The sequence below is a fragment of the Chiloscyllium punctatum genome, chromosome 15, assembly GCF_047496795.1.
Source record: "Chiloscyllium punctatum isolate Juve2018m chromosome 15, sChiPun1.3, whole genome shotgun sequence".
In the NCBI taxonomy this organism is placed as follows: Eukaryota; Metazoa; Chordata; class Chondrichthyes; order Orectolobiformes; family Hemiscylliidae; genus Chiloscyllium; species Chiloscyllium punctatum.
Window position 1 is genome coordinate 19314676 of NC_092753.1, and position 71740 is coordinate 19386415.

The window sequence follows — 71740 nt, forward strand, 5'->3', positions numbered from 1 at the left end:
GAATTGCTCGAGTCAGGGAGGGACTCAGAGGATTGGAAAATTGCTATCATGACACCTCTGTTTAAAGATGGGAAAATGCAAAAGACAGAAAATTCCAGACCAATTAATCTAACCTCGGTCGTGGACAAGATCGTTGAATCCATTGTGAAGGATGAGATTTCTGAATACTTGGAAGTTTAGGATAAAATAGGGCAAAGTCAGCATTGTTTCATCAAGGGGAGGTCATGCCTGACAAATCTTCTAGAATACTTTGAGGAAGTAAGGAGCAGGTTACACCAAGAGCCAATAGATGTTATCTACCTTGACCTTAAGGCGGCTACTGAGTAAGATGAGTGCCCATGGTATGAAGGGCAAGCTGCTAGCATGGATAGAAGCTCGACTGTCTGGCAGAAAACAGAGTGGAGTTAAAAGGGTCTTTTTTAGAATGGCAGCTGGTGACAAGTGGTGTTCTACAAGGCTGTGTTGGGACTACAACTTTTCACTTTATACATTATCGATCGAGATGAAGGAACTGGGGGCATTCTACAGACGATGCAAAGGTACATTGAGGGACAGGTAGCACTGAGGAGCCGGGGAGGCTGCAGAAGGATGTGGACAGGTTACGAGAGTGGGCAAAGTAGTAGTAGATGGAATGCAATGCAATGTGGGAAAGTGCGAGGTCATGCACTCTGGTAGGAAGAATAGAGACATGGACTATTTTCTAAGTGAGGAGAAAATTCACAAGTCTGAAACGCAGAGAGAGTTGGGAGTTCTAGTCCAGGATTCTCTCAAGGTAAACTTGCAGGTTAAGTCAGTAGTTAGGAAGGCAAATGCAGTGATGGCATTTCTTTTGAGAGGACTTGAATAGAAAAGGCTCTGTAAGGCTCTGGGAAGGCCACATATGGAGCATTCTGTGCCGTTTTGGGCCCCACATCTTAGGAAGGATGTACTGGCCCTGGAGCAGGCTTAGAGGAGGTTCACGAGAATGGTCCCAGGAATGATAAGCTTAACATATGAGGAATGTTTGAGGACTCTGGGTTTATACCTGGAATTAAGAAGAATGAGGGGGTGATCTAATTGAAAATAATTAAAATCTATAGAACACTGAATGGCCTGGACCGAGTAGATGCTAAAAAGGTACTTCCATTGTTAGGAAAGACTAGCACTCAAGAACACAACCTTAAAAACTAAAGAAAAGATGTTTTAGAACAGAGGTAAGGAGAAACATCTTCAGCCAGAGTGGTGAATCTATGGAATCCATTGCCACAGAAACTATGGAGACCAGGTCAGTGAGTATATTTAAAACTGAGATAGATAGGTTCTTGATTATCAAGGGGATCAAGGGTTATGGGGAGAAAGCAGGAGAATAGGGTTGAGAAACTTATCAGCCATGGCTGAATGGCAGAGCAGATTCAACAGGCTGAATGGTTTAATTTCTACTCTTATACCTTAGAATCATTTGGGACATGACCCAAATACAAAAGTTCCCAAGAATACATGTGCTTTCACTTAAGTGCTGGTCAGACACACACGGTGTCCTGGATAGAATGTTTACAATGCTGTACTGATGACAAGCACAGAAAAAAGATCATGACTGCTATTTTCGTTTACACTTCAGAGCAAAAGACTCAGTTTCTATACAGTGGAATCTGTCATTCTCACAGAATTGGTCTTAGTCAGTGAAACATCATGTTGAAATTCTGCAAAAAGTAACAACTAACCAGACGAACAAGAAACTAACAAGAAAAGTAATAACTTACCAGACGAGCTCAGAACTGAACAGAAATGTTCATATCAACAGGTTCTGAAATAAAAATTGTCTCAGCAGTCCAAGGAACAGAATTGGGTAGTGTCTCTTAACTAAGAAACTAAAGTGTTGAGATATTTCAGAAATGATATTTCCCCAGGATTAACTGTCTGTAAAAAGGTTGAAACTTAATTTAGAAAGATGTGTTAACACAAGCGGCAAAACAGTCTTGTATCGACATTTTGTTTCATTGTCTCATATACAGTGTTCTACTAAAGAAGAACTTTTGCAATCTCATGTATATGTTCTGTCATTAATCACCATATTAAATCATCTTCCAAAGTTAAATATGCCATCCATCAAGCCAGATTTTATTCCGTGATCTCTAATATTAATAGAGAAGTGGTGCTCGAAAATTGAAGGTGAATAAATCCCCATGGCCTGAAAATCTATATCCCAGAGTACTCAAGGAAGTGGCGCGAGAAATAGTGGTTGCATTGGTAGTCATCTTCAAGGATTCTATAATCTCTGGTACAGCCCCTGCAGATTGGAGGGGAGCTAATGTCACGCCAATATTCAAAAAGGCAGGTAAACAGAAACCAGGGAATTAGAGACCAGTAAGCCTAACATCAGTAATGAGGAAAATTCTCGAATCCATTATCAAGGACTTTGTAGTAGAGCAGCTAGAAAGCAGTGGCAGCATCAGGCAGAAGGAACAAGGATTTATGAAGGGGAAATCATGCTTCACAAATCTGTTGAAATTCTATGAAGATGTAACGAGTAGAGTTGACAAGGGGGAACCAATCGACATGCTATATTTGGACTTTCAGGAAGCGTTTGACAAAGTCCTGCAGAAGAAACTATTATGCAAGATTAAAATGCATGGGATAGGGAGAAGTGCATTGAGGGGAACAGAAAACTGTTTGACAGGGAGGAAGCAAAGAGTAGGAATTAATGGGTCCTTTTCCAGTTGGCAGACAGTAGCTAGTGGGGTGCCACAGCTATTCATAGAGTCATAAAGATATACAGCACTGTCCACCCTATCCATGCCGACCAGTTACCCCAACCCAATAGAGTCCCATCTGCCAGCACCCAGCCCATATTCCTCCAAACCCTTCCTATTCATATACCCATCCAAATGCCTCTTAAATGTTGCAATTGTACCAGCCTCCATCACTTCCTCTGGCAGCTCATTCCATACACACACCACTTCTACGAGAAAAAGTTGCCCCTTAGGTCCCTTTTATATCTTTCCTCTCTCACCCTAAACCTATGCCCTCTAGTTCTGGACGTCCCCAATCCAGGGAAAAGACTTTGTCTATTTATCCTATCCATGCCCCTCAATTTTGTAAACCTCTATAAAGTCACCCTTAGCCTCCGACGCTCCAGGGAAAACAGCTCCAGCCTGTTCAGCCTCCCCCTATAGCTCAGATCCTCTAACCATGGCAACATCCTTGTAAATCTTTTCTGAACCCTTTCAAGTTTCACTACATCTTTCCGATAGGAAGGAGACCAGAATTGCACGCAATATTCCAATAGTGGCCTAACCAATGTCCTGTACAGCCACAACATGACCTCCCAACTCCTGTATTCAGTACTCAGACTAATAAAGGAAAGCATACCAAACACCTTCTTCACTATCCTATCTACCTGCAACTCCACTTTCAAGGAACTATGAACCTGCAATCCAAGGTCTTTGTTCAGCAACACTCCCTAGGACCTTACCATTAAGTGTACAAGTCCTGCTAAGATTTGCTTTCCCAAAATGCAGTACCTCACGTTTATCTAAATTAAACTCCATCTGCCACTTCTCAGCCCATTGGCCCATCTGATCAAGATCCTGTTGTAATGAGACATAACCTTCTTCACTGTCCACTACACCTCCAATTTTGGTGTCATCTGCAAACTTACTAACTCTACCTCCTATGTTCATATCAAAATCATTTATATAAAATAACAAAATTAGAGAACCCAGCACCGATCCTTGTGGCACTCCACTGGTCACAGGTCTCCAGTTTGAAAAACAACCCTCCGCCACCACCCTCTGTTTTCTTCCTTTGAGCCAGTTCTATATCCAATTGGCTAGTTCTCCCTGTATTCCATGAGATCTCTCCTTGCTAACCAGTCTCCCATGGGGAACCTTGTCAAACTCCTTACTGAAGTCCATTTGGATCAGATCTACCGCTCTGCCCTCATCAATCCTGTTTGTTACTTCTTCAAAAAACTCCATCAAGTTTGAGACACAGGAGGGAACAAAATGTGACATCTCAATGTTTCCACATGATACCAAGTTGGGGTGGGGGGTGAACTGTGATGAGGATGCAGAAATCCTTCAGGAGGGATGTGGACAGGTTGAGTGAGTGGGTAAATCAATGGCAGATATAGTATAATTTGGATAAATGTGAAGTTATTCACTTTGGAAGTAAAACAAGCAGGGAGATTACTACCTGGAAGGCTGTAAATTGGGAGAGGGGAGTGTGTAGCAGGATCTGGATCTGGATGTCCTTGTGCACCAGTTGCTGAAAGGTGAGCATGCAGATGCAACAGGTGGTAAAGAAGAAATGGTATGTTCGCCTTCAGTGAGAGAGATTTTGAGCACAAGAGCAGACAATGTGTTATTGCAGTTATGGAATACTTTGTTGAGGCCACTACTAGAATATGAGATTAGATTACTTACAGTGCGGAAACGGGCCCTTTGGCCCAACAAGTCCACACCGATCCATTCCCTTTACATTTACCCCTTCACCTAACACTACGGGCAATTTAGCATGGCCAATTCACCTAACCTGCACATTTTTGGACTGTGGGAGGAAACCGGAGCACCTGGAGGAAACCCACGCAGGCAGAGGGAGAATGTGCAAACTCCACACGGTCAGTCGCCTGAGGCGGGAATTAAACCTGGGTCTCTGCCACCGTGCCGCCCAATATGCAGTTTTGGTCTCTTGCTCTTGCTCTCCAAGGAGTGCTGCAAAGCTTTACCAGGTTGAATCAGTGGATGGTGGGACTGACATATGGAGGAGAAATTGATTCGATTATAACTGTTTTTGCTGGAGTTCAGATGAATGAGGGAAGAGGATCTCAGAGATTTATTAAATTCTAACAGGGCAAGACAGGGAGGATGCTCCTGATGATGGATGTGTCCAGAACCAAGGGTCACAGTCGGAGGATCAGGATGGACCATTTTGGATGGCGATGAGGAGATAGTTCTTCACCCAAAGAGTGTGGAGGGCCTGTGGAATTCATTACCACAGGAATTGGATGCCAAAATATTAATTGTACTCAAGAGGTGACGAGATATAGCACTTAGGACAAATGGGATCAAAGGCAAAATCGGGAGAAAGCAGGATTAGTTCCTTGAGTTGAACATTAGCCATGATTGTGATGAATGGACGAGAAGGCTTGAAGGGCCAAATGGCCTCCTCTTGTTCCTATCTTCTTTTTTTCTATGCTAAAACCCTAAGAATGTGAACACTTCCCACCTGCTCCAGCCCTGAAATGAATCATTGATTTACCTCGTATTTCCTTCAAGTGGTTTCGTGGAAAATAATCCAGAAATCACAATCCTGAACTTCACCTTTAAGACTGACAATAAAGTTACAATATTTTTCTATAAACATCAGTTCTTGATATTATGGTCATGCCCACGGTTGTGGAAGGGTCTGTCTATTTTCCTGACAATGTAATCTTCCACCGCTGTCACTTTTCTATTCCTATTCCTCAACTGCCTCTCAACCTTGCCACCTCCATTGGGAGTGCTCTCCTGCTTCCTGGTGTCACATTGTTAATCGGCAAGACTCGAGCCACTCCCTAGTACCAAGTATCTTATTGCACAGTTCTAGTCGTGAGGGCATCCTTCTAACTGAAACTTACTCACTTTCCTCTTTCTACTGAGCTGTTCTTTTCCCTTTTTTTTAAAACAATCGATTCTGGGATCCTTTTTAAGTCAGAAACAATATTTCTGAGTGTCATGTGAACCTACCTGTGTCCATTTTTGTTCTTTTTGAGGATGCTGAATCTTTTTCTTTGTTTGAACCTTGCGCCATGGTGTTGACAGGAGATCCCAAATTCTGATATTCTGCAGTATCCAATAAGATTTCGTGTAATTATTCATATGGGAAGGACAACATTTCCTTGTTAAACATAATATCAGTTTGTGCTCTTCCATCAGTCCAAAAGCTGTTAGTTCTGGAATTGGGCATTTCCTAAGTGTTCATCTCCACTTTGAATGTGGTATAAACAACTGTCCAGTATAATCCAGTGAGTCCTGCTGCTCTCCACAACCCAATTCTAAACAAGATCCAAGAAACCACTTACAGATATAGAAATAGGAGCAGAAGTACTTTATTCAGCCACTTCTGCTAGCTCCCCATTCAAGATCACTGCTAATCTGTTTTGACTTCCACATTTCTAACTACCCTGAGTAATGTCTGGTTTCCTTGCTTAATGAGAATCCACCTATCTCTGCCTTAAATATATTCATCTTTTGAGGCAGAGTGTGTTCCAAAGTTACACAAAGTCTCTCCTGGCTTTAAAGGGTGATCCATAGAATCTTAACATCCATACAGTGTGGAGTCAGACCAATTGGCCTACCGAGTGAACACCAACCCTGCAAAGAACATCCCACCTAGAACCACCCCCAACCCTATCCCTGCAACCCCGCATTTAGCATGGCCAATTCACCTAACCTGCACATCTTTGGACTTTGGGAGGAAATCGGAGGAAACCCATGCAGACACAGTGAGAACTGTAAACTCCACACACACAGTCATTTCTCGGAGGGTGGAATCGAACCCAGGGGTTATGAGGCTGCAGTGTTAACTAATGACCTACCGTACCTCCCACTTTTAAAAGGGTTTCTTCTGGATTCACCCACGTGGGAATTATCCTTACTAATTCCAGGATTGTCCGCACTTCAAGCAAGCCACCTCTTGCCCTTCTAAACTCCAATGCAAACAAACCTAGTCTGTTCAACCTTTCCTCATAGCACAAGCCAATCGTTCCAGGTATCATTTCAGAAAACTTCCTCTAATCTGCCTGCAATGCATTTACATCATTCTTTGAGTCAGGTCACCAACTTGCACACTATTTGAGGTACAGTCTCACTCATGCTCTATATAACTGAAGCATAAAAACCTTACTTTGATGTTTGTGTTCTCTCATAACAAAGGATAGCAGTCATTCACATTTTGCTGTGCAGATTCATTATTTCTGAATAAACCTGCCTGCATTGACCTGCAACCAACCACCTTATATCCACTACACAACATGCTTTTCTAACTTGATGTCATGTGTATATATAGCGAACTTGTCTTTGCTCCCCCTCAAAGTCATCGTAAAATACTGAGGCCAAAGCACAGACACATGCAGAGTTCTACTCATCAATCCTGCCAATCAGATCGATGCATTCATTCATACTTGGTTTTCTGCTAGCAAGTCAATCTTCTGTTAATATATTAGCCCTTTCACCGTGCGCTTTTATCTTGCACAATAGTCTTTCATTGGTATTTTGTCAAATGCTTTCTGCAAATCCAAGGATAGTACAAAGGTCTTCCCTGAGTGGATGACCTTTTGAATCAAGTTCCTTTACTCTTATATAAACACAAGATTCATTCAGAGACATTTACTGGATCATAGGGTAATTTATAGCATAGAAGGCAGCAACCAAATCCATATAGTTCATACTAGCTGTCTGCAGTGCAAGCAAATCACTCCCATACATCACCCGAACCCCAAGCCGTGCAGTTTACTTTCTTCAAGTACCAATTCAACTTCCTTTTGAAATCATTGATGATCTTTGCTTCCACCCTAGTAAGCAACAATTCCAGGTCATTTGCATTTACTCTTTTAAAAAAAATTCCTCCCCATATTGCCCCCCAGCATCTCAAGCTCAAATCTTAAAACTGTGCCGCTAGTGCTTGTACTAATCAGCTTACGGAAACAGGTTTTATATGTATGTTACCCAAACTTGTCATAGACAAAAGGTGAGATGATTGAGTTCACAAATCCAGCAAGTTTCATGGAGGGTGTCCTTTCAAGAGCCCTGGTGACTTTTCTCAAGCAACTCTTCACTTCTTAGCTCAATAAGTATGCATTCTACGAGCAGAATGCTACTTTTGCACACAGAGGCACAGGGCTTTGCACCTGGGGACTGTTGCTGCTGCCTGGATCTACCTCTGCTGCTGCTGCCTGGGCCCCATCAGCAAATGGGGTGATTGCTGCTGCTGCCAGGGCCTTCCAGTGCCAGGATCGCTACTGTTGCATGAGGCCCGTGAGGGAGGAGATCTTCTGGGGCCAACCAGCAGCACACCATGGTGAGCACCAAAATGGCAGGCCCCAGCTGTACTTATGCCAGTGTAGCCTCTGCCTTGGACGTGACTGTTCCAGCCCTGGCTACAACCCCACCCCCTTCATGCCCCTAACCAAGCACCCGGGTGTGAAGGCAGATCACCATCCAAGTATGACCATCAAGGCTTGCAGTGAGGACATGGCTAGTATGGTCGGCCATGAGAGATTCCAAAATCTCCACGATATACAGGAAGGCCATATTTTTCATTCAGACTGAGCAGGCAATCCACCTGACGGTGCAGAAGGGGCTTACTGTGGGCGGGACATTTCTTCCCATCAACCCATTGGAGATTACTTTCGAGCAGGTCATGATCTCCAACATCCCACTTTATTCACAAATAACTCTCCTTCCCCATCTCCAAACTCTAGGGGAAATGTGATCAGATGCACTGTCGCTCCTGCTCGGTCTGAAGGACACCGTCCTCAAACTGGTGTACTTCTTCCAGCGCCAGGCATCCATTTGCTTGGCCCGGGAGAAGATCATCGAGGGTTCCTTTACCTTCCTCAATGCGGCCTACCGCTTTTTCTGGACTGCAGACAGCACGCGGTGCTACTTGCGCCCCACCTCACAGCACATGAGGAAGAATTGCTCCACCCAGAAGGCTGCCCAGCCTACACCGACAGTCATAGGTGGCACTACCATCCTACTTCCTCTCCCCCTAAGACAGCAACTAAGACCCCATCAGCGGGGTCTAAGCCAGGAGCTGCTGGTGCCTCAGCCTCTGGCAGCAGTGGCGGGGGAGGGGGGGTGGGGAGAAATGGAAGGTGACTGTCCGACCAGAGGGTAGACACCACAATGATCCCACTCCCACTGACGGAACACCATTCCCCCTCGGACCCTCATCCTACCCCACCCCTGCAGCTGCACCAGCATCGTCCCGGCGTGGGAACCCTAGCCCCCAGCTCTCTGTTTCCGTGTGCAAAGCCTGCCCTAATGTGTCAATCCCTGGACCTCCATGTCTGACCCTCACCCTATGACAGCAGGCCCTGGGGTCCCTGAGCCCGAACCAGGCCCGAGCTCTGACCTCAGAATCTGCTGCTGCTGACCTCCACCCTACAGTAGCTGTGTCACATCTCGATTTCCCCATCCTTACCATGCACCTGTTTTCCCCAGCCAATCATTTTCCAGGAGAAGTTGCAGAGGAGCCTCAGGCCCCATTACCACAGGGCGGGCAGTGAAGGGAGAGAGCCTTTACTGCAGCCACTGTTTCCTCGGGGAAGAGGTGCTGCCCTGCAGAGGGAGGATTTCCCTGTGTCGTGCGTAAAATGCTGTCCCTCCCCAGGGGTGAACCGGTGGTGCCTCCTGCCTCTCCAGTACTGCAGCCTGACTTACTCAGAACCCTGGGGGATCGCAGCAGATTCCCCTGCTGCCACCATTCCACTGGCCATGGGGGTGCAGGCTGTAATCTTTATAACTCTGCTGGGTCATCGAGCAGTGAAGGGGAGGAAGGTTTTATCCTCACTCCTCCCTCCTAGACTGTTTTACCAGATGCTTTGGCGCGGGAGAAGGACCTTTTCTCCCGAGCATCTGGGTGTCCCGGTGTCGGAAGAGGACCAGGGCTCTGAGCGTCCACCGCCCAATAGTCAAGAACTATTATTGTACATCAGCTGATTTGTCGGGCGTTGTGGGCTGTTGTGATGGTGGTATAGTGGTGAACAGAGTTGCCTTCCAAGAAGTTGCCTTGGGTTCAATTGCCAGCCATCGCAAGCTGCCAACTTTAAACCACTCAACAATAAAACACAAAAAGAGCCGGTGCATTCAGTGGTAATTAAACACTTCCATCTGCCAGACCTTTGTAGTGAAACCACAATTTTGAAGTTGATGTTGCGCCCTAGCGGATTCAGGAGTCAGGTCAATACATGGTTCAAATAGACTGGAGTCAGGGCAGCATTCCTTGGTTTTTCATTTTATTTCAAAAGAAATGTTTCCGGATTTCACTCCTTTCAACATAACTCTCAGGTTTTTTTGTGAAATACAGCTTAATATCAAGTGAAATGTGGGTGGGAAGTTCACAAATATCCAAAGAACATTATTTATTACATCGAATCGGTAATTTTATTTTTTAATTGAAATGTACACCAATCTGATTGTGTCGTGCACAGACAGAATCTGTTTTGCTCACTTCATTCACCCGGACAGACTCTTGAGTATTTCTGCGGGTTGGTTGCAATTCCCACTTGTGGCCAGTAGTGGTCACTAACTTGTGGAACAATGAAGTTCCCTGATCAGAGAGAATGAGAGAACAGACAATAATTGTTGCCCTTGTGTTGGATGGTGCAGGTCAGAAACAAAAGACTGCACCATGTTCTTCGCAGACTGCAACACATTGTCGCTGAGGATGCGCACCTCGCCAAGACCTTCCCTCTGCCTCCACTGCTCAGCTTTAGATCGCCACCAAACCTGAAACAGATCATTGTTCACAGCAAACTGCCTAGCCTTCAGGACCACATTGACCATGACACCATATAACCCTGTCAGGGCAGCTGCTGCAAGATGTGTCAGAGTGTCAACACAGGTACCACCATTGCACGTGGGGACACACCCACCATGTACGCGGCAGGTACTTGGCCAAAATTGTCTATCTCAGAAGATGCAGGCGGCCTCAATGTCACGTAGAGATGGAAGTGTTTAATTACCACTGAATGCACTGGCTCTTTTTGTTTATTATTGTTGAGTGGTTCAAAGCTCAGAGCATGCGATAGCGGGGAATTGAACCCAAATCAACTGCTTGGAAAACAGCTATGCTCACCACTATACCACCATCGCGACAGCCAGCAGCGCCCAAGAAATCAGCTGATGTGCCATAATAGTTCTTGACTCTAAATTTCGTTGTTGTTTTGTTGGAAATTTTGCAGTGAAATATTAGAATTGAGAAGTCATCAAAGACCGAGTTTTACTGAGTGGATCGGTCTCCTGATGCCCCGCCTCACTTTTTAATACACGCAAAGCAGCATTTCGGATTTCTCATCATCTGAAATCAATCAATAACAGAAATAGCACGAAAATCCCAGGGCAACCCTGGAACGATCACACAATTAAAACTTGTCAAGTTCTCAGAAAGGTTCACCGGACCGAAACGTCAACTCTGATTTCTCTTCATACAGCTTTACCACCGACTTCGGGTTTGGTTTCTGATTTACAGCGTAGACATAGACATCGAGATAGAGATGTACAGCTCGGAAACAGACCCTTCGGTCCAACCTGCCCATGCCGACCAGATATCCCAACCCAATCTAGTCCCACCTGCCAGCACCCGGCCCATATCCTTCCAAACCCTTCCTATTCATATACCCATCCAAATGCCTGGAAAATGTTGCAATTGTACCAGCCTCCGCCACTTCCTCTGGCAGCTCATTCCACACACGTACCACCCTCTGGATGAAAGCGTTGACCCTTTGGTCGCTTTTATATCTTTCGCCTCTCACACTAAACCTATGCCCTCTAGTTCTGGACTCCCCGACCCCAGGGAAAAGACTTTGTCTATTTATCCTATCCATGCCCCACATAATTCTGCAGTTCTTTCAGTTTCTAAAACTTCTCAAGAGTTTTCTTAGAAAACAAAAACGGCAAAAACAGAGGAACCATTAGACTGAGGCCACGCTGCAGTAATTGTGGAGAGGAGGGAATTCCGGCTAACAGTTCGGGAAGCAGAACCCTCTCGAGGAATATGTATTAATTTGAAGTTCGATCCCGTTGATAGATTTGCAGGTTTCTCTTTTACTTTGTAGAAGAGGGGGAGGTGTCAGTCAGCAGTAAGGGGTTTTCACAGGAGGGCATGATTTGGAGATGCCAGTGTTGGACTGGGGTATAGAAAGTTAAAAATCACACAACACCAGGTTATAGACCAACAGGTTTAATTGGAAGCACTAGCTTTCGGAGCGCTGCTCCTTCATCAGGTGGTTGTCCGAAATCTAGAGCTTCCAATTAAATCTGTTGGACTATAACCTGGTGTTGTGTGATGTTTAACTTCACAGCAAGGGGTAGTCATGGGCAGCTGTTTAGTGAAGGTCGCTTCCACTGATGTGGGAAGGCAGTGCACGCAAAACCCTCCCTGCCCTAGATAGGTAACCTGAACCAAGATGGGCTTTCCAAGGTCAGGGGGTGCAGAGTGCTGAGGCCGCTGTCATCATTTAGTTCCCATGGGTCCCAAGTCCTTGGGATGCCGTGGCGCCTTAATGATGAATGGGATTGTGTGCAACCGAGACAGGGTCGTGGCAGAACAGTGTCGAGAGTGTGTTGCTGGAAACGCACAGCAGGGAAATCGATGTTTCGGGCTCCAGCATCTGCAGACCTCCCTGTCTCCGAGCAGAACAGTGTTATCCGCTCAGGTTTAAGCAGAACGTCCGCAGCTACTCCTGCGGGTCCAACGAAACACAAAGCGCTATCCGGGAGGGCAAACGTAGGGGGTGGGGTCAGCAAGCACAGCGTAGGGTGATCCCGGTTCGTGAGGGGAAAAAGAAAACGTATTGCGGTGAAATTGACATAGGAAGTGAAATTGACAAAGGAGGTGAAATTGACATTGTCAGCGCAACCCTGCGCAGGAAGGAGGTAGAGCGCCATGGAGTGCCGGTGGGCAAGATGGAAAGGACGGGGTCAAGGGAGGGCACAGACGGCTGTGTAAGGGCATGAACAAATGTTACCCTTCATGGTGTCGTGGGGGGATGAAGGTCGGGTCTGCAGGCAATGATAGTCTCCAGCTGAGAGTCGTGAGAACCCGGAATCAGTGTGTGTGTGTGGGGGGGACCGTGTGTATGTGTGTATGTCTGTGTGTGTGTGTGTGTGTCTGCGTGTGTGGGTGCATGCGTGTGTGTGTGGCTGCATGTGTGTGTGTGGGTGCATGTGTGGGTGTGTGTCCTGTGTGTGTGTGTGTCTGCGTGTGTGGGTGCATGCATGTGTGTGTTTGTGGGTGCATGTGTGGGTGTGTGTGGCTGTGTGTGTGTGTGTCTGTGTGTGTGTGTGCATGTAGGGATATGCGGGTCTGTGAGAGTGTGTGTAGGTGCATGTGTGTGAGTGTACTGGGGTATCAATTTGTGAGAATGTGCGTGAGTGGCTGTGAATGTGGAAGTGTTTGAGTGAGTTTATGAGAGAGAGCTTGTGTTTGAGAGAGGGTATGCAATAGTGTGTGGGTCGGTAGGAGTGTGCTTTTGTGTGTGTGCGTGTACTTGTGAGTGTCCGTGAAATAGTATACAGTGCAGTGTTGTCACGTGTCGTGTGACATTGACCAAAGTGTCCAGTTAAAGTCATCCGCATGGGTACCGAACTTGACTATCAGCCTCTGCTTGGCCACTTTGCATTGTTGGCTGTCCCATAGTCTGCCTTGGAGGATTGTCACCCAGGGGTCCGAGACCGAAAGGCACAGAGCGCTGAAGTGCTCTCCGACTGGGAGGCTAGAACAAGTCTGACTCAAGATTGGGACACAGACAGACTTTAACCTCACACCTTTAATGCATTGTCTGAGCTGAGATGGCATCTCTTGTTAGACAACCTGAAGTTATCTCGACAACGTAACTTTGAGAAGGTTCTGAGGTTCTTATATTAAAGAACGGAAACTAGTAAACCCATTATAAAAGATGAAAGGCTTAACCTAAATGTGTTTAATATATCATTTCAGCTGCATTAAACTGTAATCCTTTTGCTATAAATACTGCGTCTTATGGTCCTTCTTATCATCAGGTTGATCTACATCGGATACACTCCATCCATTCTTTATCCTTCAAAGAAAATCAGTCACCTTCATCAGACACTACCTTCCCTTAACAAATCCATGATGACTATATCGGATGATGACGTGGAGGAGCCTGTGGTGGACTGGGGAGGACAAAGTTCAAAATCACACAATACCAGGTTATCGTCCAAGTAGCTTTCGGAGCACTCCTAAAACTAGTGCTTCCAAGTAAAGCTGTTGGACTGTAATCTGGTGTTGTGTGATTTTTAACTTTATCCTGGATTAAACTTTCACTCACTCTGTGGTCACTTCTATCATCTCTCAGAGTTTTATCGAATCATTTTCTCATACTGGAAATATAAAAGCAGCTGGTGTCCACTCCTCCTATTTCTGACCTGCACCTAAAACAATAACATTACCGATTCGATATGAGAAATAACGTTGTTTGGATATTTGTGAACTGTCCACCCACATTTCACTTGATATTAGGCTGTAGTTCACAAAAAACAAAATGAGAGTAATGTTGAAATGAGTGAAATCCGGAAACATTTCTTTCGAAATAAGATGGAAAACCAAGGAATTCTGCCATGACTCGTGTTTCTTTGAACCGTGCTCGACTTGACTCCTTAATCCTCCTGGGGACATCCTCAACTTCAAAGTTGTGTCTGCACTCCAGAGGTCTGGCAGACTCAATGTGATGTGCAGACGGAGGTGTTTCATTCCCACTGAATCGATCGGCTCTTTTGGTTGTGGAGTGGTGTTAAAATGCACTGCTTGCGATGGCCGGGAATCGAACCCGGGTCAACCGCTTGGAAGGCAGCTATGCTCACCACTATACCACCATCGCTACAGGCTGAAGCGCTCTAGAAATCAGCTGATGTGCCATAATAGTTCTTGACTCGAAATTTCGTTGTTGTTTTGTTGGAAATTTTGCAGTGAAATATTAGAATTGAGAAGTCATCAAAGACCGAGTTTTACTGAGTGGATCGGTCTCCTGATGCCCCGCCTCACTTTTTAATACACACAAAGCAGCATTTCGGATTTCTCATCATCTGAAATCAATCAATAACAGAAATAGCACGAAAATCCCAGGGCAACCCTGGAACGATCACACAATTAAAACTTGTCAAGTTCTCAGAAAGGTTCACCGGACCGAAACGTCAACTCTGATTTCTCTTCATACAGCTTTACCACCGACTTCGGGTTTGGTTTCTGATTTACAGCGTAGACATAGTCATCGAGATAGAGATGTACAGCTCGGAAACAGACCCTTCGGTCCAACCTGCCCATGCCGACCAGATATCCCAACCCAATCTAGACCCACCTGCCAGCACCCGGCCCATATCCTTCCAAACCCTTCCTATTCATATACCCATCCAAATGCCTCGAAAATGTTGCAATTGTACCAGCCTCCGCCACTTCCTCTGGCAGCTCATTCCACACACGTACCACCCTCTGGATGAAAGCGTTGACCCTTTGGTCGCTTTTATATCTTTCGCCTCTCACACTAAACCTATGCCCTCTAGTTCTGGACTCCCCGACCCCAGGGAAAAGACTTTGTCTATTTATCCTATCCATGCCCCACATAATTCTGCAGTTCTTTCAGTTTCTAAAACTTCTCAAGAGTTTTCTTAGAAAACAAAAACGGCAAAAACAGAGGAACCATTAGACTGAGGCCACGCTGCAGTAATTGTGGAGAGGAGGGAATTCCGGGTAACAGTTCGGGAAGCAGAACCCTCTCGAGGAATATGTATTAATTTGAAGTTCGATCCCGTTGATAGATTTGCAGGTTTCTCTTTTACTTTGTAGAAGAGGGGGAGGTGTCAGTCAGCAGTAAGGGGTTTTCACAGGAGGGCATGATTTGGAGATGCCAGTGTTGGACTGGGGTATAGAAAGTTAAAAATCACACAACACCAGGTTATAGACCAACAGGTTTAATTGGAAGCACTAGCTTTCGGAGCGCTGCTCCTTCATCAGGTGGTTGTCCGAAATCTAGAGCTTCCAATTAAATCTGTTGGACTATAACCTGGTGTTGTGTGATGTTTAACTTCACAGCAAGGGGTAGTCATGGGCAGCTGTTTAGTGAAGGTCGCTTCCACTGATGTGGGAAGGCAGTGCACGCAAAACCCTCCCTGCCCTAGATAGGTAACCTGAACCAAGATGGGCTTTCCAAGGTCAGGGGGTGCAGAGTGCTGAGGCCGCTGTCATCATTTAGTTCCCATGGGTCCCAAGTCCTTGGGATGCCGTGGCGCCTTAATGATGAATGGGATTGTGTGCAACCGAGACAGGGTCGTGGCAGAACAGTGTCGAGAGTGTGTTGCTGGAAACGCACAGCAGGGAAATCGATGTTTCGGGCTCCAGCATCTACAGACCTCCCTGTCTCCGAGCAGAACAGTGTTATCCGCTCAGGTTTAAGCAGAACGTCCGCAGCTACTCCTGCGGGTCCAACGAAACACAAAGCGCTATCCGGGAAGGCAAACGTAGGGGGTGGGGTCAGCAAGCACAGCGTAGGGTGATCCCGGTTCGTGAGGGGAAAAAGAAAACGTAGTGCGGTGAAATTGACACAGGAAGTGAAATTGACAAAGGAAGTGAAATTGACATTGTCAGAGCAAACCTGCGCAGGAAGGAGGGAGAGCGTCATGGAGGGGCGGTGGGCAAGATGGAAAGGACGGGGTCAAGGGAGGGCACAGACGGCTGTGTAAGGGCATGAGCAAGTGTTACCCTTCATGGTGTCGTGGGGGGATGAAACTCGGGTCTGCAGGCAATGATAGTCTCCAGCTGAGAGTCGTGAGAACCCGGAATCAGTGTGTGTGGGGGGTGCGGGGGGGACTGTGTGTGTGTGTGTGTGTGTATATGTGTGTGTGTGTGTGTGTGTGTCTGCGTGTGTGGGTGCATGCGTGTGTGTGTGGCTGCATGTGTGTGTGTGTGGGTGCATGTGTGGGTGTGTGTGGCTGTGTGTGTGTGTGTCTGTGTGTGTGTGTATGCATGTAGGGATATGCGGGTGTGTGAGAGTGTGTGTAGGTGCATGTGTGTGAGTGTACTGGGGTATCAATTTGTGAGAATGTGCGTGAGTGGCTGTGAATGTGGAAGTGTTTGAGTGAGTTTATGAGAGAGAGCTTGTGTTTGAGAGAGGGTATGCATGTGTGTGTGGGTCGGTAGGAGTGTGCTTTTGTGTGTGTGCGTGTACTTGTGTAGTGTCCGTGAAATAGTATACAGTGCAGTGTTGTCACGTGTCGTGTGACATGAACCAAAGTGCCCTGTTAAAGTCATCCCCATGGGTACCGAACTTGACTATCAGCCTCTGCTTGGCCACTTTGCATTGTTGGCTGTCCCATAGTCTGCCTTGGAGGATTGTCACCCAGGGGTCCGAGACCGAAAGGCACAGAGCGCTGAAGTGCTCTCCGACTGGGAGGCTAGAACCAGTCTGACTCAAGATTGGGACACAGACAGACTTTAACCTCACACCTTTAATGCATTGTCTGAGCTGAGATGGCATCTCTTGTTAGACAACCTGAAGTTATCTCGACAACGTAACTTTGAAAAGGTTCTGAGGTTCTTATATTAAAGAACGGAAACTAGTAAACCCATTATAAAAGATGAAAGGCTTAACCTAAATGTGTTTAATATATCATTTCAGCTGCATTAAACTGTAATCCTTTTGCTATAAATACTGCGTCTTATGGTCCTTCTTATCATCAGGTTGATCTACATCGGATACACTCCATCCATTCTTTATCCTTCAAAGAAAATCAGTCACCTTCATCAGACACTACCTTCCCTTAACAAATCCATGATGACTATATCGGATGATGACGTGGAGGAGCCTGTGGTGGACTGGGGAGGACAAAGTTCAAAATCACACAATACCAGGTTATCGTCCAAGTAGCTTTCGGAGCACTCCTAAAACTAGTGCTTCCAAGTAAAGCTGTTGGACTGTAATCTGGTGTTGTGTGATTTTTAACTTTATCCTGGATTAAACTTTCACTCACTGTGTGGTCACTTCTATCATCTCTCAGAGTTTTATCGAATCATTTTCTCATACTGGAAATATAAAAGCAGCTGGTGTCCACTCCTCCTATATCTGACCTGCACCTAAAACAATAACATTACCGATTCGATATGAGAAATAACGTTGTTTGGATATTTGTGAACTGTCCACCCACATTTCACTTGATATTAGGCTGTAGTTCACAAAAAACAAAATGAGAGTAATGTTGAAATGAGTGAAATCCGGAAACATTTCTTTCGAAATAAGATGGAAAACCAAGGAATTCTGCCATGACTCGTGTTTCTTTGAACCGTGCTCGACTTGACTCCTTAATCCTCCTGGGGATATCCTCAACTTCAAAGTTGTGTCTGCACTCCAGAGGTCTGGCAGACTCAATGTGATGTGCAGACGGAGGTGTTTCATTCCCACTGAATCGATCGGCTCTTTTGGTTGTGGAGTGGTGTTAAAATGCACTGCTTGCGATGGCCGGGAATCGAACCCGGGTCAACTGCTTGGGAGGCAGCTATGCTCACCACTACACCACCATCGCTACAGGCTGAAGCGCTCTAGAAATCAGCTGATGTGCCATAATAGTTCTTGACTCGAAATTTCGTTGTTGTTTTGTTGGAAATTTTGCAGTGAAATATTAGAATTGAGAAGTCATCAAAGACCGAGTTTTACTGAGTGGATCGGTCTCCTGATGCCCCGCCTCACTTTTTAATACACACAAAGCAGCATTTCGGATTTCTCATCATCTGAAATCAATCAATAACAGAAATAGCACGAAAATCCCAGGGCAACCCTGGAACGATCACACAATTAAAACTTGTCAAGTTCTCAGAAAGGTTCACCGGACCGAAACGTCAACTCTGATTTCTCTTCATACAGCTTTACCACCGACTTCGGGTTTGGTTTCTGATTTACAGCGTAGACATAGTCATCGAGATAGAGATGTACAGCTCGGAAACAGACCCTTCGGTCCAACCTGCCCATGCCGACCAGATATCCCAACCCAATCTAGTCCCACCTGTCAGCACCCGGCCCATATCCTTCCAAACCCTTCCTATTCATATACCCATCCAAATGCCTGGAAAATGTTGCAATTGTACCAGCCTCCGCCACTTCCTCTGGCAGCTCATTCCACACACGTACCACCCTCTGGATGAAAGCGTTGACCCTTTGGTCGCTTTTATATCTTTCGCCTCTCACACTAAACCTATGCCCTCTAGTTCTGGACTCCCCGACCCCAGGGAAAAGACTTTGTCTATTTATCCTATCCATGCCCCACATAATTCTGCAGTTCTTTCAGTTTCTAAAACTTCTCAAGAGTTTTCTTAGAAAACAAAAACGGCAAAACCAGAGGAACCATTAGACTGAGGCCACGCTGCAGTAATTGTGGAGAGGAGGGAATTCCGGGTAACAGTTCGGGAAGCAGAACCCTCTCGAGGAATATGTATTAATTTGAAGTTCGATCCCGTTGATAGATTTGCAGGTTTCTCTTTTACTTTGTAGAAGAGGGGGAGGTGTCAGTCAGCAGTAAGGGGTTTTCACAGGAGGGCATGATTTGGAGATGCCAGTGTTGGACTGGGGTATAGAAAGTTAAAAATCACACAACACCAGTTTATAGACCAACAGGTTTAATTGGAAGCACTAGCTTTCGGAGCGCTGCTCCTTCATCAGGTGGTTGTCCGAAATCTAGAGCTTCCAATTAAATCTGTTGGACTATAACCTGGTGTTGTGTGATGTTTAACTTCACAGCAAGGGGTAGTCATGGGCAGCTGTTTAGTGAAGGTCGCTTCCACTGATGTGGGAAGGCAGTGCACGCAAAACCCTCCCTGCCCTAGATAGGTAACCTGAACCAAGATGGGCTTTCCAAGGTCAGGGGGTGCAGAGTGCTGAGGCCGCTGTCATCATTTAGTTCCCATGGGTCCCAAGTCCTTGGGATGCCGTGGCGCCTTAATGATGAATGGGATTGTGTGCAACCGAGACAGGGTCGTGGCAGAACAGTGTCGAGAGTGTGTTGCTGGAAACGCACAGCAGGGAAATCGATGTTTCGGGCTCCAGCATCTACAGACCTCCCTGTCTCCGAGCAGAACAGTGTTATCCGCTCAGGTTTAAGCAGAACGTCCGCAGCTACTCCTGCGGGTCCAACGAAACACAAAGCGCTATCCGGGAAGGCAAACGTAGGGGGTGGGGTCAGCAAGCACAGCGTAGGGTGATCCCGGTTCGTGAGGGGAAAAAGAAAACGTAGTGCGGTGAAATTAACACAGGAAGTGAAATTGACAAAGGACGTGAAATTGACATTGTCAGAGCAAACCTGCGCAGGAAGGAGGGAGAGCGTCATGGAGGGGCGGTGGGCAAGATGGAAAGGACGGGGTCAAGGGAGGGCACAGACGGCAGTGTAAGGGCATGAGCAAGTGTTACCCTTCATGGTGTCGTGGGGGGATGAAGGTCGGGTCTGCAGGCAATGATAGTCTCCAGCTGAGAGTCGTGAGAACCCGGAATCAGTGTGTGTGGGGGGGGCGGGGGGGACTGTGTGTGTGTGTGTGTGTATATGTGTGTGTGTGTGTGTCTGCGTGTGTGGGTGCATGCGTGTGTGTGTGGCTGCATGTGTGTGTGTGTGGGTGCATGTGTGGGTGTGTGTGGCTGTGTGTGTGTGTGTCTGTGTGTGTGTGTATGCATGTAGGGATATGCGAGTGTGTGAGAGTGTGTGTAGGTGCATGTGTGTGAGTGTACTGGGGTATCAATTTGTGAGAATGTGCGTGAGTGGCTGTGAATGTGGAAGTGTTTGAGTGAGTTTATGAGAGAGAGCTTGTGTTTGAGAGAGGGTATGCATGTGTGTGTGGGTCGGTAGGAGTGTGCTTTTGTGTGTGTGCGTGTACTTGTGTAGTGTCCGTGAAATAGTATACAGTGCAGTGTTGTCACGTGTCGTGTGACATGAACCAAAGTGCCCAGTTAAAGTCATCCCCATGGGTACCGAACTTGACTATCAGCCTCTGCTTGGCCACTTTGCATTGTTGGCTGTCCCATAGTCTGCCTTGGAGGATTGTCACCCAGGGGTCCGAGACCGAAAGGCACAGAGCGCTGAAGTGCTCTCCGACTGGGAGGCTAGAACCAGTCTGACTCAAGATTGGGACACAGACAGACTTTAACCTCACACCTTTAATGCATTGTCTGAGCTGAGATGGCATCTCTTGTTAGACAACCTGAAGTTATCTCGACAACGTAACTTTGAAAAGGTTCTGAGGTTCTTATATTAAAGAACGGAAACTAGTAAACCCATTATAAAAGATGAAAGGCTTAACCTAAATGTGTTTAATATATCATTTCAGCTGCATTAAACTGTAATCCTTTTGCTATAAATACTGCGTCTTATGGTCCTTCTTATCATCAGGTTGATCTACATCGGATACACTCCATCCATTCTTTATCCTTCAAAGAAAATCAGTCACCTTCATCAGACACTACCTTCCCTTAACAAATCCATGATGACTATATCGGATGATGACGTGGAGGAGCCTGTGGTGGACTGGGGAGGACAAAGTTCAAAATCACACAATACCAGGTTATCGTCCAAGTAGCTTTCGGAGCACTCCTAAAACTAGTGCTTCCAAGTAAAGCTGTTGGACTGTAATCTGGTGTTGTGTGATTTTTAACTTTATCCTGGATTAAACTTTCACTCACTCTGTGGTCACTTCTATCATCTCTCAGAGTTTTATCGAATCATTTTCTCATACTGGAAATATAAAAGCAGCTGGTGTCCACTCCTCCTATTTCTGACCTGCACCTAAAACAATAACATTACCGATTCGATATGAGAAATAACGTTGTTTGGATATTTGTGAACTGTCCACCCACATTTCACTTGATATTAGGCTGTAGTTCACAAAAAACAAAATGAGAGTAATGTTGAAATGAGTGAAATCCGGAAACATTTCTTTCGAAATAAGATGGAAAACCAAGGAATTCTGCCATGACTCGTGTTTCTTTGAACCGTGCTCGACTTGACTCCTTAATCCTCCTGGGGACATCCTCAACTTCAAAGTTGTGTCTGCACTCCAGAGGTCTGGCAGACTCAATGTGATGTGCAGACGGAGGTGTTTTATTCCCACTGAATCGATCGGCTCTTTTGGTTGTGGAGTGGTGTTAAAATGCACTGCTTGCGATGGCCGGGAATCGAACCCGGGTCAACTGCTTGGAAGGCAGCTATGCTCACCACTATACCACCATCGCGACAGCCAGCAGCGCCCAAGAAATCAGCTGATGTGCCATAATAGTTCTTGACTCGAAATTTCGTTGTTGTTTTGTTGGAAATTTTGCAGTGAAATATTAGAATTGAGAAGTCATCAAAGACCGAGTTTTACTGAGTGGATCGGTCTCCTGATGCCCCGCCTCACTTTTTAATACACACAAAGCAGCATTTCGGATTTCTCATCATCTGAAATCAATCAATAACAGAAATAGCACGAAAATCCCAGGGCAACCCTGGAACGATCACACAATTAAAACTTGTCAAGTTCTCAGAAAGGTTCACCGGACCGAAACGTCAACTCTGATTTCTCTTCATACAGCTTTACCACCGACTTCGGGTTTGGTTTCTGATTTACAGCGTAGACATAGTCATCGAGATAGAGATGTACAGCTCGGAAACAGACCCTTCGGTCCAACCTGCCCATGCCGACCAGATATCCCAACCCAATCTAGTCCCACCTGCCAGCACCCGGCCCATATCCTTCCAAACCCTTCCTATTCATATACCCATCCAAATGCCTGGAAAATGTTGCAATTGTACCAGCCTCCGCCACTTCCTCTGGCAGCTCATTCCACACACGTACCACCCTCTGGATGAAAGCGTTGACCCTTTGGTCGCTTTTATATCTTTCGCCTCTCACACTAAACCTATGCCCTCTAGTTCTGGACTCCCCGACCCCAGGGAAAAGACTTTGTCTATTTATCCTATCCATGCCCCACATAATTCTGCAGTTCTTTCAGTTTCTAAAACTTCTCAAGAGTTTTCTTAGAAAACAAAAACGGCAAAAACAGAGGAACCATTAGACTGAGGCCACGCTGCAGTAATTGTGGAGAGGAGGGAATTCCGGGTAACAGTTCGGGAAGCAGAACCCTCTCGAGGAATATGTATTAATTTGAAGTTCGATCCCGTTGATAGATTTGCAGGTTTCTCTTTTACTTTGTAGAAGAGGGGGAGGTGTCAGTCAGCAGTAAGGGGTTTTCACAGGAGGGCATGATTTGGAGATGCCAGTGTTGGACTGGGGTATAGAAAGTTAAAAATCACACAACACCAGGTTATAGACCAACAGGTTTAATTGGAAGCACTAGCTTTCGGAGCGCTGCTCCTTCATCAGGTGGTTGTCCGAAATCTAGAGCTTCCAATTAAATCTGTTGGACTATAACCTGGTGTTGTGTGATGTTTAACTTCACAGCAAGGGGTAGTCATGGGCAGCTGTTTAGTGAAGGTCGCTTCCACTGATGTGGGAAGGCAGTGCACGCAAAACCCTCCCTGCCCTAGATAGGTAACCTGAACCAAGATGGGCTTTCCAAGGTCAGGGGGTGCAGAGTGCTGAGGCCGCTGTCATCATTTAGTTCCCATGGGTCCCAAGTCCTTGGGATGCCGTGGCGCCTTAATGATGAATGGGATTGTGTGCAACCGAGACAGGGTCGTGGCAGAACAGTGTCGAGAGTGTGTTGCTGGAAACGCACAGCAGGGAAATCGATGTTTCGGGCTCCAGCATCCACAGACCTCCCTGTCTCCGAGCAGAACAGTGTTATCCGCTCAGGTTTAAGCAGAACGTCCGCAGCTACTCCTGCGGGTCCAACGAAACACAAAGCGCTATCCGGGAAGGCAAACGTAGGGGGTGGGGTCAGCAAGCACAGCGTAGGGTGATCCCGGTTCGTGAGGGGAAAAAGAAAACGTAGTGCGGTGAAATTGACATAGGAAGTGAAATTGACAAAGGACGTGAAATTGACATTGTCAGAGCAAACCTGCGCAGGAAGGAGGTAGAGAGGCATGGAGGGGCGGTGGGCAAGATGGAAAGGACGGTGTCAAGGGAGGGCACAGACGGCTGTGTAAGGGCATGAACAAGTGTTACCCTTCATGGTGTCGTGGGGGGATGAAGGTCGGGTCTGCAGGCAATGATAGTCTCCAGCTGAGAGTCGTGAGAACCCGGAATCAGTGTGTGTGTGTGGGGGTGGACCGTTTGTATGTGTGTATGTCTGTGTGTGTGTGTGTGTGTGTCTGCGTGTGTGGCTGCATGTGTGTGTGTGGGTGCATGTGTGGGTGTGTGTCCTGTGTGTGTGTGTGTCTGCGTGTGTGGGTGCATGCATGTGTGTGTTTGTGGGTGCATGTGTGGGTGTGTGTGGCTGTGTGTGTGTGTGTCTGTGTGTGTGTGTGCATGTCGGGATATGCGGGTCTGTGAGAGTGTGTGTAGGTGCATGTGTGTGAGTGTACTGGGGTATCAATTTGCGAGAATGTGCGTGAGTGGCTGTGAATGTGGAAGTGTTTGAGTGAGTTTATGAGAGAGAGCTTGTGTTTGAGAGAGGGTATGCAATAGTGTGTGGGTCGGTAGGAGTGTGCTTTTGTGTGTGTGCGTGTACTTGTGTAGTGTCCGTGAAATAGTATACAGTGCAGTGTTGTCACGTGTCGTGTGACATGAACCAAAGTGCCCTGTTAAAGTCATCCCCATGGGTACCGAACTTGACTATCAGCCTCTGCTTGGCCACTTTGCATTGTTGGCTGTCCCATAGTCTGCCTTGGAGGATTGTCACCCAGGGGTCCGAGACCGAAAGGCACAGAGCGCTGAAGTGCTCTCCGACTGGGAGGCTAGAACCAGTCTGACTCAAGATTGGGACACAGACAGACTTTAACCTCACACCTTTAATGCATTGTCTGAGCTGAGATGGCATCTCTTGTTAGACAACCTGAAGTTATCTCGACAACCTAACTTTGAAAAGGTTCTGAGGTTCTTATATTAAAGAACGGAAACTAGTAAACCCATTATAAAAGATGAAAGGCTTAACCTAAATGTGTTTAATATATCATTTCAGCTGCATTAAACTGTAATCCTTTTGCTATAAATACTGCGTCTTATGGTCCTTCTTATCATCAGGTTGATCTACATCGGATACACTCCATCCATTCTTTATCCTTCAAAGAAAATCAGTCACCTTCATCAGACACTACCTTCCCTTAACAAATCCATGATGACTATATCGGATGATGACGTGGAGGAGCCTGTGGTGGACTGGGGAGGACAAAGTTCAAAATCACACAATACCAGGTTATCGTCCAAGTAGCTTTCGGAGCACTCCTAAAACTAGTGCTTCCAAGTAAAGCTGTTGGACTGTAATCTGGTGTTGTGTGATTTTTAACTTTATCCTGGATTAAACTTTCACTCACTCTGTGGTCACTTCTATCATCTCTCAGAGTTTTATCGAATCATTTTCTCATACTGGAAATATAAAAGCAGCTGGTGTCCACTCCTCCTATTTCTGACCTGCACCTAAAACAATAACATTACCGATTCGATATGAGAAATAACGTTGTTTGGATATTTGTGAACTGTCCACCCACATTTCACTTGATATTAGGCTGTAGTTCACAAAAAACAAAATGAGAGTAATGTTGAAATGAGTGAAATCCGGAAACATTTCTTTCGAAATAAGATGGAAAACCAAGGAATTCTGCCATGACTCGTGTTTCTTTGAACCGTGCTCGACTTGACTCCTTAATCCTCCTGGGGACATCCTCAACTTCAAAGTTGTGTCTGCACTCCAGAGGTCTGGCAGACTCAATGTGATGTGCAGACGGAGGTGTTTCATTCCCACTGACTCGATCGGCTCTTTTGGTTGTGGAGTGGTGTTAAAATGCACTGCTTGCGATGGCCGGGAATCGAACCCGGGGAAACTGCTTGGAAGGCAGCTATGCTCACCACTATACCACCATCGCTACAGCCAGAAGCGCTCTAGAAATCAGCTGATGTGCCATAATAGTTCTTGACTCGAAATTTCGTTGTTGTTTTGTTGGAAATTTTGCAGTGAAATATTAAAATTGAGAAGTCATCAAAGACCGAGTTTTACTGAGTGGATCGGTCTCCTGATGCCCCGCCTCACTTTTTAATACACACAAAGCAGCATTTCGGATTTCTCATCATCTGAAATCAATCAATAACAGAAATAGCACGAAAATCCCAGGGCAACCCTGGAACGATCACACAATTAAAACTTGTCAAGTTCTCAGAAAGGTTCACCGGACCGAAACGTCAACTCTGATTTCTCTTCATACAGCTTTACCACCGACTTCGGGTTTGGTTTCTGATTTACAGCGTAGACATAGTCATCGAGATAGAGATGTACAGCTCGGAAACAGACCCTTCGGTCCAACCTGCCCATGCCGACCAGATATCCCAACCCAATCTAGTCCCACCTGCCAGCACCCGGCCCATATCCTTCCAAACCCTTCCTATTCATATACCCATCCAAATGCCTGGAAAATGTTGCAATTGTACCAGCCTCCGCCACTTCCTCTGGCAGCTCATTCCACACACGTACCACCCTCTGGATGAAAGCGTTGACCCTTTGGTCGCTTTTATATCTTTCGCCTCTCACACTAAACCTATGCCCTCTAGTTCTGGACTCCCCGACCCCAGGGAAAAGACTTTGTCTATTTATCCTATCCATGCCCCACATAATTCTGCAGTTCTTTCAGTTTCTAAAACTTCTCAAGAGTTTTCTTAGAAAACAAAAACGGCAAAAACAGAGGAACCATTAGACTGAGGCCACGCTGCAGTAATTGTGGAGAGGAGGGAATTCCGGGTAACAGTTCGGGAAGCAGAACCCTCTCGAGGAATATGTATTAATTTGAAGTTCGATCCCGTTGATAGATTTGCAGGTTTCTCTTTTACTTTGTAGAAGAGGGGGAGGTGTCAGTCAGCAGTAAGGGGTTTTCACAGGAGGGCATGATTTGGAGATGCCAGTGTTGGACTGGGGTATAGAAAGTTAAAAATCACACAACACCAGGTTATAGACCAACAGGTTTAATTGGAAGCACTAGCTTTCGGAGCGCTGCTCCTTCATCAGGTGGTTGTCCGAAATCTAGAGCTTCCAATTAAATCTGTTGGACTATAACCTGGTGTTGTGTGATGTTTAACTTCACAGCAAGGGGTAGTCATGGGCAGCTGTTTAGTGAAGGTCGCTTCCACTGATGTGGGAAGGCAGTGCACGCAAAACCCTCCCTGCCCTAGATAGGTAACCTGAACCAAGATGGGCTTTCCAAGGTCAGGGGGTGCAGAGTGCTGAGGCCGCTGTCATCATTTAGTTCCCATGGGTCCCAAGTCCTTGGGATGCCGTGGCGCCTTAATGATGAATGGGATTGTGTGCAACCGAGACAGGGTCGTGGCAGAACAGTGTCGAGAGTGTGTTGCTGGAAACGCACAGCAGGGAAATCGATGTTTCGGGCTCCAGCATCTACAGAACTCCCTGTCTCCGAGCAGAACAGTGTTATCCGCTCAGGTTTAAGCAGAACGTCCGCAGCTACTCCTGCGGGTCCAACGAAACACAAAGCGCTATCCGGGAAGGCAAACGTAGGGGGTGGGGTCAGCAAGCACAGCGTAGGGTGATCCCGGTTCGTGAGGGGAAAAAGAAAACGTAGTGCGGTGAAATTAACATAGGAAGTGAAATTGACAAAGGACGTGAAATTGACATTGTCAGAGCAAACCTGCGCAGGAAGGAGGTAGAGCGTCATGGAGGGGCGGTGGGCAAGATGGAAAGGACGGGGTCAAGGGAGGGCACAGACGGCTGTGTCAGGGCATGAACAAGTGTTACACTTCATGGTGTGGTGTGGGGATGAAGGTCGGGTCTGCAGGCAATGATAGTCTCCAGCTGAGAGTCGTGAGAACCCGGAATCAGTGTGTGTGGGGCGGGCGGGGGGGACTGTGTGTGTGTGTGTGTGTGTATATGTGTGTGTGTGTGTGTGTGTGTGTGTCTGCGTGTGTGGGTGCATGCATGTGTGTGTGGCTGCATGTGTGTGTGTCTGGGTGCATGTGTGGGTGTGTGTCCTGTGTGTCTGTGTGTGTCTGCGTGTGTGGGTGCATGCATGTGTGTGTGTGTGGGTGCATGTGTGGGTGTGTGTGGCTGTGTGTGTGTGTGTCTGTGTGTGTGTGTATGCATGTAGGGATATGCGGGTGTGTGAGAGTGTGTGTAGGTGCATGTGTGTGAGTGTACTGGGGTATCAATTTGTGAGAATGTGCGTGAGTGGCTGTGAATGTGGAAGTGTTTGAGTGAGTTTATGAGAGAGAGCTTGTGTTTGAGAGAGGGTATGCATGTGTGTGTGGGTCGGTAGGAGTGTGCTTTTGTGTGTGTGCGTGTACTTGTGTAGTGTCCGTGAAATAGTATACAGTGCAGTGTTGTCACGTGTCGTGTGACATGAACCAAAGTGCCCAGTTAAAGTCATCCCCATGGGTACCGAACTTGACTATCAGCCTCTGCTTGGCCACTTTGCATTGTTGGCTGTCCCATAGTCTGCCTTGGAGGATTGTCACCCAGGGGTCCGAGACCGAAAGGCACAGAGCGCTGAAGTGCTCTCCGACTGGGAGGCTAGAACCAGTCTGACTCAAGATTGGGACACAGACAGACTTTAACCTCACACCTTTAATGCATTGTCTGAGCTGAGATGGCATCTCTTGTTAGACAACCTGAAGTTATCTCGACAACCTAACTTTGAAAAGGTTCTGAGGTTCTTATATTAAAGAACGGAAACTAGTAAACCCATTATAAAAGATGAAAGGCTTAACCTAAATGTGTTTAATATATCATTTCAGCTGCATTAAACTGTAATCCTTTTGCTATAAATACTGCGTCTTATGGTCCTTCTTATCATCAGGTTGATCTACATCGGATACACTCCATCCATTCTTTATCCTTCAAAGAAAATCAGTCACCTTCATCAGACACTACCTTCCCTTAACAAATCCATGATGACTATATCGGATGATGACGTGGAGGAGCCTGTGGTGGACTGGGGAGGATAAAGTTCAAAATCACACAATACCAGGTTATCGTCCAAGTAGCTTTCGGAGCACTCCTAAAACTAGTGCTTCCAAGTAAAGCTGTTGGACTGTTATCTGGTGTTGTGTGATTTTTAACTTTATCCTGGATTAAACTTTCACTCACTGTGTGGTCACTTCTATCATCTCTCAGAGTTTTATCGAATCATTTTCTCATACTGGAAATATAAAAGCAGCTGGTGTCCACTCCTCCTATTTCTGACCTGCACCTAAAACAATAACATTACCGATTCGATATGAGAAATAACGTTGTTTGGATATTTGTGAACTGTCCACCCACATTTCACTTGATATTAGGCTGTAGTTCACAAAAAACAAAATGAGAGTAATGTTGAAATGAGTGAAATCCGGAAACATTTCTTTCGAAATAAGATGGAAAACCAAGGAATTCTGCCATGACTCGTGTTTCTTTGAACCGTGCTCGACTTGACTCCTTCATCCTCCTGGGGACATCCTCAACTTCAAAGTTGTGTCTGCACTCCAGAGGTCTGGCAGACTCAATGTGATGTGCAGACGGAGGTGTTTCATTCCCACTGAATCGATCGGCTCTTTTGGTTGTGGAGTGGTGTTAAAATGCACTCCTTGCGATGTCCGGGAATCGAACCCGGGTCAACTGCTTGGAAGGCAGCTATGCTCACCACTATACCACCATCGCTACAGGCTGAAGCGCTCTAGAAATCAGCTGATGTGCCATAATAGTTCTTGACTCGAAATTTCGTTGTTGTTTTGTTGGAAATTTTGCAGTGAAATATTAGAATTGAGAAGTCATCAAAGACCGAGTTTTACTGAGTGGATCGGTCTCCTGATGCCCCGCCTCACTTTTTAATACACACAAAGCAGCATTTCGGATTTCTCATCATCTGAAATCAATCAATAACAGAAATAGCACGAAAATCCCAGGGCAACCCTGGAACGATCACACAATTAAAACTTGTCAAGTTCTCAGAAAGGTTCACCGGACCGAAACGTCAACTCTGATTTCTCTTCATACAGCTTTACCACCGACTTCGGGTTTGGTTTCTGATTTACAGCGTAGACATAGTCATCGAGATAGAGATGTACAGCTCGGAAACAGACCCTTCGGTCCAACCTGCCCATGCCGACCAGATATCCCAACCCAATCTAGTCCCACCTGCCAGCACCCGGCCCATATCCTTCCAAACCCTTCCTATTCATATACCCATCCAAATGCCTGGAAAATGTTGCAATTGTACCAGCCTCCGCCACTTCCTCTGGCAGCTCATTCCACACACGTACCACCCTCTGGATGAAAGCGTTGACCCTTTGGTCGCTTTTATATCTTTCGCCTCTCACACTAAACCTATGCCCTCTAGTTCTGGACTCCCCGACCCCAGGGAAAAGACTTTGTCTATTTATCCTATCCATGCCCCACATAATTCTGCAGTTCTTTCAGTTTCTAAAACTTCTCAAGAGTTTTCTTCGAAAACAAAAACGGCAAAAACAGAGGAACCATTAGACTGAGGCCACGCTGCAGTAATTGTGGAGAGGAGGGAATTCCGGGTAACAGTTCGGGAAGCAGAACCCTCTCGAGGAATATGTATTAATTTGAAGTTCGATCCCGTTGATAGATTTGCAGGTTTCTCTTTTACTTTGTAGAAGAGGGGGAGGTGTCAGTCAGCAGTAAGGGGTTTTCACAGGAGGGCATGATTTGGAGATGCCAGTGTTGGACTGGGGTATAGAAAGTTAAAAATCACACAACACCAGGTTATAGACCAACAGGTTTAATTGGAAGCACTAGCTTTCGGAGCGCTGCTCCTTCATCAGGTGGTTGTCCGAAATCTAGAGCTTCCAATTAAATCTGTTGGACTATAACCTGGTGTTGTGTGATGTTTAACTTCACAGCAAGGGGTAGTCATGGGCAGCTGTTTAGTGAAGGTCGCTTCCACTGATGTGGGAAGGCAGTGCACGCAAAACCCTCCCTGCCCTAGATAGGTAACCTGAACCAAGATGGGCTTTCCAAGGTCAGGGGGTGCAGAGTGCTGAGGCCGCTGTCATCATTTAGTTCCCATGGGTCCCAAGTCCTTGGGATGCCGTGGCGCCTTAATGATGAATGGGATTGTGTGCAACCGAGACAGGGTCGTGGCAGAACAGTGTCGAGAGTGTGTTGCTGGAAACGCACAGCAGGGAAATCGATGTTTCGGGCTCCAGCATCTGCAGACCTCCCTGTCTCCGAGCAGAACAGTGTAATCCGCTCAGGTTTAAGCAGAACGTCCGCAGCTACTCCTGCGGGTCCAACGAAACACAAAGCGCTATCCGGGAGGGCAAACGTAGGGGGTGGGGTCAGCAAGCACAGCGTAGGGTGATCCCGGTTCGTGAGGGGTAAAAGAAAACGTATTGCGGTGAAATTGACATAGGAAGTGAAATTGACAAAGGAGGTGAAATTGACATTGTCAGCGCAACCCTGCGCAGGAAGGAGGTAGAGCGCCATGGAGTGGCGGTGGGCAAGATGGAAAGGACGGGGTCAAGGGAGGGCACAGACGGCTGTGTAAGGGCATGAACAAATGTTACCCTTCATGGTGTCGTGGGGGGATGAAGGTCGGGTCTGCAGGCAATGATAGTCTCCAGCTGAGAGTCGTGAGAACCCGGAATCAGTGTGTGTGTGTAGGGGTGGACCGTTTGTATGTGTGTATGTCTGTGTGTGTGTGTGTGTGTGTGTGTCTGCGTGTGTGGGTGCATGCGTGTGTGTGTGGCTGCATGTGTGTGTGTGGGTGCATGTGTGGGTGTGTGTCCTGTGTGTGTGTGTGTCTGCGTGTGTGGGTGCATGCATGTGTGTGTTTGTGGGTGCATGTGTGGGTGTGTGTGGCTGTGTGTGTGTGTGTCTGTGTGTGTGTGTGCATGTAGGGATATGCGGGTCTGTGAGAGTGTGTGTAGGTGCATGTGTGTGAGTGTACTGGGGTATCAATTTGCGAGAATGTGCGTGAGTGGCTGTGAATGTGGAAGTGTTTGAGTGAGTTTATGAGAGAGAGCTTGTGTTTGAGAGAGGGTATGCAATAGTGTGTGGGTCGGTAGGAGTGTGCTTTTGTGTGTGTGCGTGTACTTGTGAGTGTCCGTGAAATAGTATACAGTGCAGTGTTGTCACGTGTCGTGTGACATTGACCAAAGTGTCCAGTTAAAGTCATCCGCATGGGTACCGAACTTGACTATCAGCCTCTGCTTGGCCACTTTGCATTGTTGGCTGTCCCATAGTCTGCCTTGGAGGATTGTCACCCAGGGGTCCGAGACCGAAAGGCACAGAGCGCTGAAGTGCTCTCCGACTGGGAGGCTAGAACCAGTCTGACTCAAGATTGGGACACAGACAGACTTTAACCTCACACCTTTAATGCATTGTCTGAGCTGAGATGGCATCTCTTGTTAGACAACCTGAAGTTATCTCGACAACGTAACTTTGAAAAGGTTCTGAGGTTCTTATATTAAAGAACGGAAACTAGTAAACCCATTATAAAAGATGAAAGGCTTAACCTAAATGTGTTTAATATATCATTTCAGCTGCATTAAACTGTAATCCTTTTGCTATAAATACTGCGTCTTATGGTCCTTCTTATCATCAGGTTGATCTACATCGGATACACTCCATCCATTCTTTATCCTTCAAAGAAAATCAGTCACCTTCATCAGACACTACCTTCCCTTAACAAATCCATGATGACTATATCGGATGATGACGTGGAGGAGCCTGTGGTGGACTGGGGAGGACAAAGTTCAAAATCACACAATACCAGGTTATCGTCCAAGTAGCTTTCGGAGCACTCCTAAAACTAGTGCTTCCAAGTAAAGCTGTTGGACTGTTATCTGGTGTTGTGTGATTTTTAACTTTATCCTGGATTAAACTTTCACTCACTGTGTGGTCACTTCTATCATCTCTCAGAGTTTTATCGAATCATTTTCTCATACTGGAAATATAAAAGCAGCTGGTGTCCACTCCTCCTATTTCTGACCTGCACCTAAAACAATAACATTACCGATTCGATATGAGAAATAACGTTGTTTGGATATTTGTGAACTGTCCACCCACATTTCACTTGATATTAGGCTGTAGTTCACAAAAAACAAAATGAGAGTAATGTTGAAATGAGTGAAATCCGGAAACATTTCTTTCGAAATAAGATGGAAAACCAAGGAATTCTGCCATGACTCGTGTTTCTTTGAACCGTGCTCGACTTGACTCCTTCATCCTCCTGGGGACATCCTCAACTTCAAAGTTGTGTCTGCACTCCAGAGGTCTGGCAGACTCAATGTGATGTGCAGACGGAGGTGTTTCATTCCCACTGAATCGATCGGCTCTTTTGGTTGTGGAGTGGTGTTAAAATGCACTGCTTGCGATGGCCGGGAATCGAACCCGGGTCAACTGCTTGGAAGGCAGCTATGCTCACCACTATACCACCATCGCTACAGGCTGAAGCGCTCTAGAAATCAGCTGATGTGCCATAATAGTTCTTGACTCGAAATTTCGTTGTTGTTTTGTTGGAAATTTTGCAGTGAAATATTAGAATTGAGAAGTCATCAAAGACCGAGTTTTACTGAGTGGATCGGTCTCCTGATGCCCCGCCTCACTTTTTAATACACACAAAGCAGCATTTCGGATTTCTCATCATCTGAAATCAATCAATAACAGAAATAGCACGAAAATCCCAGGGCAACCCTGGAACGATCACACAATTAAAACTTGTCAAATTCTCAGAAAGGTTCACCGGACCGAAACGTCAACTCTGATTTCTCTTCATACAGCTTTACCACCGACCTCGGGTTTGGTTTCTGATTTACAGCGTAGACATAGTCATCGAGATAGAGATGTACAGCTCGGAAACAGACCCTTCGGTCCAACCTGCCCATGCCGACCAGATATCCCAACCCAATCTAGTCCCACCTGCCAGCACCCGGCCCATATCCTTCCAAACGCTTCCTCTTCATATACCCATCCAAATGCCTGGAAAATGTTGCAATTGTACCAGCCTCCGCCACTTCCTCTGGCAGCTCATTCCACACACGTACCACCCTCTGGATGAAAGCGTTGACCCTTTGGTCGCTTTTATATCTTTCGCCTCTCACACTAAACCTATGCCCTCTAGTTCTGGACTCCCCGACCCCAGGGAAAAGACTTTGTCTATTTATCCTATCCATGCCCCACATAATTCTGCAGTTCTTTCAGTTTCTAAAACTTCTCAAGAGTTTTCTTAGAAAACAAAAACGGCAAAAACAGAGGAACCATTAGACTGAGGCCACGCTGCAGTAATTGTGGAGAGGAGGGAATTCCGGGTAACAGTTCGGGAAGCAGAACCCTCTCGAGGAATATGTATTAATTTGAAGTTCGATCCCGTTGATAGATTTGCAGGTTTCTCTTTTACTTTGTAGAAGAGGGGGAGGTGTCAGTCAGCAGTAAGGGGTTTTCACAGGAGGGCATGATTTGGAGATGCCAGTGTTGGACTGGGGTATAGAAAGTTAAAAATCACACAACACCAGGTTATAGACCAACAGGTTTAATTGGAAGCACCAGCTTTCGGAGCGCTGCTCCTTCATCAGGTGGTTGTCCGAAATCTAGAGCTTCCAATTAAATCTGTTGGACTATAACCTGGTGTTGTGTGATGTTTAACTTCACAGCAAGGGGTAGTCATGGGCAGCTGTTTAGTGAAGGTCGCTTCCACTGATGTGGGAAGGCAGTGCACGCAAAACCCTCCCTGCCCTAGATAGGTAACCTGAACCAAGATGGGCTTTCCAAGGTCAGGGGGTGCAGAGTGCTGAGGCCGCTGTCATCATTTAGTTCCCATGGGTCCCAAGTCCTTGGGATGCCGTGGCGCCTTAATGATGAATGGGATTGTGTGGAACCGAGACAGGGTCGTGGCAGAACAGTGTCGAGAGTGTGTTGCTGGAAACGCACAGCAGCGAAATCGATGTTTCGGGCTCCAGCATCTGCAGACGTCCCTGTCTGCGAGGAGAACAGTGTTATCCGCTCAGGTTTAAGCAGAACGTCCGCAGCTAAACTGCGGGTCCAACGAAACACAAAGCGCTATCCGGGAAGGCAAACGTAGGCGGTGGGGTCAGCAAGCACAGCGTAGGGTGATCCCGGTTCGTGAGGGGAAAAAGAAAACATAGTGCGGTGAAATTGACAAAGGAAGTGAAATTGACAAAGGACGTGAAATTGACATTGTCAGAGCAACCCTGCGCAGGAAGGAGGTAGAGCGTCATGGAGGGGCGGTGGGCAAGATGGAAAGGACGGGGTCAAGGGAGGGCACAGACGGCTGTGTAAGGGCATGAACAAATGTTACCCTTCATGGTGTCGTGGGGTGATGAAGGTCGGGTCTGCAGGCAATGATAGTCTCCAGCTGAGAGTCGTGAGAATCCGGAATCAGTGTGTGTGTGGGGGGGGACTGTGTGTGTGTGTGTGTGTGTGTCTGCGTGTGTGGGTGCATGCGTGTGTGTGTGGCTGCATGTGTGTGTGTGTGGGTGCATGTGTGGGTGTGTGTCCTGTGTGTGTGTGTGTCTGCGTGTGTGGGTGCATGCATGTGTGTGTGTGTGGGTGCATGTGTGGGTGTGTGTGGCTGTGTGTGTGTGTGTCTGTGTGTGTGTGTGCATGTAGGGATATGCGGGTCTGTGAGAGTGTGTGTAGGTGCATGTGTGTGAGTGTACTGGGGTATCAATTTGTGAGAATGTGCGTGAGTTGCTGTGAATGTGGAAGTGTTTGAGTGAGTTCATGAGAGAGAGCTTGTGTTTGAGAGAGGGTATGCATGTGTGTGTGGGTCGGTAGGAGTGTGCTTTTGTGTGTGTGTGTGTACTTGTGAGTGTCCGTGAAATAGTATACAGTGCAGTGTTGTCACGTGTCGTGTGACATGAACCAAAGTGTCCAGTTAAAGTTATCTGCATGGGTACCGAACTTGACTATCAGCCTCTGCTTGGCCACTTTGCATTGTTGGCTGTCCCATAGTCTGCCTTGGAGGATTGTCACCCAGGGGTCCGAGACCGAAAGGCACAGTGCGCTGAAGTGCTCTCCGACTGGGAGGCTAGAACCAGTCTGACTCAAGATTGGGACACAGACAGACTTTAACCTCACACCTTTAATGCATTGTCTGAGCTGAGATGGCATCTCTTGTTAGACAACCTGAAGTTATCTCGACAACGTAACTTTGAAAAGGTTCTGAGGTTCTTATATTAAAGAACGGAAACTAGTAAACCCATTATAAAAGATGAAAGGCTTAACCTAAATGTGTTTAATATATCATTTCAGCTGCATTAAACTGTAATCCTTTTGCTATAAATACTGCGTCTTATGGTCCTTCTTATCATCAGGTTGATCTACATCGGATACACTCCATCCATTCTTTATCCTTCAAAGAAAATCAGTCACCTTCATCAGACACTACCTTCCCTTAACAAATCCATGATGACAATATCGGATGAAGACGTGGAGGAGCCTGTGGTGGACTGGGGAGGACAAAGTTCAAAATCACACAATACCAGGTTATCGTCCAAGTAGCTTTTGGAGCACTCCTAAAACTAGTGCTTCCAAGTAAAGCTGTTGGACTGTAATCTGGTGTTGTGTGATTTTTAACTTTATCCTGGATTAAACTTTCACTCACTCTGTGGTCACTTCTATCATCTCTCAGAGTTTTATCGAATCATTTTCTCATACTGGAAATATAAAAGCAGCTGGTGTCCACTCCTCCTATTTCTGACCTGCACCTAAAACAATAACATTACCGATTCGATATGAGAAATAACGTTGTTTGGATATTTGTGAACTGTCCACCCACATTTCACTTGATATTAGGCTGTCGTTCACAAAAAACAAAATGAGAGTAATGTTGAAATGAGTGAAATCCGGAAACATTTCTTTCGAAATAAGATGGAAAACCAAGGAATTCTGCCATGACTCGCGTTTCTTTGAACCGTGCTCGACTTGACTCCTTAATCCTCCTGGGGACATCCTCAACTTCAAAGTTGTGTCTGCACTCCAGAGGTCTGGCAGACTCAATGTGATGTGCAGACGGAGGGGTTTCATTCCCACTGAATCGATCGGCTCTTTTGGTTGTGGAGTGGTGTTAAAATGCACTCCTTGCGATGTCCGGGAATCGAACCCGTGTCAACTGCTTGGAAGGCAGCTATGCTCACCACTATACCACCATCGCTACTGCCAGAAGCGCTCTCGAAATCAGCTGATGTGCCATAATAGTTGTTGACTCGAAATTTCGTTGTTGTTTTGTTGGAAATTTTGCAGTGAAATATTAGAATTGAGAAGTCATCAAAGACCGAGTTTTCCTGAGTGGATCGGTCTCCTGATGCCCCGCCTCACTTTTTAATACACACAAAGCAGCATTTCGGATTTCTCATCATCTGAAATCAATCAATAACAGAAATAGCACGAAAATCCCAGGGCAACCCTGGAACGATCACACAATTAAAACTTGTCAAGTTCTCAGAAAGGTTCACCGGACCGAAACGTCAACTCTGATTTCTCTTCATACAGCTTTACCACCGACTTCGGGTTTGGTTTCTGATTTACAGCGTAGACATAGTCATCGAGATAGAGATGTACAGCTCGGAAACAGACCCTTCGGTCCAACCTGCCCATGCCGACCAGATATCCCAACCCAATCTAGTCCCACCTGCCAGCACCCGGCCCATATCCTTCCAAACCCTTCCTATTCATATACCCATCCAAATGCCTGGAAAATGTTGCAATTGTACCAGCCTCCGCCACTTCCTCTGGCAGCTCATTCCACACACGTACCACCCTCTGGATGAAAGCGTTGACCCTTTGGTCGCTTTTATATCTTTCGCCTCTCACACTAAACCTATGCCCTCTAGTTCTGGACTCCCCGACCCCAGGGAAAAGACTTTGTCTATTTATCCTATCCATGCCCCACATAATTCTGCAGTTCTTTCAGTTTCTAAAACTTCTCAAGAGTTTTCTTCGAAAACAAAAACGGCAAAAACAGAGGAACCATTAGACTGAGGCCACGCTGCAGTAATTGTGGAGAGGAGGGAATTCCGGGTAACAGTTCGGGAAGCAGAACCCTCTCGAGGAATATGTATTAATTTGAAGTTCGATCCCGTTGATAGATTTGCAGGTTTCTCTTTTACTTTGTAGAAGAGGGGGAGGTGTCAGTCAGCAGTAAGGGGTTTTCACAGGAGGGCATGATTTGGAGATGCCAGTGTTGGACTGGGGTATAGAAAGTTAAAAATCACACAACACCAGGTTATAGACCAACAGGTTTAATTGGAAGCACTAGCTTTCGGAGCGCTGCTCCTTCATCAGGTGGTTGTCCGAAATCTAGAGCTTCCAATTAAATCTGTTGGACTATAACCTGGTGTTGTGTGATGTTTAACTTCACAGCAAGGGGTAGTCATGGGCAGCTGTTTAGTGAAGGTCGCTTCCACTGATGTGGGAAGGCAGTGCACGCAAAACCCTCCCTGCCCTAGATAGGTAACCTGAACCAAGATGGGCTTTCCAAGGTCAGGGGGTGCAGAGTGCTGAGGCCGCTGTCATCATTTAGTTCCCATGGGTCCCAAGTCCTTGGGATGCCGTGGCGCCTTAATGATGAATGGGATTGTGTGCAACCGAGACAGGGTCGTGGCAGAACAGTGTCGAGAGTGTGTTGCTGGAAACGCACAGCAGGGAAATCGATGTTTCGGGCTCCAGCATCTGCAGACCTCCCTGTCTCCGAGCAGAACAGTGTAATCCGCTCAGGTTTAAGCAGAACGTCCGCAGCTACTCCTGCGGGTCCAACGAAACACAAAGCGCTATCCGGGAGGGCAAACGTAGGGGGTGGGGTCAGCAAGCACAGCGTAGGGTGATCCCGGTTCGTGAGGGGTAAAAGAAAACGTATTGCGGTGAAATTGACATAGGAAGTGAAATTGACAAAGGAGGTGAAATTGACATTGTCAGCGCAACCCTGCGCAGGAAGGAGGTAGAGCGCCATGGAGTGGCGGTGGGCAAGATGGAAAGGACGGGGTCAAGGGAGGGCACAGACGGCTGTGTAAGGGCATGAACAAATGTTACCCTTCATGGTGTCGTGGGGGGATGAAGGTCGGGTCTGCAGGCAATGATAGTCTCCAGCTGAGAGTCGTGAGAACCCGGAATCAGTGTGTGTGTGTAGGGGTGGACCGTTTGTATGTGTGTATGTCTGTGTGTGTGTGTGTGTGTGTGTGTCTGCGTGTGTGGGTGCATGCGTGTGTGTGTGGCTGCATGTGTGTGTGTGGGTGCATGTGTGGGTGTGTGTCCTGTGTGTGTGTGTGTCTGCGTGTGTGGGTGCATGCATGTGTGTGTTTGTGGGTGCATGTGTGGGTGTGTGTGGCTGTGTGTGTGTGTGTCTGTGTGTGTGTGTGCATGTAGGGATATGCGGGTCTGTGAGAGTGTGTGTAGGTGCATGTGTGTGAGTGTACTGGGGTATCAATTTGCGAGAATGTGCGTGAGTGGCTGTGAATGTGGAAGTGTTTGAGTGAGTTTATGAGAGAGAGCTTGTGTTTGAGAGAGGGTATGCAATAGTGTGTGGGTCGGTAGGAGTGTGCTTTTGTGTGTGTGCGTGTACTTGTGAGTGTCCGTGAAATAGTATACAGTGCAGTGTTGTCACGTGTCGTGTGACATTGACCAAAGTGTCCAGTTAAAGTCATCCGCATGGGTACCGAACTTGACTATCAGCCTCTGCTTGGCCACTTTGCATTGTTGGCTGTCCCATAGTCTGCCTTGGAGGATTGTCACCCAGGGGTCCGAGACCGAAAGGCACAGAGCGCTGAAGTGCTCTCCGACTGGGAGGCTAGAACCAGTCTGACTCAAGATTGGGACACAGACAGACTTTAACCTCACACCTTTAATGCATTGTCTGAGCTGAGATGGCATCTCTTGTTAGACAACCTGAAGTTATCTCGACAACGTAACTTTGAAAAGGTTCTGAGGTTCTTATATTAAAGAACGGAAACTAGTAAACCCATTATAAAAGATGAAAGGCTTAACCTAAATGTGTTTAATATATCATTTCAGCTGCATTAAACTGTAATCCTTTTGCTATAAATACTGCGTCTTATGGTCCTTCTTATCATCAGGTTGATCTACATCGGATACACTCCATCCATTCTTTATCCTTCAAAGAAAATCAGTCACCTTCATCAGACACTACCTTCCCTTAACAAATCCATGATGACTATATCGGATGATGACGTGGAGGAGCCTGTGGTGGACTGGGGAGGACAAAGTTCAAAATCACACAATACCAGGTTATCGTCCAAGTAGCTTTCGGAGCACTCCTAAAACTAGTGCTTCCAAGTAAAGCTGTTGGACTGTTATCTGGTGTTGTGTGATTTTTAACTTTATCCTGGATTAAACTTTCACTCACTGTGTGGTCACTTCTATCATCTCTCAGAGTTTTATCGAATCATTTTCTCATACTGGAAATATAAAAGCAGCTGGTGTCCACTCCTCCTATTTCTGACCTGCACCTAAAACAATAACATTACCGATTCGATATGAGAAATAACGTTGTTTGGATATTTGTGAACTGTCCACCCACATTTCACTTGATATTAGGCTGTAGTTCACAAAAAACAAAATGAGAGTAATGTTGAAATGAGTGAAATCCGGAAACATTTCTTTCGAAATAAGATGGAAAACCAAGGAATTCTGCCATGACTCGTGTTTCTTTGAACCGTGCTCGACTTGACTCCTTCATCCTCCTGGGGACATCCTCAACTTCAAAGTTGTGTCTGCACTCCAGAGGTCTGGCAGACTCAATGTGATGTGCAGACGGAGGTGTTTCATTCCCACTGAATCGATCGGCTCTTTTGGTTGTGGAGTGGTGTTAAAATGCACTGCTTGCGATGGCCGGGAATCGAACCCGGGTCAACTGCTTGGAAGGCAGCTATGCTCACCACTATACCACCATCGCTACAGGCTGAAGCGCTCTAGAAATCAGCTGATGTGCCATAATAGTTCTTGACTCGAAATTTCGTTGTTGTTTTGTTGGAAATTTTGCAGTGAAATATTAGAATTGAGAAGTCATCAAAGACCGAGTTTTACTGAGTGGATCGGTCTCCTGATGCCCCGCCTCACTTTTTAATACACACAAAGCAGCATTTCGGATTTCTCATCATCTGAAATCAATCAATAACAGAAATAGCACGAAAATCCCAGGGCAACCCTGGAACGATCACACAATTAAAACTTGTCAAATTCTCAGAAAGGTTCACCGGACCGAAACGTCAACTCTGATTTCTCTTCATACAGCTTTACCACCGACCTCGGGTTTGGTTTCTGATTTACAGCGTAGACATAGTCATCGAGATAGAGATGTACAGCTCGGAAACAGACCCTTCGGTCCAACCTGCCCATGCCGACCAGATATCCCAACCCAATCTAGTCCCACCTGCCAGCACCCGGCCCATATCCTTCCAAACGCTTCCTCTTCATATACCCATCCAAATGCCTGGAAAATGTTGCAATTGTACCAGCCTCCGCCACATCCTCTGGCAGCTCATTCCACACACGTACCACCCTCTGGATGAAAGCGTTGACCCTTTGGTCGCTTTTATATCTTTCGCCTCTCACACTAAACCTATGCCCTCTAGTTCTGGACTCCCCGACCCCAGGGAAAAGACTTTGTCTATTTATCCTATCCATGCCCCACATAATTCTGCAGTTCTTTCAGTTTCTAAAACTTCTCAAGAGTTTTCTTAGAAAACAAAAACGGCAAAAACAGAGGAACCATTAGACTGAGGCCACGCTGCAGTAATTGTGGAGAGGAGGGAATTCCGGGTAACAGTTCGGGAAGCAGAACCCTCTCGAGGAATATGTATTAATTTGAAGTTCGATCCCGTTGATAGATTTGCAGGTTTCTCTTTTACTTTGTAGAAGAGGGGGAGGTGTCAGTCAGCAGTAAGGGGTTTTCACAGGAGGGCATGATTTGGAGATGCCAGTGTTGGACTGGGGTATAGAAAGTTAAAAATCACACAACACCAGGTTATAGACCAACAGGTTTAATTGGAAGCACCAGCTTTCGGAGCGCTGCTCCTTCATCAGGTGGTTGTCCGAAATCTAGAGCTTCCAATTAAATCTGTTGGACTATAACCTGGTGTTGTGTGATGTTTAACTTCACAGCAAGGGGTAGTCATGGGCAGCTGTTTAGTGAAGGTCGCTTCCACTGATGTGGGAAGGCAGTGCACGCAAAACCCTCCCTGCCCTAGATAGGTAACCTGAACCAAGATGGGCTTTCCAAGCTCAGGGGGTGCAGAGTGCTGAGGCCGCTGTCATCATTTAGTTCCCATGGGTCCCAAGTCCTTGGGATGCCGTGGCGCCTTAATGATGAATGGGATTGTGTGGAACCGAGACAGGGTCGTGGCAGAACAGTGTCGAGAGTGTGTTGCTGGAAACGCACAGCAGGGAAATCGATGTTTCGGGCTCCAGCATCTGCAGACGTCCCTGTCTGCGAGGAGAACAGTGTTATCCGCTCAGGTTTAAGCAGAACGTCCGCAGCTACTCCTGCGGGTCCAACGAAACACAAAGCGCTATCCGGGAAGGCAAACGTAGGCGGTGGGGTCAGCAAGCACAGCGTAGGGTGATCCCGGTTCGTGAGGGGAAAAAGAAAACATAGTGCGGTGAAATTGACAAAGGAAGTGAAATTGACAAAGGACGTGAAATTGACATTGTCAGAGCAACCCTGCGCAGGAAGGAGGTAGAGCGTCATGGAGGGGCGGTGGGCAAGATGGAAAGGACGGGGTCAAGGGAGGGCACAGACGGCTGTGTAAGGGCATGAACAAATGTTACCCTTCATGGTGTCGTGGGGTGATGAAGGTCGGGTCTGCAGGCAATGATAGTCTCCAGCTGAGAGTCGTGAGAATCCGGAATCAGTGTGTGTGTGGGGGGGGACTGTGTGTGTGTGTGTGTGTGTGTCTGCGTGTGTGGGTGCATGCGTGTGTGTGTGGCTGCATGTGTGTGTGTGTGGGTGCATGTGTGGGTGTGTGTCCTGTGTGTGTGTGTGTCTGCGTGTGTGGGTGCATGCATGTGTGTGTGTGTGGGTGCATGTGTGGGTGTGTGTGGCTGTGTGTGTGTGTGTCTGTGTGTGTGTGTGCATGTAGGGATATGCGGGTCTGTGAGAGTGTGTGTAGGTGCATGTGTGTGAGTGTACTGGGGTATCAATTTGTGAGAATGTGCGTGAGTTGCTGTGAATGTGGAAGTGTTTGAGTGAGTTCATGAGAGAGAGCTTGTGTTTGAGAGAGGGTATGCATGTGTGTGTGGGTCGGTAGGAGTGTGCTTTTGTGTGTGTGTGTGTACTTGTGAGTGTCCGTGAAATAGTATACAGTGCAGTGTTGTCACGTGTCGTGTGACATGAACCAAAGTGTCCAGTTAAAGTTATCTGCATGGGTACCGAACTTGACTATCAGCCTCTGCTTGGCCACTTTGCATTGTTGGCTGTCCCATAGTCTGCCTTGGAGGATTGTCACCCAGGGGTCCGAGACCGAAAGGCACAGTGCGCTGAAGTGCTCTCCGACTGGGAGGCTAGAACCAGTCTGACTCAAGATTGGGACACAGACAGACTTTAACCTCACACCTTTAATGCATTGTCTGAGCTGAGATGGCATCTCTTGTTAGACAACCTGAAGTTATCTCGACAACGTAACTTTGAAAAGGTTCTGAGGTTCTTATATTAAAGAACGGAAACTAGTAAACCCATTATAAAAGATGAAAGGCTTAACCTAAATGTGTTTAATATATCATTTCAGCTGCATTAAACTGTAATCCTTTTGCTATAAATACTGCGTCTTATGGTCCTTCTTATCATCAGGTTGATCTACATCGGATACACTCCATCCATTCTTTATCCTTCAAAGAAAATCAGTCACCTTCATCAGACACTACCTTCCCTTAACAAATCCATGATGACAATATCGGATGAAGACGTGGAGGAGCCTGTGGTGGACTGGGGAGGACAAAGTTCAAAATCACACAATACCAGGTTATCGTCCAAGTAGCTTTTGGAGCACTCCTAAAACTAGTGCTTCCAAGTAAAGCTGTTGGACTGTAATCTGGTGTTGTGTGATTTTTAACTTTATCCTGGATTAAACTTTCACTCACTCTGTGGTCACTTCTATCATCTCTCAGAGTTTTATCGAATCATTTTCTCATACTGGAAATATAAAAGCAGCTGGTGTCCACTCCTCCTATTTCTGACCTGCACCTAAAACAATAACATTACCGATTCGATATGAGAAATAACGTTGTTTGGATATTTGTGAACTGTCCACCCACATTTCACTTGATATTAGGCTGTCGTTCACAAAAAACAAAATGAGAGTAATGTTGAAATGAGTGAAATCCGGAAACATTTCTTTCGAAATAAGATGGAAAACCAAGGAATTCTGCCATGACTCGCGTTTCTTTGAACCGTGCTCGACTTGACTCCTTAATCCTCCTGGGGACATCCTCAACTTCAAAGTTGTGTCTGCACTCCAGAGGTCTGGCAGACTCAATGTGATGTGCAGACGGAGGGGTTTCATTCCCACTGAATCGATCGGCTCTTTTGGTTGTGGAGTGGTGTTAAAATGCACTCCTTGCGATGTCCGGGAATCGAACCCGTGTCAACTGCTTGGAAGGCAGCTATGCTCACCACTATACCACCATCGCTACTGCCAGAAGCGCTCTCGAAATCAGCTGATGTGCCATAATAGTTGTTGACTCGAAATTTCGTTGTTGTTTTGTTGGAAATTTTGCAGTGAAATATTAGAATTGAGAAGTCATCAAAGACCGAGTTTTCCTGAGTGGATCGGTCTCCTGATGCCCCGCCTCACTTTTTAATACACACAAAGCAGCATTTCGGATTTCTCATCATCTGAAATCAATCAATAACAGAAATAGCACGAAAATCCCAGGGCAACCCTGGAACGATCACACAATTAAAACTTGTCAAGTTCTCAGAAAGGTTCACCGGACCGAAACGTGAACTCTGATTTCTCTTCATACAGCTTTACCACCGACTTCGGGTTTGGTTTCTGATTTACATCGTAGACATAGTCATCGAGATAGAGATGTACAGCTCGGAAACAGACCCTTCGGTCCAACCTGCCCATGCCGACCAGATATCCCAACCCAATCTAGTCCCAGCTGCCAGCACCCGGCCCATATCCTTCCAAACCCTTCCTATTCATATACCCATCCAAATGCCTCGAAAATGTTGCAATTGTACCAGCCTCCGCCACTTCCTCTGGCAGCTCATTCCACACACGTACCACCCTCTGGATGAAAGCGTTGACCCTTTGGTCGCTTTTATATCTTTCGCCTCTCACACTAAACCTATGCCCTCTAGTTCTGGACTCCCCGACCCCAGGGAAAAGACTTTGTCTATTTATCCTATCCATGCCCCACATAATTCTGCAGTTCTTTCAGTTTCTAAAACTTCTCAAGAGTTTTCTTAGAAAACAAAAACGGCAAAAACAGAGGAACCATTAGACTGAGGCCACGCTGCAGTAATTGTGGAGAGGAGGGAATTCCGGGTAACAGTTCGGGAAGCAGAACCCTCTCGAGGAATATGTATTAATTTGAAGTTCGATCCCGTTGATAGATTTGCAGGTTTCTCTTTTACTTTGTGGAAGAGGGGGAGGTGTCAGTCAGCAGTAAGGGGTTTTCACAGGAGGGCATGATTTGGAGATGCCAGTGTTGGACTGGGGTATAGAAAGTTAAAAATCACTCAACACCAGGTTATAGACCAACAGGTTTAATTGGAAGCACTAGCTTTCGGAGCGCTGCTCCTTCATCAGGTGGTTGTCCGAAATCTAGAGCTTCCAATTAAATCTGTTGGACTATAACCTGGTGTTGTGTGATGTTTAACTTCACAGCAAGGGGTAGTCATGGGCAGCTGTTTAGTGAAGGTCGCTTCCACTGATGTGGGAAGGCAGTGCACGCAAAACCATCCCTGCCCTAGATAGGTAACCTGAACCAAGATGGGCTTTCCAAGGTCAGGAGGTGCAGAGTGCTGAGGCCGCTGTCATCATTTAGTTCCCATGGGTCCCAAGTCCTTGGGATGCCGTGGCGCCTTAATGATGAATGGGATTGTGTGGAACCGAGACAGGGTCGTGGCAGAACAGTGTCGAGAGTGTGTTGCTGGAAACGCACAGCAGGGAAATCGATGTTTCGGGCTCCAGCATCTGCAGACCTCCCTGTCTGCGAGCAGAACAGTGTTATCCGCTCAGGTTTAAGCAGAACGTCCGCAGCTACTCCTGCGGGTCCAACGAAACACAAAGCGCTATCCGGGAAGGCAAACGTAGGGGGTGGGGTCAGCAAGCACAGGGTAGGGTGATCCCGGTTCGTGAGGGGAAAAAGAAAACGTAGTGCGGTGAAATTGACATAGGAAGTGAAATTGACAAAGGACGTGAAATTGACGTTGTCAGAGCAACCCTGCGCAGGAAGGCGGTAGAGGGGCATGGAGGGGCGGTGGGCAAGATGGAAAGGACGGGGTCAAGGGAGGGCACAGACGGCTGTGTAAGGGCATGAACAAGTGTTACCCTTCATGGTGTCGTGGGGGGATGAAGGTCGTGTCTGCAGGCAATGATAGTCTCCAGCTGAGAGTCGTGAGAACCCGGAATCAGTGTGTGTGTGGGGGGGGGCTGTGTGTGTGTGTGTGTGTGTGTGTCTGCGTGTGTGGGTGCATGCGTGTGTGTGTGGGTGCATGTGTGGGTGGGTGTCCTGTGTGTGTGTGTGTGTCTGCGTGTGTGGGTGCATGCGTGTGTGTGTGGCTGCATGTGTGTGTGTGTGGGTGCATGTGTGGGTGTGTGTCTGCGTGTGTGGGTGCATGCGTGTGTGTGTGCATGTAGGGATATGCGGGTCTGTGAGAGTGTGTGTAGGTGCATGTGTGTGAGTGTACTGGGGTATCAGATTGTGAGAAGGTGTGTGAGTGGCTGTGAATGTGGAAGTGTTTGAGTGAGTTTATGAGAGAGAGCTTGTGTTTGAGAGAGGGTATGCATGTGTGTGTGGGTCGGTAGGAATGTGCTTTTGTGTGTGTGCGTGTACTTGTGAGTGTCGGTGAAATAGTATACAGTGCAGTGTTGTCACGTGTCATGTGACATGAACCAAAGTGCCCAGTTAAAGTCATCCCCATGGGTACCGAACTTGACTATCAGCCTCTGCTTGGCCACTTTGCATTGTTGGCTGTCCCATAGTCTGCCTTGGAGGATTGTCACCCAGGGGTCCGAGACCGAAAGGCACAGAGCGCTGAAGTGCTCTCCGACTGGGAGGCTAGAACCAGTCTGACTCAAGATTGGGACACAGACAGACTTTAACCTCACACCTTTAATGCATTGTCTGAGCTGAGATGGCATCTCTTGTTAGACAACCTGAAGTTATCTCGACAACGTAACTTTAAAAAGGTTCTCAGGTTCTTATATTAAAGAACGGAAACTAGTAAATCCATTATAAAAGATGAAAGGCTTTACCTAAATGTGTTTAATATATCATTTCAACTGCATGAAACTGTCATCCTTTTGCTATAAATACTGCGTCTTATGGTCCTTCTTATCATCAGGTTGATCTACATCGGATACACTCCATCCATTCTTTATCCTTCAAAGAAAATCAGTCACCTTCATCAGACACTACCTTCCCTTAACAAATCCATGATGACTATCTCGGAAATTGACATGGAGGAGCCTGTGGTGGACTGGGGAGGACAAAGTTCAAAATCACACAATACCAGGTTATCGTCCAAGTAGCTTTCGGAGCACTCCTAAAACTAGTGCTTCCAAATAAAGCTGTTGGACTGTAATCTGGTGTTGTGTTATTTTTAACTTTATCCCTCAGGATTCCCTCCAACAACTTGCCCACCAGCGAGGTCAGGCTCACCGGTCTATAGTTCCCTGGCTTGTCTTTACCACCCTTCTTAAACAGTGGCACCACGTTTGCCAATCTCCAGTCTTCCGGCACCTTACCTGTGACTATCGATGATACAACTATCTCAGCAAGAGGCCCAGCAATCACTTCTCTAGCTTCCCACAGAGTTCTCGGGTACACCTGATCAGGTCCTCGGGATTTATCCACCTTTAACCATTTCAAGACATCCAGCACTTCCTCCTCTGTAATCTCGACATTTCCCTACTGTCTATGTTTTTTTTATGTTATTAAACAATACGCAGTTTGCAAAAGAATTAACATTAACAGCTGCACACAGAGAAACAGCAATTTTACGAGGGAAAGGAGTGGCAAAGCCAGGCCCCAACCCTCCCAGTTCAACCAGTTTTCAGGGAAATGAGGACAAACCTCAAATCCCACTTTCAATCATTACAAAACACTACCAATAATATTTGTACATACAAGACAGTCCAATTACGTTTTTAAAAATGTATACAATATAGACCACAAGCAACCCACCAGTCCCTCCCACCTTCCGGCCCCTCTAAGCAGCCTGCCCCTACACCTCTTCCAGCTCTCGGTCTACCTCATGCCCCTTCCAGCTCTCAGTCCACCCTGACACACCTTCCGGCCTCCTCTAGGACAGCCCACCCTGGTTTGTTCCCCTTGTATCGGACGGTTCAAGTTAGAAATAATGAGTGGAGACCAGCTGCTATTATATTTCCTGTGGTGAGAAAATGCTTGGAAAATCTCTGAGCTACAATAGAAATGATCAAATAGAGTGTGAAATTTTAATCCAGGAGAGGCAGCATGGACTCGTTAAGAGAAGATCGTGACTGATGAACTGAACTGATTATCTTTGAAGGAACAAGATTATTAATTGAGATAGCATTTGTGATGTTAGTCAAACGGATCACAGGAATAGTGGAATATTGGCTGAAATAGCTCAGTTGTGAGAACGTTAGCCTGAAGATCTGACCTGGTGTTGGACAAGAGTTGATTTGGTTTTTACTGACACAATGACAATGCTTCTTTCTTTGCTATAAACTGTCTCTAGTTCCATGACCCCATGTAACAGTGTGGTAGCAAGGTAAAGTAACAGGTTAGATTGATAATGACACCAACGTGAACGGTAATGATGGACTCATATTTGCATGATTGAAAAGTTGGTTTCGAAACAGAGGAACAAGGACAGGCTGTTTTGCCCCTGGAGCATATTCCACCATTCAAAAGCCAGATCCATGGCCTTACTCCATAAGCATTAGGCCTATATTCCTTGAAATCCTTGCTTTTAAAAATGTTTATCTCAGATTTCAATTTAACAATTGAATGAGGAACAACCACCAATTTGAGGAAGAGAATTCAATTCTCTTGAAGTCTTGTGTGAATAAGTGCTTACCACCGTCCCTCGTGAATGGCCTGGCCCTAATTCTTACACGATGCCCCTGTTTCTAGAATCTTTTACCAGTGGAAAAAGTTATCTCTATCAACTCTGTCTTTCCCTGTTAATTTGCTGAAGAGCTCAATTAACTCACTCCTGAACCATCTAAATTCTGGAGAATAAAAGCCAAATTTGATTAAATTGATTGCATATCTTGACCCCTGAATCCCAGGTATCATCCTTGTAAACCTATGTTGAACTCCCATCAGAGCTAAAACAGTCTTCCTAATGTATGATGCCCAGCTCTGCTCACAGTACTCTAAGTGGGATCTAACTAGGATTTTCCATACCATATGCATCCCCTTACTCCAGCTTTTTAGATTTGAAGCCCAGCATTCCATTAGCTGTCTTGAGTATTTTCTGAAACTGAACCTCAAAATCTTGTTGGACATTACTGTATTAAACAAATTGCCTTCTAAAAATAATCCTAATCTATCCTTGTTCGAACCAATTGGGTATTTTCTCATTTGTTTGCATTGAAATCCATCAGTCTCAGCTTTGCCCATTCACCTCATCTATGCTGCAATTTGATTAGACTTGCTCCAATTTTGCCCAATTTTGTGTCTTGGATATTTGATTTTTGGTAACATTACCAAAGTGTTCATGAAATGGCGAATAATTGAGGGCCCCACCACAGATCTCTTTGGGACATCACTAGCCACAACCTTCCAGTTTGATTACTTACCAAATATTCTGACTCCCTGTTTGTTGCGACAACATAGAGCAGACGAGCTGAGGCTGATAGCCCAGTTGGGTACCCATGGGGATGACCTCAACTAGGACCTGGGGTTCATGTCACACTGCAGGTGACCCCAGTGCGCTATAAATTCTTACACAAGCACACACACACACACACACACTTACATACACAGACTCACACAGATCCTCTCACATACGTACACTCTGTCTCATTCACTCTCTCTCTGTCTCTCTCTCTTTCTCTCTCGTTCCCTCATCTGCTCACACACACACATATAAGTCTCTGGTATGAATTTGCATTTGTAAAATTCTATTTGGAAATACATTCTATTTTTGCTCAAAAAGCACACAGTCTGCAGCAGTCAATCCCTCTGACATTTTATAAGTTCCAACTTTGAAAATAGAACCAGTCTGACTCAAGATTGGGATACAGACAGACTCTAACCTCACACCTTTAATGCATTATCTGAGCTGAGATATCACCTTTTTTAAAATAAAACCTTAGTCATCTCGAGAATGTGACTTAAATGAAGTTCTGGGATTTACAAATTAATGAACCGAAATCTGCAAGATGAAAAATTTAACAGCAATCTAGGTTTGCTCAATATGTCGTATCAGTTGCATGATACGATGATCTTTTGCTATAAATTCTAAGTCTTATGATCCTGCCCCACTATCTACCTGATGATGGAGCGGTGCTCCGAAAGCTAGTGCCTCCAAATAAACTTGTTGGACTATAACCTGATGTTATGTGATTTTTAAACATTGTCTACCCTAGTCCAACACAGGCACCTCCTCATCAGTCTTAAAGTCATGATAGAAAAGGATAGAACAGATCTGAAAGTTAAAATTCTAAATTGGAGGAAGGCCAATTTTGATGGTATGAGGCAAGAACTTTCAAAAGTTGATTAGGGGGCGGATGTTCGTTGGTAGAGGGACGGCTGGAAAATGGGAAGCCTTCAAAAATGAGATAATGATAGTCCAGAGACAGTATGTACCTATTAGAGTGAAAGACAAGGTTGGCAGGTGTCAGGAACACTGGACTGAGGTTTTAGTTCAGAAAAAGAAGGAAGCATATGACAGGTGAAATCCAATGAATCCCTAGAAGGGTATAAAGGCAGTCGGAGTATACTTAAGAGGGAAATCAGGAGGGCAAAAATGGGACATGGGATAGTTTTGGCAAATAGGGTTAAGGAGAATCAAAAAGGGATTCTACAAATACATTAAGGACAAAAGGGTAACTAGGGAGAGAATAGGGTCCCTTAAAGATCAGCAAGGCAGCCTTTGTGTGGAGCTGCAGGAGATGGGGAGATACCAAACACATACTTTGCATCAGAATGACAATCATGACCTAATTTATATTAACTTTCAGCCCATTTTATTGATAAGTCGATTGTTGATTTTCTTTTGAAGCCTATACTGGAATTAAATGTAAACAAATTGGTCTGTTACAGAATGAAAAACAAAAAAAAACCTGTTGGAGACCAGAACCAATCAGGATACACAATATTCTGCAAAAACTCATCATTTCTGGCAACATCTTTTGAGTGAGAGAAATGTGATAAATGTCACAAATGTGAGGAAGTTAGAAAGCCAGAAAAGAAGGAGTTCCATTTTTACTTCTTTTTTCTGACATTCTGGGAACTCAAGGGTTAAGCATTCCACTGCTGGCTGACTCCCGGAGAACCGAATCCTCTGGAGCCATACATGTGGATTTCACTTCCAGCCTCAGGCAAAGGTGTTTGTCTTCCCTGGATAAGACTGATAGCCTTGGCCATAACCTTATTAACTGCCTCCTGTTCCCATTATTATGTGTCCCCTACCTATAAACATAGGTGTGTGAATCCAACAATGAGAACAAAGCAAAATCCTTCTGTCTAAATCTCTACCCATCAACATATGCTGATGAAGAATACAATAACCAGTCCCTGTAAACCATTCGCTAGTTATCACAGGAAATTGGCAATCACTGGACATTGTAAAATTGTAATTACCTGTCTTAAACAATGTAACAGCAATCAACCATGTGACTTGTCGACCTCTGTATTATTCCTATAAAATATCCTGCCTCCGTGTGTGGAGCAGAGATTCGTTGCAAAGTACCACCACAAGTAGCTACACGACTTCTTTTGTGTCACTGAGAATCTCTCACTGTCTGTCTGATAATAAAGCATCTCCCTTTGTATGGAAACTTGTGTCGTCCGGATTTGTAGAAAAACTAGATTACTTGCAGTGTGGAAACAGGCCCTTCGGCCCAAGAAGTCCACACCGACCCACGACCCACCCCCCTCCCTTCACCCCTTCACCCCTTCACCATGGGCAATTTAGCACAGCTAATTCACCTGACCTACACATTTTTTTAGGGAGTGGGAGGAAACTGCTATAAACCCACCCAGACACAGGGAGAATGTGCAAAAGCCACACACAGAGTCTCCTGATACAGGGATTGAACCTGAGTCTCTAGCGCTGTGAAGCAGCAGTGCTAACCACTGTGCCACCATGCCACCCAACAAACCTACAACAAATACTTCACAAATCCGACTATTTACTCCGTTTCTCCACACACAAACAAGTAAATAGACACAGACATGCAAACTCCCTCACACTCACAGAGTCACTCACACCCAAACTCTGTCACACACACCCATACACTCAGACACTCACAGACAATAATACACTCACATGTACTCATTCATGCTCAAGCAAAAGCACATGTATACACACAAATTCAAGCTTGCATTCACACATGCAGATGTACTCCTGTGCTCACATGTGGCTCAGTGGTTGACACTTCTGCCTCACAGCACCAGTGTACCAGGTTCGATCCCAGCCCTGGGCAACTGTCTGTGTGGTGTTTGCGCATTCTCCCTGTGTCTGTGTGGGTTTGCTCTGGTTTTCTCCCACAATCCAAAGATGTGTCGGTCAGGTGAATGGACCATAGTGTAAGGTGAGTTTGTCAGAGGAGGGTGGGTTACTCTTCAGAGGGTCAGTGTGGACTTGTTGGGCCAAATCGCCTGTTTCCACACTGTAGGGAATCTAATCTAAACACGTGCATGGAGTTGCACAATCAAAAAAGCACACATGCTTACAAACTCACTCACATGTACAGAAGCACAAACGCGCAATCAAGAATTGGCACACAGCCTGTCTCACACAGTTAAAAATCACACACCACCAGGTTATAGTCCAACAGCTTTAATTGGAAGGAGCGTGCTTCCAATTAAACCTTTTGGACTATAACCTGGTTGTTAGAAACGAAAATCGCTTCTTAATAATCGCTCTGGACAAATTCAGGAAAACAAAGGTTTATTTACAAGTCTGCAGAGTTGGGCACCCTTCTGAGAAAAAGGCGCCCAGAGGCTTACAAAGTTTCTCATTATATACAGCACAAGTCCCTCCCCTCCTTGGCTCTAACGAGCCACGAGGTTCACATTCTTAAACCGTCATTATTCTCCATTTTGCACCCTTATCACAAAGTCTGCAACAAATGTCTCCAGAGTTGTTGTTTTTTTTACCCTGTAGTCTTATCAGTCAAAGACTTATTCTTCTCTGTCTGTGCTAGCGGTCTTATCAATCTGTAGCAGATGTCTCTGTATCAATCTGTAGCAGATGTCTCTCGAGTTGTTTTTCTATCCTGCAGTCTTATCAGTGAAGGACTCATTCTTCCCTGTCTGTGTTCATGGTTTCATCAATCAAGGACTTGTTTTTACTCTGCTCACAAAATGTCAGCATTTGCACAATTTAAATTATCCCACTTTTGAGTATACAAAATGTTTTAGAAAAGAAGCAAAAGTCTTGTCTTTTATTATAGAGCAGCCTGTTGGGTCAGGCACATCTTAATTGTTTGAACCGAAATTGCCTCTCACAATTCCACCCTTTCTCTTTTTAAGATGTGCCTGACCAAGATAAGCCTCCCCTCCTCAAGGGCCCAGGAAATCCTTGGTCTTTCGCAGCAACAGCACCTTAAGTTCCTGTGTCCCATGTTGTGGAACCGCCACTGCCTGGAGTTGGGAAATATTTTTCTGAATTAAAAACTGAATACAGGGGGTTAGGCAGGGTAATATGAGGAGAAGCATCATGCCCCCCCCAACCACCAGCAACGCCGTGCGCCACCAACTGCCACCCAGGAGACCATCCCACTATCCGATGCCACTAAGAGGACGCCAGGATTGTACTGGCACATGGGCCAATTTCCGAATTTCATCGGAAATTTTCAAAACCACTTTACCATTATCGTCAATTTCTAGACAGCAGTTAGTCAGGTTAAATCTCCCGCACACGCCCCCCTCCGAGGCCAACAGACAATCCAAGGCAAGTCGGTTTTGATATATAGCAGCCCTCATCTGATCCTGCTGCTTAGCCAGCAACTCCAGGGCCAGGGCAGTCCAGTTAGTAATAACCTCTACGACTGCTTGGAGCCTGATAATTCGATTTAACATATAGATAGGAGTACGGTATCCCCATGATCCGTCCTGTGCCCATGTAGCTGGCCCGTAGTATTCAATAATCTGGGCCGGTGGCCACGCATCCCCCCATTCACCGACTTGGATATCCCTTGGCGACCTACGGAGGGAGTCAAAGAGTTTAATTCCCAAATCGTCGCCTTCCTTCCGGGGTAATAGGAAGAACGCAGGTCGTATTAGACCCAGGAAGCATACCCCAGCCCATCCCATGGGCAGTTTGGAGTATGCCTGATTACCGCATATCCAAAATAGGCCATCTGGAGCAGGCCCTCCCTGCCTCACAACGTCATCCCGCAGTTCCTTCACCCCAGGGATGCCCTCATAAGGACCAGGACCACTGCAATTCCAGTAATCAGCCCCCAGCTCGTCAGAGGAGGAATCAGTACGTAATGGAACGCAATTTCCATGACCTCGGTTTGCAATGTACCAAGTAATATCTTCAGGCCACCATACTCGCGTGGTCGCGTCCAATACATTCTGACAGGGACTAATCCCTACCTCCACGGTCCCCTTGCCTTCAACACAGAACTGGCCCTCAGGGCTGTTTGTCAGTCTCAACCCCTGGCTTTTCCTTTCGTTGACATGAGTCCAAGTGGTTTGCAGCAATTCCCATATGTCTAAGCTTTGACCAGTCCACGGCCATTGTTCTGACATATGTGGCCCCCCACAAACCCAGCAATTGCTAACATTTAAAACAGTGGCTATTCTAGAGGTGAGATCAATAAACAGCTTTTGTATTACATCAGGGAGTTCAATCTTTTCTTCTACCTCTTCGTATACAGATGGCACTTTAGAGACCACGACGGTTCCTTGACGGTCTTGCTCTTTCCCCAACCCCCGATCAGTGTTCTGTATCTTGGCCTCCTTGACTCTGTCAACCTGCTCCCTGAGCAACACGGAGGATAGGCCCCACCTCCCAGTTTTGCGAACACACACCCAGCGGTCATTTATAGGGCATCCACGGATTTTGCCACCGTTTCCTTATTATACACCTGATAATAGGGTCTTCCACCCTCCCAACATTCGTGTCGTGCACTCACATCGTAACACCAATCGTCCACATGGGAGTGAGACACAAATGATCCCGAGTAGATTCGAATCCCGAGCCTTACTGTAGACCGACATTTGTCACATCTCCCCTCGTCCTCCCCCACATACAGGAGTAAACTGATCAATATCCCCACCAATACAGTCCAAGTAGAGTTCATTATCGCTGTCTTTTCAGTTTTACCACCAACGGCTTGTCCCCTTGCTCACATGTCCAAGTGCTTTCTCCTTCAGGCGGAACAGGCCCCTTTATCCTTGATGCGTGGACCCACCCCTTCTCTTTCGTCCGAACAGCTGCTTCAGTTGTTAACAGAACCAGGAACGGTCCTTCCCACCGCGGCTGGAGCTTTTCGGCCTTCCAGGTCTTAACAAGTACCCAATCTCCAGGCTCCACCTTTTGCAAGAGGAAGTCGAGCGGCGGAGTCTGAGCCAGGAGACCCTTCCTCCGGAGTTGTGCAAAAGAACGGGATAAGGCCAGTAAATAGTTTCTGACAAATACATCTCCCCCTTGTAGAGTGGGACATCCATCAACCTTACTCCAATATGGTAATCCGCACCGCCTTTCATTGGGGGAAACCCCGACATCCCGGCGAGGTGCCGTACGTATCCTCAATAGGGCAATGGGAAGGCACTTCGGCCAAGGTAACTTAGTTTCTAACACCAGCTTAGTCAATTGGGTCTTGAGCGTGCCATTCATTCTCTTAACCCGACCCGAACTCTGAGGATGCCAGGGTGCATGGAATTTCCATTGGATACCCAGGGCAGTACAGATCAAATGGTGTAGCTTAGAAATAAAATGTGTCCCGCAGTCGGAGTCGATAGATTCCGTTATGCCATGTCTCGGGATTATGTTCTCTAACAACAGTCGGGCCACGGTTGGTGCATCGTCTTTGGCAGTTGGGAAAGCCTCTACCCAGTGAGTGAAATGGTCTACTATTACTAGCAGATATTTCCATCTCTGTACTGGGGGTAATTCTGTAAAGTCGACTTGGATCTTTTGGAATGGCCTAATTGCGAGGGGCTGACCACCGGCTGGCATAGAATGCATGGCTTTCTTGTTAATACGCCGGCAAGTGGGGCATCCGACTACCTCTTGTTGGGCTAATGTGTATATACCCCTGCATACATAGTCTCTCAGGATCGTGTCACACATGGCTTGCACCCCCCAGTGGGTCTGATGGTGTAATCGGTGCAGAATACCCCGGGTGATCTGTTTGTTCAGTACTTGTCTCCCATCAGAAAACGTCCACTTCCCGTTAGTATCTAGCCGGGCACCCAATTGAACCATTTTATCAATCTCCCCCTGGGTGAAGACGGGTTGTTTAGCGAGCCCTTCCCTCAACGGTATTAACGTTAACAATTGGACGGATTTTTCGACCGCTGCCCGCTTGGCTTCCTCATCTGCCAGCCGGTTTCCCACCGCTTCCGGTGTCGACCCCTTCTGGTGACCGGGTACATGGACTACTGCGAGTTCCATAGGTAACGCCAGGGCCTCCAACGTTAGGCTGATCATTTGTTCGTGAGCCACTTCTTTTCCCCGGGAAGTTATCAATCCTCTCTCTTTCCAGATTTTTCCGCAAGTATGAACGATTCCGTATGCATACTTTGAGTCAGTATATATGGTCCCCACTTTCCCTTCCAACAACTTCAGGGCCCTCTGGAGGGCGTACAACTCACAGGATTGGGCTGACCACTTCCCGGGCAGTCGTCCGGACTCAATCGTCCGTTTTGTTGCGCCATCTACGACAGCATAGCCACTGTACCGGACCCCACTGACGCACCGGGAGGATCCGTCGATGTACAGTTCCTGCCCCTCACCCAGCGGTGCCTCTTGCAGGTCCTCTCGGCTTTTGGTCTGCAGGTCTACAAATTCCACACAATCATGTTCCTGTCCCCCATCTGCAGGACGTCCGTACAGAAACTGGGCAGGGTTGCAACTGAGATCTTTTGCAAAAGTAAGATCGTCTCCGGTCATCAAAATTGTCTCATACTTCAGGATACGAGAGTCTGTTAACCAGCGGTGAGCCTTCTGAGCCAGTATGGTGCTAACTGAATGTGGGGAGTATGCTATGATTCTTCCTCCAAAGGTAAGTTTCCGGGCCTCTTCTCCTAACATTGCCGTAGCTGCCACTGCCTGTATACAGGTCGGCCATCCACATGACACAGGGTCTAACATTTTTGACAAAAATGCAACCGGCTGACGCTTCCCTGCACGCAGCTGGGCAAGCACACCCTGGGCAATTCCGCCGGCGCTATTGACATATAACTGGAACGGTTCCTTCAGGGTGGGTAAGGCCAATACCGGAGCTTGGATCAGTTTATTTTTAATAATATTAAATCGCTGCTCCTCTTCATCTGACCAGTCCACCTGTTGTCCTTCTTGTCCGAGTTTGTCGTACAAACATTTTACTAGAGTGGTGTAACTTTCAATCCATATCCGGCAATACCCCACCAGCCCCAGGAATTGTCTGATCTCCTTCTTCGTCCTGGGTATTTGCATACCCGTAATCCCCGATATTCGTTCCGGCGTGATACGGCGATGCCCCTTACTGACTCGATGGCCCAGATATCTTACCTCTTGCTCCACAAACTGGAGTTTCGTCCTGGAGACATGTAGGCCCTGTTTCCCCAGGAAGTTCAGCAGGGCAACGGTGTCTGCTCGTACTTCCTCCTCTCTTAGTCCTGAGAGTAGGAGATCATCGACATATTGGAGCAATTGATTCCCCGCGTTACACTAAAATCCTCCTAAGATCTGCTCCAGTATTTGTCCAAACAAGTTGGGTGACTCCGTGAATCCCTGCGGCAAGACCGTCCATCTTAACTGTCGTTTTCGTCCTGTGAAGGGATTCTCCCATTCAAATGCGAAAAGGTTCCGACTTTCTTTGTCAAGGGGGCAACTCCAGAAGGCATCCTTCAGATCTATTACGCTGAACCATTCATGTTCGGGGGGAATTTTACTCATTAACGTGTAGGGATTGGGTACCACCGGGTATCTAGCCTGGACTACTTCATTCAACCCCCGCACGTCTTGCACCAACCTATACGTCCCATCCGGCTTCCTCACAGGGAGTATTGGAGTATTGAAAGAGGACATACATTCCTCCAGCAGTCCATCTGTGATTAATCTTTCTATCACAGGTTGTAACCCTTCCCGTCCTTCCATAGCAATCGGGTACTGTTTCCTTCTTACCGGGCCTTTTCCTGGTAACATGGTGATTTGGAGAGGTTTGATGTTTAGACCCCCTCTGTTCCCCTCTCGGTACCATACGTCTGGGTCTATTTGTTGATCATCTTCTTCGGTGAGGGTGAACAACCTTACCACCATTTCCCCGTTACTTGGTACCGTTCCAATCCCTAGTTTGACCTGCAAGTCTCTTCCTAACAAATTAAACCCCGCTGATGGCAGTAGAAGGAGGTCTCGTTTAGTAGTTCTGTTTTCATACCCAATTTCCACGTCCTCCACTACTGGGACTTGCAATTTCTGTCCTCCAATTCCAGATACCCCCATAACTGTTCCTCCTGCTCGGGCGCCGGGGGGTATTTGGATTATACTTGATCTTTCGGCTCCCGAGTCCACCATAAATGTGATCTCCGACCCTTGGGGTCCTACTTTCAAGTTTACCAGGGGTTCCTGTCGATAGTCCTTTTGCCCCAAGGGTAGGAACCCCCGACCTCCCTAATCTTCCTCCATCAGTGTGTACGACTGCACCTCCCGCTTGTAGCGGGGGCACTCTCGTTTAAAATGTCCCTTTTCATTACAGTAGTAACATCTGAGTATCCTCCTCGTTTCCCTGTCGCGGTCTCGTGTTCCTCCACTCTTCCTTTGTTCCAGCCATGGTCCTCTTTTCCGCTGCTCTTGCCACGACTCTCCCCTTTCCTGTTCCTGCCACGGCTCTCCCTTTTCCCTTCTTCCAGCTGTCACTTGTTGCACCGTCTGCATCATTATCTTTGTCGCCTTCTTTTGCTTCTCATCGTCCCTTCTCACAAACACCTTTTGCGCCTCCCGTAGTAGTTCACTTAGAGGTTTACTATCCCAATCATCCATTTTCTCTAACTTCTTTCGTATGTCCGGCCAGGCTTTTGATACAAACTCTACCCATATGAGTTGTTGTCCCACATCCGTCTCAGGGTCCACCCCAGCGAACTGCTGCAAGTTCTTCCTAATTCTGTCTAGGAAGTCCGTAGGGGTTTCCTCCGGGTTTTGATGATTACCAAAGGCCTTGGTAAAATTGTGCCCCTTCGGGGCTGCCTGTCTTATTCCTTTTATCCAATATTCCCGCATGTCTCTCATGTTGCACCGTCCTTCTTCCGTTTTCTTATCCCACTCGGGGTCGGTGAGGGGAAACTTCTGCTCCCCTCCTTCTCTCCCCTCTCTCTCCCAGACCAACAGCGCAGCTTGTCGTATCATCTGTCGCTCCTGGCTAGAGAACAATGTTCTCATGATGGAACACATCTCTTCCCACGTGTAAGCATTCGGACCCAGGAACTGATCCAATTGTTCATTTTTGAAACAATGAGATTGGAAGATGAGTGACCCTGACTGAACTCTAACTGGGTATCACTGAACAATAAAAGCAGGTGCTGCTTGATGGAAATATTGACTGGTGCTTTCCATCATTTTACTGAAATTCAAGAGTAGACTAATGGTGCAGTAATTGTCTGGGTTAGATTTGTCTTGCATTTTGCGTTCGGGACATATATGCACAGTTTTCCACTTTGTTGTGTTAATACAGTGTTGCAATGGCACTGGATGAGTTTAGCCTTTGGAGCTGCAAGTTCTGGAGCACAGCTCTTCACTACTATTAGATTAGATTCGCTACAGTGTGGAAACAGGTCCTTCAGCCCAACAAGACCACACTGCCCCTCCCAAGATCAAACCCACCCAAATCCATTCCCCTACCCTATATTTACCCCCGACTAATATACCTAACACTGTGGGCAATGTAACATGGCCAATTCACCAGATCGGCACATCTTTGGACTGTGGGAAGAAACTCACGCAGGCACAGGTAGAATGCACAAACTTCACACAGGTCGGCAAGAATTGAACCCAGGTCCATGGTGCTGTGAGGCAGCAGTGCTAACCACGAAGCCACTATGCCACCACCCACCCATTGCTGTAATGTTGTCAGGGTAAATAGCCTGATCACTATCCAGTGCCTTCAATCATTTCTTGATGTCACATAGAGTGAACTGAACTGCCAGAACATTTGTACATGTTATTCTGGAGATCACTAGATGAGCTGAAAATGTGTTGCTGGAAAGGCGCAGCAGGTCTGGCAGCATCCAAGGAGCAGGAGAATCGACATTTTGGGCATGAGCCCTTCTTCAGGAATGAGGAGAGTGTGCCAAGCAAGCTAAGATAAAAGGTAGGGAGGAGGGACTTGGGGGAGAGGCGTTGGAAATGCGATAGGTGGAAGGAGGTTAAGGTGAGGGTGATAGGCCAGAATTGGGGGTGGTGGCGGAGAGGTCAGGAAGAAGATTGCAGGTTAGGAAGGTGGTGCTGAGTTCGAGGGATTTGACTGAGACAAGGTGGGGGGAGGGGAAATGAGGAAACTGGAGAAATCTGAGTTCATCCCTTGTGGGTGGAGGGTTCCTAGGTGGAAAATGAGGCACTCTTCCTCCAGCCGTCGTGTTGCTATGGTCTGGCGATGGAGAAGTCCAAGGACATGCATGTCCTTGGTGGACTGGGAGGGGAAGTTGAAGTGTTGAGCCAAAGGGTGGTTAGGTTGGTTGGTCCGGGTGTCCCAGAGGTGTTCTCGTATAGAGGAGGCCACATCGGGTGCAGTAGATGCAGTAAATGATGTGTGCGGAGGTGCAGGTGAATTTGTCGCGGATATGGAAGGATCATATTGAGGAGGCCACATTGGAGAGACAGTCCGCCCACTTGCGGAACACAAGTCAGGTCAAGAGGGCAATGCCGAGTTGGAAGTTTGGATCTGGGATAAGGTGGGGAGAGGGGAAATTAGGAAACTGGCGAAATCCACATTGCTCCCATGTGGTTGGAGGGTCCCTACCCTCCAAGATGAGGCATTCTCCTTCCAGGCGTCGGGTGGTTAGGGTTTGGTAGTGGAGAAGGCCCAGGGCCTACACGTGGAGTGGAAGGGGAGGTATCAAGTTTGGCCTGATCCTGACATGCTCTGCCGCAATCTTCATTGAAGAGAAAGTGAGGACTGCAGATGCTGGAGATCAGAGCTTAAAATGTGATGCTGGAAAAGCGCAGCAGGTCAGGCAGCATCCAAGGAGCAGGAGAATCAACGTTTCGGGCATAAGCCCTTCTTCAAGAATGAGGAGGGTATGCCAAGCAGGCTAAGATAAAAGGTAGGGAGGAGGGACTTGGGGAGGGGTGTTGGGAATGCGATAGGTGGAAGGGGGTTAAGGTGAGGGTGATAGGCCGGAGAGGGGGTGGGGCAGAGAGGTTGGGAAGAAGATTGCAGGTCAAGAAGGCGGTGCTGAGTCTGAGGGTTGGGACTGAGATAAGGTGGGGGGAGGGGAAATGAGAAAGCTGGAGAAATCTGCATTCATCCCTTGCAGTTGGAGGGTTCCTAGGCAGAAGATGAGGCGCTCTTCCTCCAGCCATCGTGTTGCCATGGTCTGGCGATGGAGGAGGCCAAGAATCTGCAATAAGACTTCTGCCTATTTCCCACTGTCCATGACCAATAAGACTCCTGCCCTATTTCCTACCGTCCATGACCAATAAGGCTCCTGCCCTATTTCCCACTGTCTGTGGCCAATAGGTCTCTTGCTGTCTGGCTCCTTGTCTGATTCCCTCAAGTTGCACACTCCCGGCATTCCCGTTTTTCCTCTCCCCCTTCCCGCTCCTCAATACAGTTTGAGATGAATGCTTTGTGTCTTGTGATGCTCGCTCTCTCTTTCACTTCATTCGCTGGCCTGAGACTGAGAGTCATGCTTCACCATTTCTCCTACACTTGGGAAACCTGGAAAACAATTCGAATTTAACATTGTTTCCATCTGTTACTTAAATAGGTCTGTAGTTTAAATTGAAAGAAGGTATGATATTGGATGGCGCAACATATTAGATTACTTACAGCGTGGAAACAGGCCCTTCAGCCCAACAAGTCCACACCACCCCACCGAAGTGCAACCCACCCCTACATCTACCCCTTACCTAACACTACAGGCAATTTAGCATGGCCAATTCACCTGATCTGCACATATTTGGAAACCCACACAGACACAGATACAGACAGTCCACACAGTCAGTCACCTGAGGCAGGAATTGAACCCGGGTCTCTGGCACTGTGAGGCAGCAGTGCTAACCACTGTGCCACTGTGCCACCATGCCACCCGAAAAATTCACGTAAAAATATGCGTTAAAAATTCATGGCTATATGTGTTCAGAGCACAATGCTGACTCAAAAATATGTTTGAGTCGATCAGAGAGGAAGTGCTTTCAAAAAACAAGAGAATGCTCTGGCTGTTGTCTGCAGTGCTGATATTCTGGAAGTTCCAAATTACCAGACAACCCTTCTCAATCATTTACAAGCAACCTGGGCATTATTTCTTTCTGTTTATTTGTTATTGCAGAGGTGTCTTTATTCATCCCAAAGAGGTCACTGTCACCGGCTACTTCCATTGCTGTTCAGAGATTGGTGCAGAAATCAGTCTTGAATTGCTGCAGTCCATGGGGGTCAGGTATACCCAGTGTGCAAACTCACTGCACCACTGCAACATTGAGAGCTTGGGATTCCTTACCCCAGTCAGGGACTCGCCTTCCCTTTCAGAGAGGATCAGTCACTGAAGTTTGACACTATTCTGCCGCTTCTGATAACAATTGAATTGCTCATCTTAATCTATTTTTATATGATGATCATTTATTGGATTTTCAGACACCTTCACCTCACATTCTTCGAATGTTAACTTGGAACATATTTCAGAAAGAAACGTCAGATAAACAGGGGGTACAGTTAAAAGAGTTTCCATGCTTCAGCAAATGATTCCGAGCTGATCCACTCTCTCTGACATCTCACATGTCAGAACCTGTGTTTGAACTTACCCTTTTTAAAAAAGGCTGAGTTAAAGGGGATGTTGCAATAAATTGGAACAACATCATTAGTTTGCAATAGAGTCAACTCGGTTTTCAGATGGGTTGTTACTCTGTGTTCTGTACTCTTTTGTTTGTGTTTCATTTGGTAGACTGTAAGTTAATTCTGTTTTGCTTAAAACTGATTGGTTTGAATCAGCAACATAATTCCTGGAATATCTACCTTACATCTGCATAAAACAAGTGACCATCTGGGCTACCTTATTAAAATGTTTGGAAGGGGTCTGGTCTGATTCATTACAGATTGGAGTCCCTTTGTAGGATTTATTCTATCGTTCCAATTTAGGATTAGGGTTGCTAGACTCAAAGGCAGCAAGTGGTCGTGTTAGTGTCTTTTGTTCCGCATGTTATATTTGGTCAGTTTAAACAGTGCTTGGTGTGGTAATCGATCTTTCAGTCACTAGGAATGTTCTGGGGGTGGAAGAAATGACATTGGGGCTTTCCAGAAGGTGAAAAAGGCAAAGCCGCTGGAAATGACAGTCAAGCTGCAGCTGAAATTGCTGCATCTATGAAAAAGGATGTGGTTATTACCAAAATCGCTCAACATTTAAATGTGCTGCAAATGCCATTAGAATCTTTGGAAATGACTCTTGACATTACTAAGGACATCTTGGGGTTTGAAGGTGTTTCCCAAATTTGCCAAGAAAGTTTAGAAAGACAGAGGAAGGACATACTTTTAGAATTAACAAATACGTTAGGATTGGGTTTGTCCCAAAACCAAAGCTGAAATGGTCATGGAGTTGGTCAAGTGCTTGGATATATCAAAGAAAGAGGCAAGTGCAGTGGAGTTAGAAAAATTCAAATTGCAAGTTAGGCAACAACAGTTAGAAGACAAAGAAGAGGAAGAAGACATGAAACTGTTTGAATTCCAATTAAAAGCAGAGGAAAGAAAAAAAGAATGGATCGCCTGAGCAGAACAAAAAGAAAAGGACAGAGAGAGGAAAGGGAGAAAGAGAGAGAGTTTGAACTTCAGAAATTGGTACTTACAAAGAAAAGTTGGCTTAAAAGGGTAGAGGTGAATGCAGAAGGTAAGCTTAATGAGGATGACCAAACCCATCATAACAAAAGGCCTGGTGGGGATCTGTTCAAACATATACAAACATTGTCTAAATTTGATGAGAAAGATGTAGAAGCCTTTTTCACCTCATTTGAGCAAGTGGCTAAACAAATGAAGTGGCCAGTGACCATGTGGGTTTTGTTGATCCAAACAAAGCTGGTAGGTAGAGCTAGTGAGGTATTTGAATCACTATCCCAAGAGGCATCTGGGGAATATGAGGATGTGAAGAAAGACATCTTAAGTACATATGAGCTTGTGCCAGAACACTACAGATAGCATTTCAGGAATCCTAAGGAGGGACCTTGGTCAAAAATACTCTTCAGTTTTAAAGGATCAAACAACGTACATTTGATAGGTGGATAAAGGCACTAAAAATAGAGCATACCCATGACATTCTTCCGGTGATGATTATTTTGTAGGAGTTCAGAAATGCACTTCCAGCAATAATGAGAACTCATGGAAGAACAGAGAGTTAAAACAACGAGCAGCTGAAATGGCTGATGATTGCGAGATGGTTCATAAATCAAAGTTTGGTTTCCAACAATTTCAACCCATGAGGGATAGAAACTGGGGGAAGAGAGAAATCCTCACATGATAAGGGAACTGTAGACCTCAGTGAAGATTGTAAGGATAACCTACCACAGGGTAAAAAGAAAACCGTGATGGGGAAAGAGAAGTTAAAAATCTCTGGTGCTTTCACTGCAATAAAGGAGGCCACATGAACTCACAGTGTTGGTCAGTAAAGAAAAGCACTGGGAAAGTAGGATAAGCCAGTGAATTTTGTTGGAGTTGTAAAGGAAAGCACAATGGAGACCGGAAAGGACAAGCTGATCGGAGGTTGGTTCAGGAGGAAGTGCCAGATCTTCTAAAACCATCTACTTGTGAAGGTAAAGTTTACTCACATATTCAGGGAGCAGCAAGATTTTAAATGATGAGATATATACCTCCGAAGGACCAGTGCCAGAAAATGTGCTAGTCAGTGGAACTCACGGTGAGACAAGAGGGCTCAAGTATGTAAAGTGAGGTTAGAGTGCAAAGTGGAGAAGTGACAGTCGAAGTACTGGAAAAACTCTCAGCTCCAGGAATACAATTTGTCCTTGCTAACGATATAGCTGGTTCACAGGTAGGAGTGCTGCCTACTGTGGTTGATAAGCCCAGTGGACAATCAGGCAACTGAGCTGTTACAAGAAGCATGCCCTGGGATTGTTACTGACTGTGTGGTAAGGAGGTCACAATGTCAGTAGTTCAAACAGGAGAGATCAAAGAGAAGTAAGAAATATGAAATGAAATTATCAGACACGCTGGTTTGATCAGATGGTTGAGAACAAAACAGGAGCAGATGGATGACAAAGCAGACATCTTTAGCTCAGAGAAATTAACTGAGTTACAGCAGGAAGATAAAAAAACTGAAGCACATGTATCGAAAAGCATACACAGAAGAGAAACTGAATGTATCCCTGTGTACTACTATCTTAAAAATAATGTCTTAATGAGGAAATGGAGACCATCACGTATTCAGGAGGATGAGAAATGGGCAGAAGTTCGTCAAGTTGTATTGACAGTGGGTTATAGAAAGGAGGTGTTACTGGAGGTGCATGAACTACCAGTAGGAGGTCATTTAGAGTCATAGAGTCATAGAGATGTACAGCATGGAAACAGACCCTTCAGTCCAACCTGTGCTAAAATACAAAAATATTATTACTGACCTGGACTGCACAAGGATGTAGGTGAATTTTTCCAGACGTGCCGTACATGTCAAGTATTTGGAAAAAAACACAGGCAATAATAAAATCTATACCTTTAATACCCATTCCTGCATTTGAGGAACTTTCCACAAGAGTCTTGATTGGTTATGTAAGACCCCTACCTGAAACAAAATGTGGGAATCAATATTTGGTAACATTGATGGATGTGTCCACTAGATTTCTGGAGACATTCCATGAGGCAATATCACAGCTAAAAGGATTGTAGAAGAGTTATTCAAAGTTTTCACAAGAATGGGCTGAGGAGTGGCAGATGGAGTTTAATTTAGATAAATAAGAGGTGCTGCATTTTAGGAAAGCAAATCTCAGCAGGCCTACTGCCCTTAATGGTAAGGTCCAAGGGAGTGTTGCTGAACAAAGAGACCTTGGAGTGCAGGTTCATAGCTTCTTGAAACTGGAGTTGCAGGTAGATAGGATAGTGAAGAAGGCGTTTGGTATGCTTTCCTTTATTGGTCAGAGTATTGAGTACAGGAGTTGGGAGGTCATGTTGAGGCTGTACAGGACATTGGTTAAGCCACTTTTGGAATATTGCGTGCAATTCTGTGATTCAAAGATGTTGTGAAACTTGAAAGGACTCAGAAAAGATTTACAAGGATGTTGTCAAGGTTGGAGGACTTAAGCTATCGGGCAAAGTTGAATAGGCTGGGGCAGCTTTCCCTGGAATATCGGAGGCTGAGGGGTGACCATATAGAGGTTTGTAAAATCATGAGGGGCATGGATACGGTAAATAGACAAGGTCTTTTCCCTGAGGTGGGGGAGTTCAGAACTAGAGGGCATAGGTTTAGGGTGAGAGGAGAAAGATATAAGACTCAAGGGGCAACTTTTTCATGCAGTGGGTGGTGCGTGTGTGGAATGAGCTGCCAGAGGAAGTGATTGAGGCTGATACAATTATAACATTTAAAGGGCATCTGGAAGGGTATATGAATAGGAAGGGTTGGGAGGATATGGGCCAGGTGCTCCCAGGTGGAACTAGATGAGATTGGGATATCTGGTTGGCATGGTCGAGTTGGACTGAAGGGTCTGATTCCATGCTGTACATCTCTATGACTCTATGACTCTGTATGGGCTACCCAAAAAGATACAATCAGATAAAGGGTTAAACTTCACATCAAAATTATTCAAGGAAGAAATGGACAGCTTGGGAATAAAACAATTCAAATCCAATGCATACCATCCAGAATCACAGGGAGTGCTGGAAAGGTTTCATTAGATATCAAAGACCATGTTCAGGGCTTATAGTCAACACTACCCAGATGATTAGGGTAAAGGATTTCCATTTGTACTATCCGTAAATCGAACAAATTCAATCCATTTGAATTAGTTTTTGGGCATGAAGTGAGAGGGCCACTAAAATTGATTAAGGAGAAATCGGTAAGCCAGAATTCAGAGACCACATGTTTGAACTATGTGTCAAATTTTATGGAATGACTAAATGGAGTTGGGGTGCTGGCTTCATAGCTTTTAAAAAACATCACAACATACAATGAAACAGGAAGTAGCCAATGAGTTAAAAACTTGCAATTTTGCTGTTGGAGATAAAGTTACTTCCAATGGTAGATGAACCTTTTAAATGAAGGTTTAATGGACCTTATTACGTTAAAATGAGAGCGAGTGAGGTGACCCATTTGATTTAGACTCCAGACAGAAAGAAATCTCGTCGAGTATGTCATGTGAATATAATCAAAAGATATTTTGATCAGGAAGGAAAGCAAAAGGGGAATGTGAAACGAGTTACAACACAGAGTGAAGAACTAGTTCAGAGGATTCTGAATTGGACATTCCTCAAATTAAATTGGACAATGAGGAAGTTGTCAAAAATTGAGGTAAATTATTGAGTTACCTTCAGGAAGTGAATCAAAATGACCTGCAAGAGTTATTACTATCAGCTGGGAAATTATGCGGAAATAAGCTGGAAAGTACTAAGCTGGGAAGGTAGTAACTAAAGCCTTTAAGAACATAAGAACTAGGAGCAAGAGTAGGCCCTTCGAGCCTGCTCCACCAATCAGTAAGATCAGCTGGTCTTTGAGTCGATTTGTAGCTCAGGTTGAGGTTCTGGATGTAGGTTTGCTCGCTCAGCTGGAATGTTCATTGTCAGACATTTCATCACCATACTTTAACCTCCGGATGAAGTACTGGGGGTGCAGCCCACTTTCTATTTACATGTTTAGGTTTCCTTGGGTTAGTAGTGCCATTTCCTGTGGTGATGTAATTTCCTATGGTGATATCATTTCCTGTTCTTTTTCTCAGGGGGTTGGTAAATATGATCCAAGTCAATGTGTTTGTTGATAGAGTTCCAGTTGGAATGCCATGCTTCTAAGAATTCTCGAGCATGTCTCTGTTGGGCATGTCCTAGGATGGATGTGTTGTCCCAGTTGAAGTGGTGTCCTTCCTCATCTGCATGAAAGAATCCAAGTGAAAGAGGGTCATGTCTTTCATGTTCATGTATCCGGATGGCTAGTTTTCTAGATAGAGTCGGATGGATTTACAGATTGGTTGATACTCCACACTCTACATTCTGTTCTCTTTTCTGTTCATGTTTCATTCAGTAGGTTGTAAACAAATTCTGTTTTGTTTAAAACTGAGTGGTTTGACCAGATGCTTGAGTCCTGGAATATCCACCTTCCATCTGCCTAAGTTCACAAAAAATGTTAAGGTCTAGGCTACCTTCTTAAATGTTTTAACGGGGTCCATAACATAAGTCCAGTTCAGTTTCTTGTCCAGCCTAAATGTTTATCATGGGGAATTTAAATATGCTCATGTCATTGAATGATAAGCAGAGATGGTGACATTCTGTGCTACTGGTGACAGTAATCGTATGTCACCTGAGTGGCACAAATCCACTCAGATCATGCTAGTCTGCTAAAGTAGCTCATTGAGCACCATTCTATATGGAGTATTGGTCAAGTCACCTGATTTGTAAGTATCTGCTGAGTGACTCACCTTTGAAGATCACCACCCTTTATGCAGAAGGCCACAAGCTGAGGCATGAAGAGAAGAGGAAGAAATATGCTGACTACCTTAGCATTCAGAGATCTGCCACCATTTGTCCATCCATTATCACTTCCTTGGCAAATTCCAGCCAAACTCTACTGGAACAAGCATAGATTATGAGGCCACTTTTCATCCTGATAACACTTTCAGTTTCCACCTTCCTATTAATGTACGTGACTAAGCAGTACACCTGAAAGCCTAAGTAAGATATAACAGACATGAACTTACGATGTGAAGCACACAATAATTTTCCACTTCTCTGTCCGTTTCTTGCAGCAAATGTTATGACAATTATGATTCTCTCCAGAGGAAATTGTGGCCTTTCGAAATGCATCTCTGTCTACATGGTGGGCATGGCAGTAGCAGATCTATTTGTCATGATCTTCAATGTGATTGTTTACTTGATATTTAATTATCACTTTCCATATTCCTTTCTGTCTTACACTGCTGTTTGTAAGTTTATCTTGTACATAGCTTTTGCTACGCTGGATATGTCAGTGTGGTTCACAGTCACATTCACATTTGATCGATTTGTGGCGATCTGTTGTCATGACTTTAAGGAAAAGTACTGGACCAAGAGAATTGCAACTACAGTAATAGCAACATCTTCAGTCTTGACTTGTTTAAAGGGTATTCCTATGTTGTTTTCATATGAAGCTGAACAAATAAGTAACAATGTGCACTGAGGGTGCAGGACAAAAGCAGCTGTTTATACAATACCTGCATGGTCAGTGTATAGTTGGATGCAGTCATTGTCAGTTGTTTTGCTTCCTTTTGCTCTCATGACCTTGTTTAATTCTTTGACTGTCAGACGTATTTTATTGGCTAACAGAACATGCAAGGGACTCCGAGCTAAAAGCACCGAGAGTCAGAGTGATCCAGAGGTGAGAGGTCGGAGGAAATCCATCATATTACTCTTCACTGTGTCAGGCACCTTTATTCTGTTGTGGTTAACATCTGTTGGAAGTTTTGCAGCCACCAGACTATCAAGCAATGTCTACTATCAAGGTGATAACTCCAATCCAGGATATATCGCCACGGAAACAGGATATCTGCTTGTGTATTTAAGTTCCTGTACAAACATGTGCATTTATGCAGCAACCCAGAGGAAATTCAGAGAAGAGCTGAGAGATGTTCTGAAGTCTCCTTGGGATAAATTTCTTGATCCTTTTTTTAAAATAACGAACATGTGAATTCAAACCAAAAAAAAAATCTTGTAACTAAAACAACATTTCATCTGGTTTTCTCTATGAGAATATCAATCGTCCTGACAACCTGACAATAGGAAATGTTGGGAATGGCATGAATGTTCTTTAATAAGAGCTGAAATGGTCTATTTGAAAGTTATATTTTCAATAACTTTCCATTGATTCCCCAAAGTAAATGATGGATGACACTGACATCAAGTCTGGTCTGGTCTGACCTGGATGTCGGCAAGCAAGTATCTCTCGATGTTTCAGGAACCTGTCCCTCTTTGCAGTTGTAGTCGGCGGAGTTGTGTGTCTCGGGCGATCAATGTGAGGGGTCCAACAACTAGAATGAACTCAAAGCTCAGGTATCCCATGTAAACACAAGTTTCTGACCTTACCAAAGTGACAAGACAGCACAGTGGCTTAGTGGTTAGCACTACTGCCTCACAGTGCCAGGGGCAAAGTTCAATTCTAGCCTCAGTTTGTTTGCACATACTCTGGTTTCCTCCCACAGTGCCAAGTTGTGCAGGTTCAGTGGGATGGCCACGTTAAATTGCCATTAGTTGTGGAAATTACAGGGATAAGGTTGGTGTGGACATAATGGGCTGAATAGTTTGCTTCCACACTGTAGAGATTCTGATTTTATTTGATATTACTTACTTTCAAATGAGGGTTTCTCAACTATTCTGAGAAATCTCCTTACTCTTGAGTAAACACTTCCAACATCCATACAGAACCAGATTGTGTGCGATGTGAAACTAAAAGATTTAGTGAAAGGTTTGTGGGTAGCATGATGGTTCAGTGGTTCGGACTGCCAGGGAGATGGACTTGATCCCATCCTCCAGCGATTGTGTGGAGTTTCCACATTTTCCCCGAATCTGCAGGGTTTTTTCCAGGTGGTCCGGTTTCCACCCACAGTCCAAAGATGCACAGCTTAGGTGGATTGACCATGCTAAATCGCCAAGGAACTGTAAGCTAGGTAGACTGACTTTGAGAAATGCAGGGTTACGGGGATAAGGTGGGAGTTGGGTCTGATTAGATTAGATTAGATTTCCTACAGAGTGGGAACAGGTCCTTTGGCCCAACAAGTCCATACCAACCCTTCAAAGAGTAACCCACCCAGACGCATTCCCCTATCCTATATTTACACCTGACTAATGCACCTTGCATTATGGGCAATTTAGCACAACCAATTCACCAAGCCGGCACATCTTTTGGATTGTGAGTGGAACCCGGAGAACCCATAGGAAACCCACGCAGACACAGGGAGAATGTGTGTACTCCACACAGGCAGTCGCCTGAAGATGGAATCGAAGCCGCGTCCCTGGCACTGTGAGGCAGCAGCGCTAACCACTGAGCCACCGTGCCACCCCTCACTGAGCCACC

General features: G+C 46.0%; 9 non-coding genes across 9 annotated transcripts; all 9 read right to left on the minus strand.

Moving 5' to 3' along the window:
* Window positions 1–14512: 14512 nt before the first annotated feature.
* Window positions 14513–14584, minus strand: trnag-ucc (transfer RNA glycine (anticodon UCC)). The gene has a single exon. It is a non-coding gene; the product is annotated as a tRNA-Gly (tRNA).
* Window positions 14585–18203: 3619 nt separating this feature from the next.
* Window positions 18204–18275, minus strand: trnag-ccc (transfer RNA glycine (anticodon CCC)). The gene has a single exon. It is a non-coding gene; the product is annotated as a tRNA-Gly (tRNA).
* Window positions 18276–21886: 3611 nt separating this feature from the next.
* Window positions 21887–21958, minus strand: trnag-ucc (transfer RNA glycine (anticodon UCC)). The gene has a single exon. It is a non-coding gene; the product is annotated as a tRNA-Gly (tRNA).
* Window positions 21959–25616: 3658 nt separating this feature from the next.
* Window positions 25617–25688, minus strand: trnag-ucc (transfer RNA glycine (anticodon UCC)). The gene has a single exon. It is a non-coding gene; the product is annotated as a tRNA-Gly (tRNA).
* Window positions 25689–29386: 3698 nt separating this feature from the next.
* On the minus strand, window positions 29387–29458 carry trnag-ucc (transfer RNA glycine (anticodon UCC)). The gene has a single exon. It is a non-coding gene; the product is annotated as a tRNA-Gly (tRNA).
* A 3681-nt stretch (window positions 29459–33139) lies between these two features.
* On the minus strand, window positions 33140–33211 carry trnag-ucc (transfer RNA glycine (anticodon UCC)). The gene has a single exon. It is a non-coding gene; the product is annotated as a tRNA-Gly (tRNA).
* A 3658-nt stretch (window positions 33212–36869) lies between these two features.
* Window positions 36870–36941, minus strand: trnag-ucc (transfer RNA glycine (anticodon UCC)). The gene has a single exon. It is a non-coding gene; the product is annotated as a tRNA-Gly (tRNA).
* A 3681-nt stretch (window positions 36942–40622) lies between these two features.
* trnag-ucc (transfer RNA glycine (anticodon UCC)) lies at window positions 40623–40694 on the minus strand. Its single transcript has one exon. It is a non-coding gene; the product is annotated as a tRNA-Gly (tRNA).
* Window positions 40695–44353: 3659 nt separating this feature from the next.
* Window positions 44354–44425, minus strand: trnag-ucc (transfer RNA glycine (anticodon UCC)). Its single transcript has one exon. It is a non-coding gene; the product is annotated as a tRNA-Gly (tRNA).
* Between the last annotated feature and the right edge of the window lie 27315 nt (window positions 44426–71740).